General features: G+C 49.6%; 2 protein-coding genes across 2 annotated transcripts; one reads left to right on the top strand and one right to left on the bottom strand.

Moving 5' to 3' along the window:
- The first annotated feature begins 8,669 nt into the window (after positions 1–8,669).
- On the top strand, positions 8,670–20,229 carry LOC128971841 (semaphorin-3D-like). Its single transcript, XM_054387547.1, has 17 exons — positions 8,670–8,769; positions 13,725–13,885; positions 14,626–14,688; positions 14,926–15,045; positions 15,444–15,546; positions 16,001–16,129; positions 16,454–16,599; positions 16,826–16,940; positions 17,087–17,156; positions 17,474–17,618; positions 17,704–17,926; positions 18,051–18,139; positions 18,612–18,653; positions 18,923–19,080; positions 19,298–19,362; positions 19,598–19,728; positions 19,813–20,229. Exons 1-17 carry the CDS (start codon positions 8,670–8,672, stop codon positions 20,227–20,229), a joined length of 2,277 nt encoding a protein of 758 aa, XP_054243522.1.
- Positions 20,230–25,604: 5,375 nt separating this feature from the next.
- RAD54L2 (RAD54 like 2) lies at positions 25,605–68,322 on the bottom strand. The gene is made up of 23 exons (XM_054387275.1): positions 68,172–68,322; positions 67,467–67,490; positions 64,009–64,026; positions 43,554–43,704; positions 42,086–42,225; positions 40,169–40,300; positions 39,191–39,423; positions 38,502–38,684; positions 38,143–38,276; positions 36,726–36,922; positions 35,863–36,205; positions 34,044–34,221; positions 33,216–33,467; positions 32,557–32,675; positions 32,158–32,273; positions 31,075–31,174; positions 30,552–30,757; positions 29,132–29,307; positions 28,375–28,571; positions 28,063–28,259; positions 27,511–27,600; positions 26,839–26,931; positions 25,605–26,622 (listed from the first exon to the last, which is right to left on the bottom strand). The coding sequence occupies exons 1-23, from the start codon at positions 68,320–68,322 to the stop codon at positions 25,634–25,636; spliced, it is 4,419 nt and encodes a 1,472-aa protein (XP_054243250.1). The 3' UTR covers positions 25,605–25,633.
- Positions 68,323–70,568: the final 2,246 nt, after the last annotated feature.

The following is a 70,568-nucleotide window of genomic DNA, read 5'->3' as shown; positions in this document are numbered from 1 at the left end:
CTGATGCTGCTGGAAGCCACTCTGGGTGCCCGTTCACAAAAGCTACAGCAGCCAATGGCACTGACCTGCCCCAACCCCTGACAGATGTGCTTTCATCTTCAGCTCAGCCCAGAGCTGACCTTGTGTCTCCTGGGGAGGAAAGAATGAGCAGCCAGCTGGGGTGAGAGGCCTGGCGTCCATACGTGGTGCCTCTGCTGGTCACTGATCCTTGGAAAAACCCTGCACAGAGGCTGCAGCTGGGCCAGCTCCAGCACTCCTTGCTCCAGACACTTCCCTTTGCCACAGAAGAGCTGCTGGGTTGGGGACCGTGAGGTCACTCAGCCTCTGGGGAGCTCACAGCCGGGCAGCGCCGAGTCCGCTGGCTCTGGCATCCCGCGGCCAGAGCAAAGGGCAGCCTGCTGAGGAGGCTGCCGGAGCGTCGTGCTCTGCAGGGCTCCGAACTGTGCGAGCTCACCCCCAAGCCAAGCTGTAATTGCCAGGAGCCCAGCCAAGAGGCTCGGAGAAGCAGCAGATAACAGCGCAGGCACCTCCGTCCTCATTAAAATACTTTGCCCGACAAAGCCCCCGCGCCGGCCCAGCCTGTTCCAATTAGCTGGAGAGCAGACAGCAGGGCTCCCGGTGATGAAAAGAAAACACTGCCCAGCTTCCGAGTGTCGGGGGAGGTGGGTGGCTGCGGCCGGGACAGTGAGAGGCCCTGGGAGCGCTGCCGGCAGCTGTGTGGCTGGCTGGCGATGCTGAAGCGGAGGAGCTGGGTCACTGAGCAGCGAGCAGGTGCTTCACAGCCCCTGCCCCAGCTCCTGCCTCGAATGGCCCTGCGGTTCTTGCTGGGGAAATGCAGACAAGCCAGCAGCTTCCAGAGAGGGGCTGAGCATCCCTGAGGTAGTGAAGGGTCTGGAGCAAAGTCTTGTGAGAAGTGGCTGAGGGTAGGCTGAGACCTGCTCATTCTCTCAACTACCTGAAAGGAGGCTGGAGCCAGGTGCAGGCTGATCTCTTCTCCCAAGTAACAAGGAGTAGGTCAAGAGGAAATAGCCTCAAGTTGTGCCAGGGCAGGTTTAGGTTGGGTATCAGGAAAAATACCTTCCCTGAAAGGGTTGTCAAGCCCTGGAACAGACTGCCCAGAGAAGTGGTAGAGTCACCATCCTTGGAGGTAGTTGAAAGATGTGTGATGTGATACTGAGGGACATGGTTTAGTGGTGACTTGGCAATGCTGAGTTAACAGTTGGATTCAATGATCTTAAAGATCTTTTCCAACCTAAAGGATTCAGTAATTCTATGAAAACCCTTGGTGACACCCAGCCCCTCTCCACAGCAGAGGATTTTCAGCCAGCCTGGGGCAAGGAGCACCAGCAAACCTGTCCCTGGCTACGGTCTCTGCTGACTCCTGGCCCTGGAGCCCTGCCAGGTTTTAGTATGTGCATGACTCACCCAGATCCAGGCTGGAAAGTCTGAAGCCCAGAAAACAGCTCCTGCTCAGGCAGAGCTCCCTGAGCCTCCCTAGGGCTGTATGGAATGTCAGGCCATGTGGTGGACAGGTGACAAGGGTGGGTTTCAGCCGTCGGGTGACATCGTGGTATAAATGGCTCCGCGGAATGCGGCGCTGGCTCTGGGGACACCAGAGGCTTTGGGGAGTTGGCCTGGCAGGGGAGTGGGCAGTGCAGAGCTGCTTCACTACCTTATTTGGGTACTTTTTCTGTAACACAGGGTCAGAGGGTGGTAAGCCCCTTCCCAAACCTGGAAGAATTTTAGGCTTTTCAATTGCATGGGGAGGAAGCTTGGGGGTTCGCAATGACAAGTCAATCCAGAGTTTAATATATCACATTAAGCTGGAGTTTAATACTCTGAGCCGGTCCTGGCTGGGCTGAGATGAGCTGTACGGCTGCTTCCCAGCATGAGACACAACTGCTCCATGCCTGTCCCACCTCCCTGACCCTCCTCTGTGTCTGGGAGGAGCCCAGTTTGCCTCTTCCCCACTGGCAGCTGACATCTTGATGTGGTTGCCCCTTCTGGGAGCCATGAATTGGGCAGCATTCCCCAGCCTGAGCTGGGGCTTGATGGCAGGACCTGAGCACTGCCCTGCGGGCCACATGCAGTGGAAGACTGAGAGCAGAGGTAGGGCAGTGTGATGCTGGTACAGCAAGGAGGGAGCTGGGGGCTGCTCTGAGTCTCTGGCCTGCTGGGGCCATCCATGAGCTGTATTTGCCCAGGCTCAGTGATGGTGGCACTGGAAGCTGCTGGTACCCTGAAGGCATTTTAGGTGAGAGGAGACTCGAAAGGTGCAATTGTGCTGTGTCTCCATATAGCTTTCTCTGCATGTTCATTAGACTTACAACCTCTCTGGTGCTGGATGCCCTTGGGGTGACTCAGGGGCAGGAGCAGTGGGCATTGCTCAGCTGGCATTATCTGGCTCAAGCAGCACGTTCAAGAACACCAAAAAGCCCTGAGGGACCTGCTGCCTGAAAGCACAGGCCAGTCCAACCCATCACGATGCCCACCGTGGTTCCCATCACCATGCAGTGAGACAAGCCCCTCTGCTGGGCCACCTCCCCAGCCCAATCCCTGAGACCCAAGACAGAGCAGGTTTCACATCTCTCTCTTTCTCAGTAGCCAGGGAAAGGTAGAGGCTGAGCCAGCAGGCCCCTGAGAAAGGGATTAGCAGGATGTTAAGTGAAACCAGCACCTTATCCCTTCATAAACAGTAATTAATATCCTGGCCAGCCTTGGGCTTGGTAATTCTCCATTTCAAAGGATGAAGACCCAACCAGAGTGTGCCTTAGGCTTCAGGGAGACTAACACTGGTAGAAGAGATGCTGTATTCCTTCCAAACATAAAGGTTTACCCCCAACAAAGATCGGGAGCTGAGCCTGGCTCCCACCTACCAAGGTCCGCAGCAGCAAGGAACCTGCTGTCTGCAGAGAAGGGCAGAGGCAGGTGGGCTCACAGCCCGGGATGGACACTGCCTTGTCCATGGGACAGGGTGGGGATAAAAAACAGCTGCAGAGCTGAAGGTCTGTGTTTGTGTGTGTTGGCACAGCTGGCATGTGCTTAATGTGACATGCCAGACCTCAGGGACCAGGAATGTTTTTGCATCAGCACATGGGAGATGTGAAAAAGAAGATGAAGCACTCCCTGCCCCATCTCCAGTATTGCCTATCAGCGAAGAACCCCCCCTTGCCTGGCAGCAGTGATGTGCCAAAGGCTGTGCCACCAGCAGCTGGGATCATTCCTCCTCACTCAGGGTGCGTGGTACACTTCAGCAGCAGTGGGTGGCAGAGAAGAGAGATCTGGTGTTAATTGTGATCGTGGGCTTTAATCTCCAGAGGTGGGAGTGTAGGAAGCTGTCTGGAGATGTCCTGGCTGGCAGAGACCCTGCTGGCCAGCCTGGCTGGGTGATGGCAGAGAACATGGGCAAGGCTTGAGCAGCCTCAGCCCCACTCTGCTGTTGAACAATTCCTCCTTTCAAACACTCTGAAGTCTGCTCCCCTCTCTATCTTTAGGGCTCTGCATGTGACCTGTGTTACCGAAGTATTCACTGAAACCCTGCTCTTCCTGCCATTTTGCAGGGCACACGTGGTGCCCTGGTGCCACCCAAGCTCTGGCACTGGCTTTTGAGGTCCCAATTTGTGTCATGCTGCAAGAGCATCACGTCCCTCTCCCACAAACAGCTCAGCACCACAGGCTTTCCCTGCCTCTTGGTCCTGCGCTGGCCAGGCAGCTCTGGGGGAAGGCAGGGCAGGGACTGAGGGCTGGCTTTGTGCTCCTGTTGGAGAAGGACAGCTGCCTCTCCTTGCAGCTGCTGGGGCATCCATCATCCTGTGGGGATGGAGAGAAACAGCCAAAGCCCGGGGCTGAGCAGGGTGGGATTCTGTGCCTGTGAGGGCAGGAAAGCGGACAGGCAGCACCTTGGAAAAAGGGACAGGCACAGGCAGGGGAGCAGACAGAGGCACACAACCACCAGCTGTGCACGATCCCTGTACAGGTAGCCCTGTGACTGCATGGCACAGACCATGCCGCGTGTGCCCAAGTCACCTGCAGATGTGGGGGCAGGGGTGGGCACCAGGCTGAGCCATGGGAAGGTGCAGGAGAGGAAGACATCCCCTGATGGCAGGGCATGGGTGTCCTGTCTACTGGACCTCCTGGCGTGGCTTTGCCCATCAGTCTTTGAGAGGGTGCCCTCCCAGGCAGAGAAGGGACCACCCACACCCAGGGTTTCTGTGTGGGGAGGCAGAACAGTTTCAAGAGCATGAGGCTTGGGTCTGGGAGTCAGGGCTTGGCTGCTCGGGAGCAGCATCAGACCCATGGAGGAGTCTCAGGAGCTTTGGAGGAGCCCCATGGAGCTTAGGGTCTCATCTCCCTAAGTCTCTTCTCTCCCACCCGAGCTCTGGCATAGTGCTTTCATGCACCCCCAGGTAAGGTCACTGTGGCTGAATGTTGTCATGGGGTGCAGCCCCCACTTCTCCCCACCCCATTTCCTCTCTTTGAGGTCCCCCAGCTGCAGGGGCCAGTGTCTCACCCCTGCCCACAGCCTGGCCAGCCCCATGGTGTAACTGAAGAAGGCACTAGGCTGCAAACGGCGTGTGGGGATTAGCTGGGACACAATCGAGCCTGTGAAGGCACTGGAGCACATGTTGGGCTCTGCTGGGCAGGGTGGCAGTGCAGGGAGCTGCTCTTCGTGCTGCAGGGCTGCTGGAGAGCTCAAGTTCTGCAGCTCTTCCCTCTCGGGAGGTGATGCATAAGCCAGATACATCCACAGCCAGGGCCCTTCCCCCTCGGAAATGGAGGCTGTTCCACACTGTTCATGGCACCAAACAGGCATTGCTAGGAGGAAATCAGTGCTTTCATGGATAACCACTTCCCTCCCATACCCTGTGTCTCAGACAGGAGGGGTTTGTCTTCTCCATGTGCTGCTCTCCAGCAAGGGACTTTGTTTTCAAAGGAAAAATCCAGCACCATGCCATGAAATGTGACTGCAGATGACGGCCCAGAGCTCTAAGCCTGTTGGGCTGCTGCAGGTCACTAGTGGAGGGGCAGGGACAGGAGAGCTCAGGGTGACCACTGGAACCAGGCCATTGCTGGAGTGCTGGCACACAGTATCAGTGCTGTGGTGTGCCATGGTGTCACCACCTGTGCCACCCACACCAAGGCACTCCTGGTGACTGCCAGGCCCCCAAAGCAAGGCTTCCACCACCCACATCCCACCCTAGACCCCATGGTGCCTGGAGGATGAAATCTTCACCCCTAGACAGCCCTTTGATCAGCAGCCTGCCCTCATCAGGCACTTCCCTCTCCAAACTGAGATAGAAAAAGCTGCAGCTCAGGACAGTTGATTATTTAAAGCTGTCGGGAGTGTTTAATTTAACCCTGGATTCATCATCTGCAGCTTGTTTCCATCCACCAGGCACCCTGCTCCCCCTTGCAGTGTAAACTCTGCTGCCGCTGAGCTCTTCACCTCCAGGCAGATCTGGGCAGAAGTTTACAGGCAGGGGACATGACCCTGCCATGTGTTTCCCCAGTGCATCCCTGCTCTGACTGGCACAGCGAGGGCTGCCCCACACCAGGGGCTGTGGGCACAGCCAGACTGGGAGCTGCTACTGCAATCTCAGTGGTGTGTCAGGAGTCAGACAGGCTGAGTCCCTCACTGCTGCCTGGCCATGATGAGGAAGGACCATCGAAGTCATGGTGAAAGAATGAGATAGAGGTGAAGCCATTCTTACTGGGAGGTATCATCCAACAGTTCTTTTCCTTGTCCACTTTGAGCCCCTCACCTTTTGTGAACCTGCACCCAGGTCCTCCAGGGTTCTGGGCTCCTCCTGTGTGTGGCTGTAGCTCCTGTCACCATCAAACCTGCCTTTCGCACCCCCAGGGCAAGGAGACCAAGTGCTGGTATAATATAGAGAGAGATAGAAGCGTGCACACCTGCCCTGCTGCCCTGGGCCCCACCACAGGCATGTGGAGCATCCCCAAAGCTCGCCCCATGGACATGCATGAATGTGTCCCCAAGGCAGGAGCTGTGCCCTGCCTGCCATCCAGAGAATCCCAGCCCACTGTGGCATCCTCCAGAGCTCTGGGTCATGAGAAGTTCCTCCCAGGGGTGGCTTACCCCAAACCTAAGCCTAGCACAGGCCCTGGTCCATTTATAGAAAGCTGCAATTAGAGGCCAGCATTTTCCTGAGTCCCTCAGCAACCAAATGCATGTTGGCAAAGAAAATGAAACCCCCCTTTCTCTGATCCTTGGGACAGCAGTGCTTGCTCAGAGTATGGCCACAGGTCAGCAGGAGAGGTCTGGAGAACTCCACAGCACATAGCTGTGCACAGGGAAGAGCTGAAATTGCTGGAGCATCCCTAGGACAGGAAAGACACTCTGCATCTCTGCCTACTGTGAGGGGAACAAAGGCAGTGCTGACTATTAGCTGGTCCCCAGCTTGACTGGTGGATTCCAGCCTGGGACCTCTGTTCTCTGTAATCAGGGGGTCAGGCAATGGGCACTTCACAAATAGCTAAACCTATGGCTTTTGTAAGTTGTGTTTTCCCTAGACAGTGGCAGACCTGCTGAAAAGTCTGCCCAGGAAAGGAGCAGATGGGTTGAGAAAACAGTCCCAGACTGATTGTTGAGGTCCTTTCCAACCCTGACGATTCTATGATCCTAAGACAGAGAACGGCACAGCTGCTACCCTGAGGACACATCCAGGTCCCAGGGTAGTACCAGGTCTCCTGGGGTGGGTGAAGGCTCTGGAGCATGGCAGGCTGTGCAGGCCAGAGCAAGAGCAAGGCAGCAGCCAGGGCACAGAACAGGCTGAAGAGGAGCTATGCTGAGGGGCTGCTCCCCAGCCCAGCCACCAGCTGCTGGGAGGAGAGAAACTCCAAATCCACAAGCATGAAGCTTTCTCCCAAAGCAGAGCTGAGTGCTCTTTCTTGAGGAAAGCAGAGCCCTAGGCAGCTGGGAAGACTTGACTACCCCATCCTTCTGACAGCCCTTCACCAGATGCCAGAAACCACTGGCCAGGAGCCTCTGGCCAGGAATGAGCCAAAAAGCTCATTTCAGATCTCAGCCATGGGACTGGAAGAACTTAATCTGCAACAAGAGGGAGGGGGAGTTAGTCAGAGCTGCCATTTAGGGACCAGGACATTTATAAGCAGGGAAAAGCATCTCAGTTGCCTGAAGGAATTGCTGAGGACTCTCAGGGCAGCCCTGCTCCCCATGTGAGGGGTGGGAGCCAGCAAACAAGGCTGTCAAACCCTGTGGGGCTTGGAAGGAGTGTAAATGTGAGAGTGCTTCCAGCCTGCAGCATCCTGCAGCCAAGGGATGCTGGTGGCCTTGAAGAGCTCTGCAGCGATCAGGCAATTTGCAGAGTGAATGGCCAGAGGGATGCTTTGTGTGGACATACAGCCACAGCTAATGCTGAAGGGGTCACAGAAGTGGCATTTATGGACAGTGCTCCAAAACATTCATTCCCTCTTGAGTATGAGGGACAAGATCTAACCCTAAGATGAGATGAGTATTAGGGATTCCTCACCAGGATCTGGACAAGCACTGGGGTCTGAGCAGGTATTTAGCAGAGGTTGCCCAAGCCCTGAGAGCCTGATGAAGGGTACACTACTTCCTAAGCACTCCTCACCTCTTCCCTCACATCAGTCACTGCCAGGATGCTCAAATCCAAGTGTTCCCTGAGCTCCATGTGCTGCACCATATTTGCCCCCTGGGCAGGCTGTAATAGCTGCTCTTCTGAAGTCCCTGGACATGAAATACACTGGAGCTTCCAGGGGGCAGCTGAGGTAGATTTTCCAGCCACAGCTGCCTTTCCCAGTATCCAAACTGGCCTTGTGAGCACCAGCTGTTCTGCCAGCTCCCAGAGGTGAAGGGTGCAGTGTCTCAGCAGGGGTCAGCATGGTTCGTGGCAATGGAGATATTGGATGGGGCTTTGAGCAACCCAATCTAATGGAAAGTGGGCAAATCTCCTTCATGGCAAGATTATGGTTGGGACTAGAGGATCTTGAAGATCCTGTCTGACCCAAACCATGTTCTAGTTCCATGACTCTGTTCAGACGTCCTCCTCACCCTAGCAGAACCATCACAGACTGCTCATTGAGGTGAGGACAGCCCAGCCAGCAAGACCTCAGCCATGGGCTCCCACTTCCCTCCCAGCCCAGCCAGTTTGGGCTGCTTAAGCTCCACAAGTTCAAGAGAAGCTCTGTCTCCCTCCAAGACCACACTCCTCAGGGATGGTTGGATCCAGGATCCCTGTCAGCTTGCAGGTGCTGTGCCCAGATAACCACGGGTGAGGCGCTTGCAATGGGTGCTGCAGGGTCCCAGGCTGTGCCTTGCCAGCCCAGCATGCCAAGCTCTCTGTGATGTGACCTCCCCTGGCAGCAGCCTGCCCAGCAGCCCTGGCTCATTTTGCAGTGCTGGGGGTGTGCTAGGGGCTGGCCTTTTACTCTTGGAGACTTCTCTGCACCAGGCAGCTGGCCTAAAGCCTTCTAGAGGACAAGCTGTCACTTGCCATCCCTTGAGCACCCTTCCCAGCTGGGGGCCCGGAGGTCCCGACCCACACACAGCCCACCACAGTGCAACCTCCCCCATTTTCTGCTTGCAGCTGGCAGTGGAGGTGACAACTCATCGCTGGACCATGGTGCTGTGAGGCTGAGCTGTCCCTTCCCCACTGCTAAGTGCCAGGATGCCCCTTGCCGTGCTCCTCCTCTGCCTTCTCCTCCAGCAGCCAGGCAGCAACAAGGCATGGAAGCAGCACGCCCCTCGCCTTCGTCTGGCCTACAAAGGTAAGGGTGGGTTTCCTCTGGGATCTGCACCTTGCCTGGGAGGGCTGGGAGAGGCTCCTACAGACAGGGAGTACAAGGGTGGCCAGGGCTCCAGAGGGGCAATCAGTAGTCCTGGAGTTGTGGCTTCAACATCTCCACGTGTTTGGTTCTGCGGATATTTCACAGAGGCAGCTCCAGGCATGGCTACGGAGTGTGCTGCACCAGTGCTGCTGGCACCAGGGAAAAGGGCTGAGCAGGGAACACTGGGACCAGAAGGGTTGTCTCCTTCTGCTCAGGCTCACTCTGGGCATCCTGTGGTGTGTCCTGGGCTGGAGCTGACTTGGTCAGTCCCAGGTTAACATCCCTGTCTTCGTGCTGACAGTACAATGGGGACACTGAGCCCCAGGCAGTGCTGCTGGCCCCTTCCCCTATCTCCCACCAGCAGATCATTTCCCTTTCACCCTTCATCTATCTTGTCTGTTTAGTTTAGGATTTCTTCAGTTTGCTCTTGTGCCTGACGCAATGTGGGACCTGCTCTTGGTGAGCTGAAGATGCACCAAGAGCAGACTGACAGATAGCACAGGACACAGCCCAGCAGAGAAGGGCAAAAAGGGAGCTTCTAGGGAAAGGGTCTCTGTGGAGGAATGACCTGAGCAGTTAGAGCAGAGCCCTGTTTGTCTGGCAGCTGGTCACCCTGCCATGGACCTGCAGCAGGGACTTGGCTAATTTATCTACTTTCAGCTTCTGCTGTGTGAAGATGAGCAAGCTGCTTTGAAGGAGGGCAGCTCAGCACATCCTCAGTGCTGCTCTGGCCATGACAGTTGGCAGGGCTCAGCCAGCTCTCCTCTTCAGCAGTGATGTAGCAGCGCAGCTCCCCATGGGCATCACACTCTGGGGCCATCCTCTTGGCCTACTCCACCACCCTGAGCACTTTCTCTGTAGGTGGGGACAGACAGCAAGATGAAAGATGCCCCCAGCGTGTGGCTGGAGAGTGCTGGACCTCTCAGGAGTTCAAGAGATCACTGTGGGAAGATGACCCCACAGCTCAGAAAGACTCTGAAGGATCTGCCTTTCCTTGGAGCCTGAGTAGGCAGAGCAGGGCTGCTGGGGCAGCAGGAACAGAGGAACTGCTGTCCTCAAAGCCCTACAGTGTGCTGGGGCCAGACATGCCAAAAGCCCTCAAGCCTTGGGCAGAGGCAGAAGAGGAAGCTCCCAGCATCAGGAGGGCTCAAGGACAACGTGAACAATTGCAGGGGATGTGACTCATGGACAGCACGGGGCAGGTTCAAGGACACAATGCCTTGAGAAGTTTAGGTTTAAAAACCCCTAGAAAAAAAATAAATAAAAGGAGGCCTTTGAGAGTCCTTCTATGGGATCAGCCCCGCCCTCAGATCCCAGCATGGGATCCCAGGCAGGCAGAGCCTCGGTGGGGCAGGGGCAGAAGACGCAAGCAGGCTTGGGAGGAGGAAATTACAGCATCGAAGGCTGGGAGAGCAAAGGAAGGATGGGGCAGGGGGCACAGGGCCAGGAACAACAGCAGCGGCTCCCAGCCAGGTTTCTGATGGCATGGCGACGGCGGCGGCTCTGCCAGAGGCAGCCTGCGGGTGACCTGGGTCAGGCCAGGTCAGCCTCATGCTGCCCCTGTTGCGCCGCGCTGCCTTCTGATGCCACAGAGCGGTGCAGCCATGCAGTGAGACCAGGGCAGCCTCCCAGCTCCCTGCTCTGTGAGGACCCAGGGTAGCACAGTTAGGAGTTGGCAAATGGGTCTCCTGCCAGCCTTTGATCTGCATCCAGCCCAGCCAGGCAGGACGCAGAAGCCATCACCACGCAGCATGTGCTCGGGAGGGCAGGAGGCTGGTGGGTCTCTGGCTATCCGCACCAAAAGCTGCGCTGGCACTTTCCTTATCAGCCAACAGCAGTGGGGGGGCTGGAGCCTGACTGAGCACCAAGCTTCCCCTGGACTTCAGGGATCTCCTCCGTGGTGTGCTCTGCTGGGGGAAGGGGAGAGGACAGCCCTCTGCACAGCCGGGCTGTGACCCCAGGAAGCCCAGGGTCACCCTGCAACTGAGGATGCTGTAGCTAAGGGGCAGGCGGAGGTGATGGATGGGACAAGGTGGTTGCAGGGGTCCCGACAATGAAGACAAACACCGTGGCCTTGGGAGATAGTGAACACAAAGGAGAGGATGTTTCCCGGGGCTCACCCAACACTTTAGCCATCCTGCAGCTGCTGCAGGCACTGCATGGTTCCCTGCCTCCAGGGCTAGGGATTGGATGCAATGCTATGTGCATACAGCTGGACTGGGGGGAGAAGAGACTGATTTGTGAGCGGCAGCTTCCTGCCTACAGGGTCTGGGTCCGCAGTATTCAATGTCTCCTTAGTGAGGAAGTGAACCATGCCACCGAGTTAGGCTCAGAACCTCATGGCCATTAACCCTGCCAGAGATCTCATGGTGGAATTAAGGCAGGGAGTCCTTCCTGGGTCCTCCTACATACAGCCACAGCCCCAGGGAAGGATCCTTCATCATCCTGCCTGATCTTGTCCTCAAATGCAGGGCCAGGGCAGGTCAGAGGATGACCAACAAGTGACATTCCCTGGAATTAGCCTTGTCTCCACTCTGCTTAATTACACCCTTGTACTTACTAGATGAACTCTGGACCTTCTCTCCTGCCCCAGCTCAATTCCCCAGTGTCCTGCCTAATGTGTCCCACTGGATCAGGCAGGTCCCAGGAGCACTGGAAGGTACAGGAGGGTGGGTGATGTGCAGCAGCCCACTGGGGACTCAGCAGTGACAATGGCTTGCAGGCAGGAATTCAGCTGTTACTCCCATTCAGATGGTGGGAAATGGCTTGGAAATCTGCCCCCTCTTATCCAGAGCATCCAGATGAGAGCTCGTGTGTGTGTGTAAGGGGGATGAAGTGAGGCTGTGCACAAGCGCTGTGGGAGCAGGAGGAGGCCAGGATCTCCCTGACACAGCTGGGAGCTGCTCCTGACAGAGGAGGATTTGCATCCCACAGTAGCCAGAGCTCCCATGGAGGGGAGGGGAGGAAAGGGAGAAGGAAGTGCTAGCTGTGAGCGAGTGTGGCGTGGATCCAGGCAGGGACCCTGCCCACTGCCTGTGGCCCAGCAGGGCCTCCCCCTGCCGGGATGAGCGACGTCAGTGCCATTTCCAGCTTGCAAGCACTGGCCCTGCTTCCCCTCTGCCCTGGAAACAGGGTGGAAGGAAGAGAGACACAACCTCCTGGGTCTGTGGGTCCCCTTTGAAGGGAGCCATGCCCCTGCCCACGTACACCCCACCTGCGCCAGCAGCTGCACGTCCACCACTGGCCAGCACCAGCTGCCTCTGACTGCTTCCTTCCCTCAGTTCATGACACACTGCTTCAATCCACACGATTTGGGGCAATTTCTCAGCTTGGATCTTGCAGATCACCTCAGGTTTCCAGCTGCACTCTACCTCCCTCCAGTCCCGATCCAGCAGCAGCCCATTCCCATCTTCCCTTCCCATGGTCCTATTTCTTCACCTTTCCTTGCACAGCATCAAAGCTAAGAGCAGCCATGACAGCCCAGCCAGGCTTCACCCTGTCCCTAGCCAGATCCCACTACTGTGGAAGAGGAAAGCATTGTGGTTTGATTTCTGGAAGCTCTAGGGCTTGCCTCAGTGCTGGTTTCCCCTGCCTTGATCCCTGGGAGCAGGCACTGGCTGGGGTGGCAGCTGCTGTGATCCTGTGTCCCACAGGATGCTCACCCCAGCAGCCAGCCCCAAAACCTGGCACTGCATGTCAAGAACAGATGTAGGCCCCTGGGATGCTGTTTCAGGAGTGGTTAGGCAGAACACAAGAGCTTATTGTCCCTCTTGCACACTCACATGGCTGCAACTGTACTGGAGGGGCCATGCTAGCCGCCACCAGGCGTCTGTGCAGGAGGAGCTCCTGCCAGAAGAGCAGAGCCTTTCCTGCTGCCCGGCTCCACTCCCCGTGGAGCATGCTGGGTCCATGGCACACTTTCCCCCTTGGCAAGGTGCCCCAGCAGTGCCAAAGGGGTGCTCTTAAAAGCCCTTTTCTTGAGCCAGTCTAATGCTGTGTTTAGGCTGTTTCAGGATGTAGCAAGAGCCCTGAGCAACCTGATCTGCTTGAAGATGTCCCTGTGCATTGCAGAGGGGGTGAACTAGGTGACCTTTAAAGGTCCTTTCCAACTCAAACCAGTCTATGATTCTATGACTCTGTGAAATATGGGATGGTGGCTGCAGGGCCAGGTGGCACCCAGGACACAGCTAAGGACTTCCCTTCCCAGCTCCTTAGGCCAGGGACAGGCCATCCATCTGTCTGTCTCTATGCACCCATCCTGTGCATGGGGTGAAGCCCAAAAGCCAGCAGACACTTCATAAACCAAAAGGCTTGGAGGCTGGCAGAGGAGAGAGGAGTCCAGGCTGGGCTGTGGCAGCTGTGTCTCCATACAGTCTCTATTTGGAGGGATGCTTTGTCTCAGCAGATAGCCCAAATCTTTTTTATGAAAACACTCCTTCATCTGAAGCCCAGGGAAATCCTGTTGGGAGTTACAGCAAGCAAATCTCTTCAATTCTCAGCCCTTTCCCCATGGTTTTGGGATATAGAGTCTTTGGGGCTCCAAGAGCTCCTCTGAAAGGCTGGAAGCTGAGCAACCTGGGCTCCTTGGGCTGGACCACTCTCCTGCCCTGCACCCTGCAAACCAGCCCAGCTCAGGGCAAGGTCAGGGTAGTTTTCCTCTTTGTATGGATGTGTCACTGTTTCCTCCAGGTGGGCTCATGGGAGGAGGCTTCATGATGAGCTTTGGGGCATCAGGGGTGGTGGTTTGCTTCTAAGGCAGTAATAGGAAACTCGAGTTCCCATGGGGCAGGGGTGGGTGGTCAGAGGTGTCCCAGAGAGCGGGAGCATCGGGTCTCCAGTTGCTTGTTGTGTTGCTCATGGATGGTCTTCTCTTTCTCCCATCTTGTGCTCCTCAGATCTGCTGAAATCCAACAGCTCTCGCCTGTTGCTCGCCTCAGGGGACAGGATGGATTTCCAGGCTGTCTTGGTAGATGAAGACAGGGGCTGGCTGATGGTGGGAGCAAAAAACCATGTCTTCCTGCTCCATTTGGACCATCCCAGCAGAGAGCCTGAGAAGGTCAGCGCTGGGAGGAGGGTGTGAGCATGACCCTGGCCAGGCTGGTCTCTTCCTCCCTGGGAGCCGCTCCTTGTTCCAGTGCCGAGGCGTGGAGGTGGTTCTGCTTGAGCTGGGCTCTGACACCACTGGGGACACATTTACACCAGGATGTCTCAATCAGTGGGGTCAACCCATCCCTGGCCATGTCAAGCTCTGCTGGGACAGGCCGACGCCAGGGAGGGACAGGGTGGTTTACCCAGGAGAGGAGACCTGGGTGGACCCCGGGTATGGGTGGAAGGGTAGTGCCCAGAACCCTGCTATCACACCTAGCCCCTGCTGCTGCTGCAAGAGCTGCAACAACCCCAGCAGTGAGTCCACTAATGTCATCCCAAGACATCCTGCTGGCAGGGTGCACAGCTGGAGCCCAACAAAGGGAAGGCCATTAAGGCGCTGCAGCCTGGGTTCCCACGGCCAACATCCAGGAGAGCCTGCCCAGGGCGTGCCCTGGCCCACCCAGGCTCTGTCCCCACGCCAGGTTTGCTCTCAGCCTGCTTGGCAGGCTGCCTGCTGAACTCGGCCAGACCCTGGGGAATCAAGGGGGTGTCAGACCCATTGCAGAGCACCCCCATGTCCTCATCGTGTGCCTGAGCCTGGCAGTGCCTTCTGGCCAAGCCCTGTTCCCACCAGTGCCTGCAGGAGCCAGCCAACCCAGGGGGATGAATGAAAGCAGGGGCTGCATGGGAGGGGTCTGTGTGTTGCAGATTTTCTGGCCAGCCTCCAGGGAGCAGGTGGAGCACTGCCAGCTGGCAGGGAAGAATGTGGAGGTAAGCAGGGCTGGCAGCCCTCAGATGGCAGCCTTTGGGGATTTGCCTTGGGGATTCAAAACTCACACCACCCCAAAAGGGAGTCTTGGAGTCTGCCTGAGATCAGGGTGCTGAGCCGGCCAGAGTTAAGGGGAGGATCTGTCTGGGCTCCTGCATCCCAACCATACATACCATGGGGCTGGGTGTGAGTGCTCAGACCCGGGCTCAGCTCATTAACTGGCATCTCCCCTTGAGCAGACGGAGTGTGCCAACTTCATTCGCCTCCTCCAGCCCTTCAACAGGAGCCATGTGTTCGCCTGTGGGACTGGCTCCTACCAGCCTGTCTGTGCCTTCATCCAGCTGGGAGCCAGGAGCAAGGTGAGGGACACCGTGTCCAGCCACATCCCATAGGATCACAGAATGGCTTGAGCTGGAAGAGACCTTAAAGATCATCTAGTTCCCATTGCCATTGGCAGGGACACCTACTAGGTCAGGTTGCACAAAGCATCCTGGTCTTACACATTTCCAAAGATAAGGTGTCCACTTCCATTTCAGTGTCTCACCACCCTTATAGTAAAGTACTCAATATCCCCATTGCAGAAGGTGGCAGGAGACCCCCCAGTGCCAAGGGTGCCCCATAGGGATGGGACTGGCTCCTGCCATCCCCCTTAAGGGACCCACTCAGTGCAGAGCTGATCTCCCCAGCCTCGTTCTCCACATGCCCAGCTGGTTTCCAGCCTCCCACTAGGCTGACACCTCTCCTTTGGCTCCGTCAGGGTCCTGGGGCTCCCCCCATGCAGTTGGTGACCCACTCCTTGGAATCAGGGCGAGGACGGTGCCCATATAGCCCCCATGAACCCTTCACAGGACTCCTTGTTGGTAAGAGGGAGCTGGAAGCACAGGAGATGCTGGAAGGTGGGAGTGCTGGGAATGGTCTGTGCTGGGAGGCACCGGCAGTGGTGCCTGCTGTGTGTGGCTGTGGTCCTGTGCTGGTTCCTGAGCGGGTGGGAGTGAGGGAAGCCACCCCATCGAGCCTGGTCGTGCCCTAGCTCACCCCTTGTGGTTCCTACACAGAATGGTGAGCGCAGGCTGAGATGGAGTGGAATACACATGGGTTATGTGGTGTCACCAGCCTGCCCAGCTCCTACCAGCACTGTGGAAGGGCTAGGGGAACTGAGAGCTAGAAACCATACTGAGTCATGGGTATGGAGAAGGCTCCCAGGCAGGCTGTGCTACCTCTACTCTCCCTGAACCTTCAATGACACAAGGGCGTCCTGCCAGTGAATCTCCTCCACCGTACCCCAAATCATCCACACTCCCTCTGACCCTGCAGGTGGGGAGCTCTATTCCGGCACCTCCAGTGACTTCATGGGCAGCAGCGCCGCCTTCTTCCGGACCTGGGTCCATGGGGCTGAGCAGAGCTACATCCGGACAGAGCAGAACCAGGACCACTGGCTACATGGTAGGAGCTGGGGGACCCATAGGGCTTGGGGATCTCCTATCTGCTGGAGAGAGGCTGTGGCCAGCACTGGAGCCAGAGCTCAGTGGTCTGGCCCCTTCTCTCTGGAGACAAGCACTGACGAAGCCTCTGGTGGGACCCATGCTCCAGCACACACTCTGCAGCCTGAGCACCAGGAAAGGGGCTCTGCCTTCTGGGTCGCAGGGTCTCCATGGGGCACTCTGCATAATCTCAGCAGCTAACACTCCTCCCAAGGGCTTCCAGGGGCAGTACAGTGGAAGCAGATTAGGGCACAGGGCCACACTGCACTGCTCCTTTCCCCTGCAGAGCCTGCGTTCGTCGGTGCCTATGCCATCCCTGATACCTACAATCCCCATGACGACAAGGTCTACATCTTCTTTCGTGAGACAGCCATGGAAGCTGGGCAGTGGGAGAGGCAGCACATCCATGCCAGGGTGGCCCGGGTCTGCAAGGTCAGTCACCACAGGCCTGTGGTGTCCCACCAGGTGGGCTTTCATCCTCTTTGGGTCACAGGGCACTCCAAGCAGGGGTCAGCAAAAGGCATGGGGGTGTCACCACACACCCACCACAGAGCAGAGGGCTTAGGACCAGGGGTGTCCTGCTGTGGGGATGGAAAAGCATGCAGTGGTGGGGAGGCTTGGACAGACTGGCCTGAGCTTGGCTGTCGGTGCCTGGCAGAACGATGTTGGAGGGAAGCACAGCCTCATCAATCGCTGGAGCACGTTCCTCAAGGCCCGCCTGGTGTGCTCCATCCCTGGGCCCCAGGGCACTGAGACTCACTTCGACCAGCTTGGTGAGTGCACAACTGGCTGTGCAGCCAGGAGCAATACTGCTCCACCACAGATGCTGCTTCCAGTATGTCCCAGGGAGGTGGGCATTGCATCGAGGATGCCCACCTGCATCGCCTGGGCTCCTCACCTTCACCCCTCTCTTTTGCAGAGGATGTTTTCCTCCTGCGCACCCGGGACCCCCAGAATCCTCTTGTCTTTGGTCTTTTCACGGTTTCCAGGTGAGCAGGGCTCTGGCTTGTCCGTGCTTGGGGCAGTCCGGCCCCCACCCCTTGTAGTGCTGCTCCAAAGTGGGGACAAGGGCAGGACCAGCACCCGGCTGGCAGAAGAAGGGCCAGCGGCCATTTCAGTGCTTCTCCTGACGATGGTTTACCAGTCCGGGCTGGACTGGCTGTGCCAAAGTGACTCCTGTCACCCTCCGGTGCTGTGCATGACTGCAGGGCTGGCAGGGGCCGGTGTGTGCTCAAGGATGTGGTACGCAGAGCCCTGGTCCCTGCGGAGCAGCAGGGAATCTGATTACTCCACGCCCTCCCCACAGTGGTGTCTTCAGCGGCTCTGCCGTCTGCATCTACTCCATGGCTGCTGTGAGAGCTGCCTTCAGTGGCCCTTTTGCACACAAGGAAGGGTTCGACTACCGCTGGGTGGAATACAAGGGCCGCGTCCCCTATCCCCGCCCCGGCACGGTAAGGAGCTGGGGCGCACGGGTGGACGGAGCAGAGTGGGCTGGCCTGGCCCTAACGCGGCTCCCCGTCCCATGTTACCATGCAGTGCCCTAGTGAGACGTACGACCCGCTCCTGCAGTCCACCAAGGACTTTCCCGACGAGGTGATCAGCTTCATGCGCACCCACCAGCTGATGTGGGAGCCGGTGTACCCACAGGGCCGCCAGCCCGTCCTGGTGAGGGTCGATGTGCCCTACCGGCTGCGGCGGCTGCTGGTGCACCGGCTGGAGATGGAGAGCCGGCACTACGACGTGCTGTTCCTCGGCACAGGTGCGTGGAAACTCACCCCGGTGCTGGGAATGCTGCCACCACAGGGCAGCTTGCATGGCACAGTGGTTCTGGCAGCTCCAGTTTTGCCCAGCCGTGGCAGCTCCTCCTTCTGCTCCGTTCACAGACGAAGGTAAAGTCCTGAAGGTGGGGCTGGCCAGTGGGGTGAGCCGTGGCACCGAGGTGATCAGCCTGGAGGAGATCAGTGTCACCAAGGTACAGGAGGCCAGGGCTGGACTATGGTAGCTGGACCATGCTGCCTCCCCTTGCTCCAGCGGCATCCTGCCTGCTAGTTCCTGTGGCAAGTCTCTGGCCTCTATCAGGGAGGTCACTGTCCTCACTGTGAGTGGCTTGAGATGCTGTTAGCATGGAGGGAAGCTGGGGGATTGGAGCCAAGCCATGTCCCAGCTCTCAATCCACTCCCTTTTTGGGGGTGAGGGTGGCACACTGAGCCCTAACTAAAATGGGAGGGTTGAGCCCAGGTTTGAAATCACAGGCACCAGGCAGTGTGGTCCACAGTGACCAGGGCCAACCCAGGGTGCTTGCATGGAGCTGGTGGAGCTGAGAACAGAGACCTGGGCCAGGGCTGCAGCCCCCTGCCACCCTGGGGTGGCACCCATCCCATCTGGCAGGCTGGGGCAGCCAGAAGAGTGGGACACAGCTGCAGCATCCTCTCCCTCCCCTCCAGGTGCCTTCTCCCATCCTGGACATGAAGTTATCGCTGAAGCGGGTGAGTCCTCCCTCTTGCTTCTTCCTGAAGCAGCCAAGGGGCAGGGCACAGAGGACAGCTGCCCCCAGCCCCTCTGCCTGGGTCCCTCAGCCCCAAGGCTTGCATGTTTAGGGAATGAGCACCTGCCAGGGCAGGCTGGGAGATGGCAAGCTCTGCTGCCCAATCCCCATGTCTCCCAGTACCCCCACCCCAGCACAGGGCACATTTTCTAGCTAGCTCTGGTTTCCAGCCATGGGCACTGACTGCCACCTTCCTGCTTGCCCGAGCAGCAGGAGCTGTTTGTGAGCAGCACCCATGGGCTGCTCCAGCTCTCCCTGTACCGCTGTGAGCTCTACGGCCAAACCTGCACTGACTGCTGCCTAGCCAGAGACCCATACTGCACCTGGGACAGCAAGACCTGCGTCCCTCACCTGCTCACTGAGAAGAGGTGAGTGCCCAGCCTGCTGACCCCCTGCAAAGGGATGGCATTTGGAGCAGCGAAAGGCAAGCCCCCTGCCAGGGAGCTTTATCCACCAGCTCAGATGCCTGCTGCCACCCTACCTGCCTGACCCCCTGCTCTCTCCTTCTCCCTGAGTGCTGTGCTTTGGAGGGGTCTCACACCCTGAGGCAGATGCCACCACACAGCTCTGTCTGCTCTCCCACAGACGTGCTCGCTGCCAGGATGTGCTGAAGTCTGACGTGCTCAGTCAGTGCCAGGACACCACAGAGGGTGAGTGCCAGCCCCAGCCCCTCTGAGAAGCCAGCTCTGCCCAGGGCCTGGCAATGCCAAGGAATGTGGGCAGCATAGCACTGGGAAACCAGTGCCCACCAGCTGCATCAGCACCATCCACCACAGACACTGTGCTGCCCCCATGGTGGATGCTCCATGCTGCCCTCCTTCCTTGCCTACCACACAGTTTCCACCAAGGTACTCACCCCTTCCCATGTTCCATCCCCTCCTCCAGGAAGCACTGCCATGGAGAAGCTGGTTTTTGGGGTGGAGAAGAACTCAACCTTCCTGGAGTGCCTGGCACGCTCCCCACAAACAACTGTGCGGTGGCTGGCGCGGCGTGGTGAGGAGAGAGGCCTGAGTGAGGTATGGGCGGCAGGGCAGTGGGCATGAGGTTCAAGAGTGGCTTGGTCCCCAGGAACCTACCCATGGTGCTCTTTTTCACCCCAGGTCAGGAACAACGGCCACTTCTCGGTGCTGGAGCAAGGGCTGCTGATCCGCCAGCTGGCAAGGGAGGACGCGGGCACCTACGAGTGCCAGGCAGTGGAACGTTCGTTCTCCCGGCCCCTCACCCGATACAGTCTCCGTGTCATCAGGCACGAGGCCATGGAGGTGCCATCTTACAGACAGAGCAAGGGAACCGAGCCTGGAGCAACCCACCAGAGCCCCCGGCCCCGGATTGACCTACACCCGGGCTACAAGGGCTTCCCACGGGTCCTGGGGGCACCAGGCACCAGCCTGGATGTCTACTGCAATGCCCTGCGGCTCCAGGAAAGGCAGCGGCAGAAAGCCTGGCACCAGAAGTGGCAGCACTCGTCCCCAGACAGCAAGAACAGCCGGGTGCGGAGGCACCCCCAGCCCCTGTGAGGGGGCAGAGGGAGCAGGGGCCTCGCTCTCTCTGGGGCCCTTCTCTCATGCAGGCATCAGCTCTGAGACGCCTCTCAGCTTCCCATCTCGCTGTTACTACCTCAAACCCTGCCAGTCTCTGCTGCCTCTCCGTGCCCTATAGGGCACACTGGGGCCAGGGCACACAGCCCACACTGGCTCTCTGAGACTCAAAGCTCTTTACGCCCTGCAGAATATTTATTCTCCTTATTTTCCCCTGGCCCTCAATGACGATTGTTATCAGCAGCAACAATAAGCTCAGAGGAGAGAGAAGGGGAACAGCCAGCTCTCACAAATGGCTCTGACACCCAGCAGCATCCAGCCCAGCCATGGACATCCTTACAGCCAGCCTCCCTCCCCGCTGGAGGCTGCAGCCCTGGCAGTGTGGTGCCCCAGCTGGGTACCCACAGAGCCCAAACACCGTTGGAGGCAGCAGGGTACAGCTGCTTGCTGAGCCTGGGTTCCAGCCATGGGGCACTTGTGGTTTGCAGAGATGCCTATGGCCAGCTCAGCTCTGATCCACTTCAAACCACAGCACTTTTCAACTTTTTGGCATTTATTAAAAAAAAAAAAAGAAAACAACCAACCAAAACAAATAAAAGAAGAGGGAGCAGCAGCAGGCAGTTATACCAACTTACAATTTATTTTTTTTTTTTTAAAAAATGACATGAAACACAAGTAAAAATAAATACATCGTATAAACAACAAATTGTTCAAAGTCTCTGTTCTGGGAGATCAGGCGAGCATGTCCCGTTCAACAGAGAGAAGAGGGAAGCACAAGATCATGCGTGGGGCCAATCGACCAACCCACCCTGCTAGCAACACTCCTCTTTTCCAACCACAAAAAGACAGGCCACAAACTAAGGTGGTAGTTAAAAAAGCAAAGAAACACACGCACACACAAAACAAAACAAAACCAAACCCCAAACCAACCAAACAACCCCAAACCAACAGAAAAACCCAAATGAGACTCAGTGATGGATTCCTTCAGGCTCCCGTGGGTCTGCCCAGGACTCCAGCTCCAAGCCAGGTGCCACCGAAATGGGAGGCACATAGCAGCTGCAGGCAGTGGGTGGTGGTCCAGGAGGTGGCAGAGGTTGCTCTCCCTCACTGGCACCATTGTCCCTTCAAAGGGAGTGCTTGCTCTGAGTTCAAGGAGCCATCATCTGTCATCTAGCTGGACTACATTCCCCTTTTAACCTCTGCCCCCCGCCCCAGCCCTCCCTCCCAGCCCAGTCCTTCCAAGTCTGAATTAACAAAATTCATCCCAGAACGGCAAGAAAACATCAGCTGTGAACACTTTTGCTGTACTTGTTCCCTCCTGGCTCGGAAGCCACCCACAAACCAACAGCAATTCTCCTGGATTCAGCAGTTTGCTGACATCATTAAGCCAAAACACACACTACTGCTAGTGAAGCCTGCATGGAAACACCATCCTCTGCTGGATGGAATATTTGCTTTCTGTGAGTACCTGCACCCACCCCATCAACCTTCCAGGCATGCTGGGAGGCCAACGTGCCCATGATCCTGCCCAAAAGAGACCAGACTCAACTGTGATGCCCCCCAACCCACAGCCCCCTATGATGCTCCAAGAGCTGCACCAGCAAGAAGGCAACAAGGCCACCAAGACTGGGGCACACGGCAGCCACAACCCCGCCCTGTTCCCACCACACTATGTCCCGCAGTGGTACCCAGCCTTCCCCCCACTGTCCCCACGTGTGGGGACCTCTCATCGAAGGTCTGGGGACTGGGTGCCAAGGTGTAGGGCAGCTGGCCACCCCCTGAAGCCTCTGCAGTTCTGCCCCAGCCTTAGAGCATTGCTCAGAGATCTTCCTTAGTGTCCAAAAACCTTAGTGGAGGGCCCTGCACTGCTGTCCCCATTGTCACCCACGGCCCCACCACCAACTGGCAGCTGCTTCCCTCTGGTTATTTGGAGACAGAAATTCAGCAGCAAAAGGAAAATGGTAACCCGTGCAGGGAAAGCCCCAGTTTGAGGCTTGGAGGAATGGAGGTGGGACTCTGCAGCAGAACCATGTACTGAAGAGAAGTCTGGGGAGGGCAAATGAAGGGGAGAGGGAGGCCCACCGGAAGTTGTGTTTTCCGGCTCAGAGAGGTCCTCCAACTTGGAAAGCCCCCCTGGATAATCCACATGCCATCACAGCTTCTGTGGGGTGGAGGAAACCCTTCCCACAGTTCCTGGGACAGGAGGTGCCCTTCAGGCAGCTTGAAGCAGTCCCAGTTGCTGCCAGTCGCTGTGGCAGCCCAGTGGGTCAGACAGCTATGCCTGCAAACCCTCTCAGCCCCCTCTGACAGGGTCCAGGGAACCTATCCCCTTGCTAAGCAGGTGCTCAGGGCTGGTATGTGGGGCAGAGGTGTCACCACACCCCACCGTACTGAGGGAGGGAGACTGGGGCTCTGCTCAGGTGCTTGCTGAGCAGGGACACCATGCTGCAGCTGCCCAGGGTTGTGGATGTTGGGAGCCTCACAGCTGGTCACATCCCTGGGCAGACACATCATGGGAGGGTAGTGAGGAGTCATGGCCACGGCCATGCTGGAGCCAGGAAAGCCCCTGGTGCCAGGAGGTTAACAGCCAGCCCATGGCACAGAGCAGATGCCCTGTAGCAGGTAAGTGCCAAACAGGGCTTGGGCTGTGCTGGGGAACCCCAGGAGGACATCAGATAGCAGCATGGGGATGTGCCAGGGCCTGCTCAGGAAGCCCTGGGTGCTCTCCTAGAGAGGCAAGGAGCCAAGAAAATGGCATGCAGTCAGGTACTGCCTCCAGAGACAGCTGGTGCCGACTGCCCCCAGCCAAAACTTCATGCCTTGGCCCAACACAGAGCCACAGGAGTGTCCCTTGGATGAACCCCACTACCCTGACCGCCACCATCAGCGGGGACAGGGGCTGTGGCAGTGCTCTGGTGAAGGTCTGCTTGTGCTTCGGCCTCCCCACCGCACCCACAGGTCTCAACACCTGCTACTCTTGACAAGGAAAGCCCTTGCCCAGGTCCATTCCCCAAATCCAGCAGAAAACTGATAGCCTCACAGGGATGCAACAGACATCTGGGTAAGCTGGTCATACAATCAGTGTCACAGGGTTGTGCATGAGGTGGACACACAGAGCACAGGAGGGCATGACTCACAGATGCAGCACTGTCAAGTCTTTGGAGAAACTTGCATGAACACCATCAGTTAATTTGCTTTGTTACTTTTGTGGGGGGGTTTGATTTTTATTTCCATGGTGCATCCAAAGACAAGTTGTCCAGCAGTTTGCTCAGAACCCCTCGGTTTTCAACTCCTAGGATATGTTAAAGAAGAAAGCACTATTTTAATGTTTGTTTTCTTAAAAAAAATAAAAATTTGCATAGCTAAACTGTTCATCTAAGGCTTCTATGCATGGTGTGGTTATGCTTGACAGACAATGTCCATTAAACAGAGAAAGACACTAGGGAAGCCCCACGAAAGCTTTTATTGGGTTTGTAACACATGCGTGCACACACATCCCTCTCTCTCTTCTGAAGGCAGGTCCCTATCTTCCTCCTTTAATGGAGGATGCTGGGACATCCTGCTCTTTCCTACACCTAGTTGGTCCCAGTAAACATCAGTGACTACAGCTTCCATGCCCCTACAAGCTACCACTGCTCCGAAGTCCCAGCCACGCACCAGGGACACCCCAAACTGGCAAGCACATATCCTGCCTGGTGACCCAGATGTGACATGGAGGTGCCTGGATTTCAAGTCTCCAGCCTAACACATTCACACTCACAGTCACACACACCAAGTCCAGCCATGGTTGGGTGGCCTGACCTCTCCTTAGAGCCCTGGCACTGGGGCGAGCAGCCAGGGTGTCACTGTCAGGGCCAGGGCCAGCCTCTGTGCATGTGGCAGAGCAGGGCTGTGACAAGGGCTGCTCCCTGCGTGGGAAAAGGTGCTTCCCAACTCTGCATGCCTCACAGCCCTTCCTCCTCATGTGAAATGAGCACAGGAGGCATCCACATGCACTCCTCCACCTGCCTCAGCATTACAAGAGGACTCCATCCTCCCTCTGGCTGCTGTGGAACACCAGCTCTTCCCTGCTGTGGCATGAGTGCCTGATGGGGCACATCCAGCCAACATGATACAAGTCAGCTAGAGGCAACCTCTGCAACTGGCCTTGCTTCTAGGCTATGTTTTGGTCAATTGGCTGCTTCTCCCCACACAACCAAACAAGCATGCACTGCATGACAGAGGCTACCATTTTATTTTTTTAATATGGAAATTAATTTAAGAGTAGAAAGAGTGTCCCAAACAATAAATATTATGCTTCCATGAAATAAATTAACGTAGAGATTCTGTGCAGGGGGGAATCGCTCCAGTCACAGATTCAACAGCAACCAGCACTGGGCCCAGCGTCAACTTCCAATCTTCTTCACTGCCTGGTACTGTTCAGAAGCAGCAGCGAGCCCACCTACCCCTGGATCTGGTGGGCTATGGCAAGGAGATGTGGCCTTCACACAGCCTGGCAGAGCTGTGGAGCCAGAGAAGTCACCAGGACTCCTCTGCAACAACCATCAAGACGTCTGGGATTGCTTCACTCATCTGGTACGCAGAGCTGGCATCAGAGCCACAGGACTGACCTATAGGATAGGACCCTCCAGAGGAGCTCAAGGGAGGACATGACCCTCCAGAAGGGCCTGAAGAAGCCCTCTACCAGAGCCCTGCCCTCCTTGCTGCAGCAGGAACCTGCCTGGAACACTCACACTAGTTTCATGTGAATTTGAAGAGGATGATTAATTGTTTGTGGGGTGTTTTTGTTCATTTTTTTTTTTTCACATCAAACCCCCCGCCCTGTCCCAACATACACGACAATAGAAGGCCCCCCCCCCACTCCCCTCCCCAGTAAAAATGCTCCTCCCCAACCTCTCCTGGAGTTGCCCCACCCTGGCCCACACCTCCCGGAGTGAGAAGTTCACAGATAAGGCAGTTCATGTGAGAGGGAACTCGGCCCTGCCAGCAGTCAAGCCTCCAGGCCTGAGGACAGCGACTCGCAACAAGAAGCCTCCCCCTTCCAGACACGACAGATAGAACAGAGACAGACAGACAGAGGGTGGAAGGGAGGCACTCTTATGGTTTGCATGGCTGCTTCCCTCCTTCCCTGACTCTTGCTCCCCTGGCCCTCACAAGTCCGCTCTATCCCCCTCCCATCCCCCAGCCCCTAATACAGTTGAGAACCTCAACAGCTAAAAAACAACAAAACAAACCGAGAAGAACAAAACCACCCCCACACCACACCCTTTGTATCCTTCTCCACCTGCTGCCGAGACCCAGAGGGGAAATCCTGACTCCCAAAAAAAAGGTCCTACAACTGTTGCCTCCTCGCAGAGTTGAGACCAAGCAAGAGCTGGGCCTTTTATTTCCCTGTGACCTCTATAACATCGTCGTCTTTGTCCTCATCATTAGAGCTGCATCCCACCTCTGGGACCTCCTGGGGTTCAAACTGAGGCACCTGGGACCGAAGGAGGCCCCCAGATGGGTAGCCCGAGTGAGGGGACACGTAGCCAGGATAGGCAGATGCCATGCTCCTGGGAAGGCTGCTAGGCAAGACGGGGGCTGGGAAAGGAGCAAACATCCTGGGCTCGGGCAGGAGTGACTGCGTGAAGGGAAGCGAGTAATTGGGCAGCACCCCTGTCAGAGAAGGGTTTATCATGAATGAGGGGACGCTGGCGGTGGCTGAGGTAGCAGCAGAAGAGCTGGCGGTGCCGGCTGTCAGCAGAGGGTCAGTAGTCACAGGGAACACCAGATGAGGGTCTGGGAGTAAATTGGGCAGCTGGTAGTAAGAGGAGCCAGTGCCCATGTACAAGGAGTTTCCCGGCTGGGAGGCTAATGGATGGGTTAGGTTGTGGTTTAAAGAGACAGGAGGCATGGTGAACCCACCAGAGACCGGGTACCCGTGTTCGTAGGGCTGCAGGGATGATGGCAGCTGACGCTTCTTCTGCTGCCTGCAGGCCTGCTCCTCTGGAGCCGACGGTGAGGTTGACTTGCGTTTGTTGCCCCGTAAGTCCAACACCGAGTGGGCATCGGCGTGCTGGCTGGTGGCCGGCAGGGCTGAAGACAGGGTGGGAGCCATGCAGTGAATCCCCATGCGCTGCTCGGCTCCCCGGGCCGCCGGGCCGGGTGCGTTGTCCGTGCGGGCAGGGTGGCCTTGCGCCGCGTTGGTGCTGGGAGAGCTGTGCCGGGACTCCCGGGCAGCCGCCGCCTCCGCGTACTGCTGCAGCTCGCTGATAATCTCGGGGCTGTCGGGGGATATGGGCTGAGTGAGCTCCTCTGTGCTGGGGAGCTGCGGTGATGAGGCACTGTGTCTGCCATTGCTCGTGGACTCCAGTGAAGAGCTCTGGGAGCCTGGAAACAAAGGAGATGGAGTGGGTGAGAAAGACAACTTTTGGAGAAAAGCCTGGGGACCAAGAGGCAACCATGGGAAGGTGGGGATGTCATGGGGGGCTGTGGGCTCAGCCCCAAACACAGGCATGGTGGAAGGTGTCCAGGGAACACTGCTCCACACACTCAGGTAGGAAAGCATAAAACTACCACAGCTGTGCAGTGCTCACCAGCTCCTACCTGAGGCAGCTGTCCGACGGTCTTCACCGCCCTTTGGCTTCCCAGTGGTCCGGATAGCAAAAATCCGCCCATCACTGGTCCGGATGTATGTCCCTGGAAGAGAGGCAGAGCAACTTCACTCACGTTTCCAGTCTCAGCTCAGGGTCCTGGGTCTGTGAGGCTGCCCAGGGTGGGAACAGGACAGGAGTGCTGCATCAGGTCAGCCCACAGATCATCCAAGAGATCAGCAGGGGGCTTCTACCCCCTTCCTCACTCCTCACTTTCACCTTTCCAGCTTTTCTGGGTTGGAGCTCACCCTCTCCCAGTGTGCTGCTAGTAGGAAATGTGAAACATCATGCTTTGAACTATGTTTGTTCTGGGAGCACCAGGAAGTGTTCTGGCTGCCCAAGTACATGCTGTGGGTATTGTGAGAGTGAGACACCCAGCCACAAAATTCAAAACTCCTTTCAGAGGCAAGAGCAGCTACTGCTGCCATAGTCCTGAAGCATCAGCTACAACAGCACACCCAAAGTATGGGCTGCCACAGAGCCACTGCAAAGTCCAGATCTCCTCCTTCTCTTGTTTCTTCTGCTCTCAAGGGCCTGATTCATGCTTTTGCATTTTTTTCTTTGATAATTAGCATTGGCTAGGATGCTGTCTCCATGAGTCCTACACCAAGACAGAGAGACTTACCTTTTGTCCCTCGGATGACGTGGATGCTCTCACCAGCACTGATTCTTGCCTGGACATCAGTGGAAGTGTTTGTACCCGGAATCACAATATCTGGGCGTGGAGGAGGAAACAGAGCAGTGTGGGTAAAATTACATGCCAGCCACAGTTGGAGGCATGAAGATGCACCATCCAACCCCTCTGCTTGCATGCAGATGTCTCTCTTAGTTGCTGTGCTAGAAGCCGGCCCTGGGTTTATTTCTGAGTCTCACAGGAAGCAGCAGAGGCTCCAAGAAAGCAGAAGACAAGCTGCTCTGGCACAGCACCTCCCCTGTCCCAACTAGGACAACTGGCAACGTTATTGTCAGCCCTCTCACACAGTCCACTCCTAACAACCTGCCAGGTGCAAGTCCCTTGCACACCTCCAGGTACAGGGGAACCACTCAAATGCAGAGGCAGTATCTGTGACTCTGATGCCTGTCTGCCCACAGCCCACGTGGGCATCAGCAACCCACCCTGCTCCTCATTTCACTATGGCAATCACAGTGCAAATTATTGTGAACATCAGCAGCTCACCTGTGGTGGTGACAATCTTTTGCACAAAGACACCAGCTCGTTGTAGATAGTTGATAGGGAAGTTCACAGCAGGATTGGAACTTGAGGTTGATCCTGCACTGCCCATGGGCACATGTCGGGGCATCATAGGAATGGGGGTGGATTGAACTGGGCGGACACTTGCCACTGGCTTGTCCTCACCCTTGAGGGCTGGTCGCCTAGTGAGAGGGGAGGGAGGAAAGTGCAGTGCTCCCAGTGATAGGGCTAGAGTGTCCTCTGCCCCTTCATCTCACATAGACATGAAGGGAAAAGGGGGAACAGGCAGGTACTCACCAGTTCCTCTGGCTAAAGGCAGGGATGCTGGTCAGGCTCTGGTCACTGGCTGGGTAGTACTGTGCGTAGGACGGCCGGGTGTAGGGGACGGACGCTCGCTTTTCTTCCTCGTAGCTCTTCTTGGCTGCTTTCTTCTCTGCCTTGGTCAGCTTGTGCTCCTTCCGGTCGATCAGCAGTGACTCATGCTGAAAAGGCTCCTGCAACCCCACGGTGCCGAGGCTTTGACACCAACACACCACAAGAGGGAACCAACATGCCCCAAATGGCAGCCACCCGGTCCCTGCATCAGCGCTTGACTCCATCCCAGACAGGAGTGGGGAAGAGGGGATTTGAGAGGCAGAGCTGAATGTGTGGATGTGACCAAGGCTCATCTTGAAGAGTGACACCCGACTCCAAGCCCACTCTGCAGCACTACCCTACCAGTGAAACTCTTCACAACACAGGCAAGTGCTGGCTGTTCCAGCTTTCTTTTAAAGTCACCCCAGGAAGAGAGCTGGGAATGTCACCAACCACCTTCCCACCCAGAACCAAGTTAAGAAAGTGGTGCCCTACAACCTGCTCCCAAAGCTGTCTGGCACAGAGGTGGCTCTAAACGCACAGAGGACATTGCAGGGAAGAGCAGGGCTCTTAGGGTCCTCTCCAGAGGATTTTTTTACCTATTGTCACCAGCACACAGATGTGTCCCTCTTGCCCTATCACACAGCCAGACTCCTCCAGACCTCCTGCCTATTCCAGCAAGGAAGCAGGTTGGTCTTACCTTGGTGATGAGGTGAGGATACTTGAGACAGGCTAATTGTAGAACAGACTCCTTCATCTTGCTTGGACTGAGAGAGTGCTGAGCAGGGTCAGATTCCTCTTCCACAAAATGCAGCAGGTTCTCCACCTCCCGTCGGGTGAAGTTCAGCATTGGGTTCAGATCATCCACCACCCGATCTGGAAAACAGAGGAAATAGAGTGAGTAGAGAAGGCAGGAGGTGATTCTGGCTGCCTGCTGCCCTGCCTGCACTCCTGTCCTAATAGAGATCCCTCCGTGCAATCTGCATGATCCTCAGAAGCCTTTTTAAACGTCAGGGTAGAGAGAAAAATCATCAGCCACATTCAGAGATGAGCCTGTTTGACTAAGTCAGGCTGACAAATGCCTTGTGCTCCAGACTGCACAACAATGAAGCACAGGTCACTGAGCTCTTGGCATTTAGGAGTATGAAGCTAATTATGGATGGTGCCCTCTCTCTCACTGCAAGGCTGAGAACATATAAACCCTGGGACAGGACTGCAGTCACATCAGTACCTGCTCTCCCACATAACCAAGTGCTGAAATTCACAGAACTCTACTGAGCTGAAAGCTCAGAAAAGCAGCCACAGTCCTTCCCTCACAAGAGCCTAAAAGTTTTCCCTCCTGCACACAAGGCAAATCGGAACACATGGAGAAAATGTCCACATCTCTATCTCCTGGGAGCCAGGTCAGCTGTCAGGGGACTCCACCTCAAGCACAAGACAGTATACTGAGCCCATCGTGCTGGGCTGCTGCTTCTGGAGTTGGCTTTCAAGAGAAGGGAGGACACAGGCAGCAGAACTCTCTTTGGGTCACCACAACCCTCAGCTGCATGCTCTGCAACAGCAGCTTAACAGCTAGCGTGAGCCAGCACAGAAGATACTTTTGGCACAAGGGCAGAACTGAAATGAATTCATTATTCTTGGCTAGCAAGGAAGCACTATCAGACAAAGGTATCCATGTGTATTTTAATTTTGCTATTTTCCCTCTCTTGCTGATGGAGAAATAGGGGCACAAAGCTATTTAATAAGTAATGCCCGGTTCAAAACAAGTAATGCACAGGCACAGAGGTAAAGAGGATGACCACTCCCAAGCCTCCTGTCTGTTGTAGCAGCCAAGAGAGTAGGAGGGAAGATAAGCAGCACCGCACTGCTCTGATATCACCACCCTCCTGCAGGATGCTCACTCTACAAACCCTCCTGCTCTGCCACAAATTTCTCATGGGATCTCATGTCACTGCCATTCATAAACCCTAAACACAGCTCTAGGGTAGTGTCTCTGCCATCTCTCAGGCTGTCTGGCTTTTCACCTTAGAAAAGAAGTTACGAAAACCACAGAAACAGGACCTGAAGGAACTAAAAGGAGCTACAGCTGAGAGGGGAGTGCTGTGTGCATCCACACTTACCTGACATGCTCTGCTTGGAGATCTGACGGTCATAGATCTTCTTCTCGAGGGTGTAATCAGAAACCAGTCTGTAGATGTGGCATGGCTTCTTCTGCCCGTAGCGGTACACTCGGCACACGGCCTGGGCGTCGTGGCATGGGTTCCAAGAAGCGTCAAACACCACCACTCTGTTTGCTCCAATGAGGTTGACACCTAGACACCCAGCACTGCAAATTAAAGGCAAATTTCAAATTGCTGCTTTGGACGATTGTCAAAGCCTCTAGACAGGGAGAATCATCCCACCCTGCAGTGTCTATGGAAAGTTCCCTCCAGTCATACAGGCAACTTCAAACCCACAGTTTCCAAGACTGTTATGCTGCTGCAGAGGAATAAGGCTAAAGTCCTGCACCCCTAGGGAATTCAGAAGCAGATGGCACTACATCTTAAGTGCACATTACCAAGGAAGTTAAGAACTGCAAACCCACATGCACACAGAGAATCAGTGTGAGTTCTCCACTGTGCCTTTCTGCTCCAGGCAACTTACCGTGTGGACAAAAGGAAGAGCCAAACAGAGGTGTTGCTGGGGTCATTGAACTGGTTAATCAGTCTTTCCCTTTCTGAGGCAGAGGTGCTGCCATCCAGCCCTGAGAAGGAAGTTAAGGACACATTTAAAAGCTCTGTATGTTTGTGGGAATCCTATCAGGACAAAACCACTTCCCAAACACTGAGCTTTGGCACTGTTCCAAACCAATTCTAATTTTCCTTAAGTCGTGCACTCCAGGACCTCAGATGGACCACTCCGTATTTCTAATTGCTCAGTCAGAGAGGTGCAATGCAGCCCAATAAGCTGGGATTTGCTCAGCTGAAAGATGAGGTAAAACATTACTCCAGCTTGGCAAGGTCAGGACTGGGAGTGCTACAACACACTGCAAGACAGTAAGGAAGAGGATGAGGCACAAAGGTTTCAAGAATGCTGGAAGCTCAAGGAAGCAAGAGAAAGCAAAATTGTGAAAGCCTTTGTCAAAACCCATAGACTGGATCTGAGCACAGAGTACTGGTCTAAAAGAGTGCACAGGGGTGTCATGTCTCTGTTCCTAGCTAGCAGCTTGCTTCTGGCAGCCCTGCAAATTTCAGGAACACCATACCCACTGTTTCTCTCAGTCCTGGCCTGTAAAGTAGCTACACAAAGCAACAACCTGTGCCAGAACAAGATTTAAAACTGGGGTAGAGTGAAGGAGGAATTCACAGCCCCAAGCTAGTGAATGCATTCCACAGTGATTCTGGTTTGGGAAGCAACATTCAGAAAATAGCCAGAGAGGAAGGAAAAGGTATCTTTTACAACTTAAGAAAGCATTAGTGTGTGAGATGTTAAAGAACACCCATCATTTTCCAAGCCTGATGTCAAAAAGAGGATTTAGAAATTATCAGTTCAAAGCTATCAAACTGTCCTCCCAAGCAACTAAAGTAAGAACAATCTGAAAGAGACTTCATCAGAAGAATGCTTCAGAAGAACAGTTTCACACCCAGGGACAACCACAAGGAGGTGGTGAGTGACTTCCAGCAATAAGTCTGTCAGAGAGCATCAAACAATGTCACACTAGAAGACAGGAGGATTGGCTGCACTCACTGTAATAGTTGATGTTTCGGACCCAGTTGTGACCTCCTCCATCTGAACACGGAGGACTTGGCATCGGTCTCTCTGCCAAAAACTCTTCAATGACAGATAACGTGGACAAGCTCTGGCTGCAAAACCAAGATCTCTGTTCAGGAGAAAGCTCCCACAGCAGCAAAAATGGAGTACCAACAACTCTTCCCAAACCATGACAGCACTGGCAGTTGTCAAACCATGTTTGTGACAGCATGCCACTCACTAATAAACTTGATAGTGCAAAAGTACAAAATCCATGGAGGAAAACCAGGACCTAATACAACAAAAAGGGAAAGGGAAACTGCCACCCCACTCACCCTGTGTAGCAATTTCCTAGCACTTAGTGACTGTAGGATCAACTGTTGATACTTTGCTTACCTGAAGACCAAGATCTTGTCTCCAAGCTTCACACTTTCCTCTATTAGGTGGAACAGTAACACCATCTTGGGTGAATTCTCCAAGACTCCTGTCTGGTAATTACACAAGATGTCTTTGGCCTACCGAGAAACAGGAGAATGTTACAGGTGGAACTGCTGTTTAGTTCAACAATCCTCTCTTGAGGTGAGAGAATGAAGTCCTTGCAGAGAGGTCATACACATCCAGCCACGTTGAGGTGCCACCTCCCATTCCAGAAGCTCCAAATGACAAAATTCTTGGAGTTTGGATGAAGGAGCAACCCCTTAATCTCTCATGATTCTGTACATCGAGATTCCTTCTCCAGCCCAATATATTTACCCCCACCTTATCCAGCTTAAACTTCACCCCAATGCTTTTTTTTTTTTCAGAATAACAAAGCCCACAGCCTTTTTTGTCAAATGCAAACAAGAGTGCTGCACAAACTCCTCCACGCTCACTAGAGTTCCCAGGCCCCTACCCAGCACCATGTGGACATGCTCATCAAGAAGCTCTGTGATAGAGAAAAAAAATAAGAGAAATCCCCAACTCTTAACACAAAGAGGTTCAGCCTTTCAGAGTAACTATCTAGTTATGTTTACCATAACTCTCCCAATGAAGAGTTTTTCAGCACTGGTACTCACCCACTCATACGTAACAACCTGATTTGCTCTCTCTTGAAAGGGGTTGAAGCCAACACTCTGGAGGAACTTGCTGTTAGTAGCTTCTCCAACTGGTGATGCCAACGCATTGCTCTCTGTTTTGACTTTAATTCCCTGAGGCTGGCAGCGGGAATTAGTACTTGCTGTGCCAAGGTCATCCACATCCAAATCCTGCTCATTTGCCAGATTCTCCTTTTGCAGAGCTTCATACAACACATCTGGATGGTTCCAGATCTGAAAGGGGAAGAAAAGAAAGTGGTTAGGCCTGCACTGGCCTACTGCTAGTGAATGTGGACTGAAAGCCCCATAGCCATTCAAAGCAAAGAACTAATACTTCACATGGAACTGTAAGGCACTGCAGAGAAAACCAGTCTGACTGCATTAAGGTGATGAGAACAGAAAACACAACTCTGACATGACACAAAGAATAAACCATCTTAACCAAGATTCTCCTGACTTTAAACTGCCCAATCCTTTCCTTGAGTACAAAACAGAGAACACTGTGCACCCCACACAGTACAAAGGCAGAGGAAGCTGCCTCTTTGCCTTGCAGCAGGTAAATGGTTACAGTACCAGCCCAGTAGCGATTCAGATGATGGCTGAATGTTTCCTACACAAATCTGAAAAAGACATTTAACATCCCTGCACCCCAGTTCTGAAAGTGAGGGTAACAATCCTGATAGGCCACTGTAGGGCACTTTGGAGAGAGATGTGCCTGGCCAGCCACACTTTTACCTCCTGTTTTGGCTCATATTCCTGCCTTTCCCTTACACAGTAGAATATTTCTTTGCATCTCCTGCCAAGACCTACCTTACAACAGACACAGAAGGCTTTGAGTGGGTTGAGTCCCAGCCAGCCGCTGTTGCCTGCATCTCGGAAGCGGTTCATGAACTCGGTGTAAAGGGCCCGCTGGATCTTGGAGAGCCGCACCAGGATGACGTGCTCTTCCTTAGATGGGAGCTGAACCTTCAGCACGTTGTAGCCTCGCCTGTGGAGGAGAGAAAAAGTGAGTAATAAACGAGGGAAGGGAATGTCCCAATCTGATCTCTCTGTGGCTGCCTGTAGGGTAAGAATTTGACGTCTTGCCCACTGGCTGCAGGGAGAAAGACCTCTAGTTGTGTGCTTCTCTAATGCATGACACTTCCGAGATATTCCCCCTGCAGCCAAACACCAACTGAAAGCACAATTACAGAGATCTCAGATGTTACAGTCTTGTAGCACAAGTCACAGTGGTAAGAGGGTGGTGAAAGAGCTGTTTTTCATGGAAGTCAAAAAGCACAACTAAGACCTAAGGTCTCTTTCTAGTTCTGTCAATGACTAAGATGCTCCATCCAAACCACTGGTTCAGCATCTGAGAACCCACATCTGAGAAACAAAGCTGATTAATTTCCACAGTGGTGGACACAATGTCACTTCTTCTTACTGAGGGTTCATGATACACTTTCAGATTCTTGAGTAAAGGATGTCAAAAAGTGCACATCCAAATTAACTATTAAGACATCAAAATGAACCTGAGGTCACTCTGTTGCAGTTAGAGGTGTTCTCAATTATCAGAATCTGTGACACCAAAGCAAACTAACCCTACTTCAAACTCCAAGGCAAAACAGAGCCATAAGACCATTTGCAGTTGAGAGATTGAGCAAGACAGAGATTATGAAAGAAATATAGAGCTGCTAACCTAAGAACCTTCCCTGCGGTTTTCTCTGGATCCTTACAATCTTCCCACAAACACAGATAAGGTACCTGTTTAAAACTCAAACCTAAGAAGGTGGATCAATAGGCTGAGACCAAGTGTATGAGATTCAATAAGGTCAGGTGCTGGTCCTGCATTTGGGGCATACCAACCCAAAGCAATAATCCAGGCTTTGGGAAGAGTGGCTGGAAAGCTGCCCAGCAGAAAAGGACCCAGGGGTGTTGGTCGACAGTTGGCTGAATATGAGCCAGCAGTGTGTCTAGGTGGCAGAGAAGGCCAACAGCACCCTGGCCTGTATCAGAGACAGTGTGGCTACTAGGACTAAAGAGGTGATTGTCCCCCTGTATTCAGCACTGTGTCCAGTTTTGTGGCTCTTACTACAAGGAGGACACTAAAGTGCCCAAAGAAGGGCAATGAAGCTGGTGGAGGGTCTAGAGAACAAGTCCTGTAAGGAGTTGCTGAGAGAACTGGGGTTGTTTAGTGTGGAGAAAAGGATGCTGAGGAGAGACCTTCTCACACTCTACAACTACCTGAAAGGAGATCGGAACAAGGTGGTGTTCGATCTCTTCTCCCAAGTAACAAGCAATAGGACAAGTGGAAACAGCCTCAAGCTGTGGTAGGGGAGGTTTAGATCGGACATTAAGAAAAATTTCTTCACCAAAAGGGTTGCCAAGCCCTGAAACATGCTGCCTAGAGAAGTGACCATCCCTGGAGGTATTTAGAAGAGATGCATAGACAGGAGTTTAGTGGTGACCTGACAGTGCTGCGTTAACTGTTGGACTCGACCTTACGGATCTTTTCCAACCTAGATGCTTCTGTGATGCTATAAGGCAGCATGAGTAGCTGTACTGCACAAACTCAGCAAATAAGCAGCTCATTTGAGATGAAGGATCTGTTTGCATGGGATAGAGGGTTAAGAATTGCTCCCGGACTCACCGCTGCACAAAGCCTTCCAGCAGGCTATGCAGGACATGGCTGCGGTACCTCATGAGGCGGACGTCCTGCGGGGTGCTGTCAATACACTGCCCGTTGAGGATAGGACGCTCAAACATGTTACTGAACTCCTGCCGCGAGCCGAGGAAGTCAGGCCGGACAAAGTCTACCATGCACCAGTACTCAATGAGGTTGTTCTGGAGTGGGTAGCCAGTCAGCACCACCCGCCGGCGGGAGCGGATGTTCTTCAGGGCCTGCGAGGTGCTGGCATGGCAGTTCTTTATCCGGTGCCCCTCATCACAAATAACCACATCTGGGCCAGGGCGAGACAGAGCTTTCTCAATCCCTGAGGACAAGCAACGTTAAGAGTGAGTTAGAGATGAGTAAGACAAAGTCCTGGTTTTATATGGTAACCAAATTCATAAAAAGAGAGGTAGTTCTGAAAGACAGAAAAAAAGCAGTGTTCATGGGTGGCAGAGAAGAAGGCTGATTCAGGAAATAAAATGTGGCTAGACACTAGCTCTGAATTGGCATGACATGATAATGACCACACAAGGCTGTCCCTCAATTTCTGCTCAATGACCTGCACTGTACCAGCTGAGTGTCTTCCATCACATCAGACTGGCAAATCTCACACAGAGACATCCCCAAATTCAATGTACTGATTTCCATGCTTAACTTGCAGCTAGTGCAGGAAATTAAAGACTCAACCAAAGTTCAATAACCTTCTGTCTCCAAAGATATTCCTGCCCAGCAAAGTCTGATTATGTCAGAAATGCTAAAAGCAAGTTATAGGTTGCTTCCTTGCCACAGTTGACAGCCAGGCAGTCAACAGGATCACTCTCTCTTGAAGACTGGCTTCCCACCTTTTAGAAGCTCCTGCTGACGGTCTTCCTCATCCAAGTCAATAATGACAGGGCCAGCTTGTTTCTTTGTTTTCTTTTTCCTACCAGTGGCAAAAGACTTTTTTAGTGAGAGGAGACGGTACATCTCATATCCCATCAGCAGCACACCACCTTCTGTCACCCAGTCATTCACCACCTTTGCACGTGCAGCTGTTGTCCTGCAAAACAAACAAATAAAGCAAATAAAGCTTTCTCTCCAAGTTTCAGTTTGAACCACTGGATCAGAGTCTACTGAGAAAAAAGCCTTGTTCAATTAATTAAAGCACTTTCTCACATCAAACCAGACAGAGAAACACAACAAAGTTTCTTTAGGAGACAGTTTGGTACAGAGGAAAGGAAAAAAGCCTTTTATGTGCCACAGGTAGCAGTGTTGAGAATGAGAAATCCTTACAGGAAATAAGCTGTAGAAGTTTATCATGTACAAAAGCATATCAAACTTGAGAGCATCCCTTTTAAAGAGCTGTTGAGAAGACTGCTTCTGCAAAATCTTTTTCAGAACAAGCAGTTAATGTATATGGTTGTAATTGTCTAGTTCTTTACCCCTTTTTATTGTCTCTTCCAATGACAGTGTCCCTCAATTATTCCTCCTCTGCTAGCCCACGCAAAATTGATGCAGATCAAGACATTCTACTTGCTCAATCCTCCCATCAAATAGTAAACATGTGGATGGAATAGCATCAGCAAATTCAAAGTATATTCCACACAGGAGGTGAAGACCTCAACACATAAGTGCATGAACACAGCTGATGAACTGGTCACTAGGATCACTACACTGTTCCGAAGCATGCAAGAAAAACGACCCACAAAGAAGCAGAGATCCATGAGCCAATACATTCCAAGGCTGTAACTACAATCACTGATTCCTCCTTTTGGGACAAGGAAGTTTTGTGCAAGTTGCCAGAAACCCTTAGGGGAACACATAATTCAAAGAAAGTCAGGGTGTCGAGCAAAGGGATCCCTAAGTGTGTGAAAACAATCTCACACATTAAAAAGAGAAGAAATGTGAGGGGGCACATGCCTCAGGAATCCCAAGACTCTGACAGGACTAGCAGTGTACCACCAGAAAAACCACAGCACTTCTGTTCCTCTCTGCAGAAGTAGATCTGTCTCTGGAACTGGGTTCCTGATCTCAGCATACAGGGAAGAACAGAACATGGTGCATCAACACTGTGAGAAGGAATAAGCTATAAACAAGATATAACCATTGGGTGAAAAAAGACACAGGTACCAGCATCCTCCCCTCCAGACAGCATCCACAACAAATGCAGAGTGGAGAAGATCTGGGAGTGGAGGAGGCAAAATTAGCAGACAGCCTGCTCTGATAAGAGCTCTGTAACATGCAGTCCAAATGTTCAAAAGGAATTTTACTGGCACCTACTTGTGTTCGTCATTCAGGATGTGGACTTTGAAAGTGCGGGGCTGGATCTCTTTGGAGTTATAATCAGCAGGAAGGTTTTCAGGTGCTGGGAGCCACATGTTGAATTCTGCTAGCCAGTTCTGAAGCGTATTCACCTGAAAAAATTAGCCATGGCAGGATTAAAAATCCAGTTGAGTCACTCTGGACTTTAAAAGCAAAAATGAGAATAGGGCATGACAGCTGTGCTCTGACAGAAGGAGCAAAACACAGCATCCAAACTCAGGGACACAAGGAATGAAAAAGGGAGAAGAGCAGATAGGGTATGATAGAGCAAGCAGTGGAAGGAAGCCCCTCAGCCAACCCTTCACATGGCTACTTACAGGTACAATGGCAAGAACAGTCTTTGCCTCTGTGTGCCGAAAAAGTACATCCAAGAAAGAGATGACCTGGATGGTCTTGCCCAGGCCCATGCTATGTGCTAAAATACACCCAAACCCACTGCTGGTTTTAAATCTCTCCAAGGATTCTACCAAGTTGTCATACAGGAATCGGATCCCACCAATCTAGACAGAAAAGTAGAAGAGGTATTAGAATAATGGGAGAAAAACCCCAAAATATGTATTTACAGAGCAGCAAGCATACTAGGGTTGCATAAACCATGAATATCTGAAGATGTTTCAAGTTCTCTACAGTACTCCTATCTAGGGAAGGCTCAGAAAGTCAGTATTTTTAGATACTCATAAAACCTCCTAAGAACATAACAGTAAATCAAAATTCATTTGTAGCCAGAGGATCTGAATTGGGGTTGATTAGTTTGTCTGTAAACATAATTTCAGTTTGTTTATAATGTTGTTTTTAAAATGATTCTATACATAAAAAGTTCTGATGATAACAATAGACCAAGTTATACATAGCCCTGGCCTTCCTGTAATTTGTCCTTATCATTTGGCTGTCCATGACAGGCACCAACACAACCAGACTATTCACAGAGCTCACCAAAGAAGTTCTGCTGAGATTACAAAGGAAGCTCGCCTGAATTTCTTGCATTTTCAAGGCTAATGAAGCCTACCTGATGAGGTTTTACTGCATGTGCAAGCTGGGGAGCCAGGAAAATGTCCTCCTCATTTGGTGGATGATTGATGTTGACAATGACTTGCCCCAGAGCATCTGACTGATTTAAGGCATCGTTCACATGAGAGCCACTGCTCTCTTCATTACCATCCTCCTCCCCTTCATTGCCAGAGTCACTGCTATCTACAATTTGGAGGGCATCATCCTCTCCTGAACTCAGCTCAATCACTTCTGCAAAGTAACCAAAAGAGGAGAGAGTAAGGGCAAAGGTTAACTTGACATCAGGGTTCATCATGCATGGGGGAAAAAAAAATCTTATCAGGAAAATAAGGCTACCACCTTTTGCAATTCCACACTGACCTAATGACCTGTCCTGAACAAGTAGGCACAACACAGGTACATAACAGATCCCTCATATCAGCACATAAAAGAATGCTTCAGAGAACATTAACTTGGGCTGATCCCAAACAGAACACAAGACAGTTTCCAAAAGACATTCTCATCCACATGTCCTCTTCATTCCCAAACCCTGACATGCATTTTATCTGTTGGTACAAAGTCTAAGGACCACCAAGGAAAGCAGGCAGAAGTACTCTACTGGAGTGTTACAAAGGAGTCATATTAGATCCATTTGGGACAGTAGACACAAAACCTACTTTCAGCTGCAGATCTGAATACTTAGATGCTCCTTTTATACCTAAGCAGATGATGTCACATTTCACGTAAACATTCTTCAGCACTGCACTAAGCAAAATAAAGTGTACTTAAGAAGCAGAAATAAACACAAGTTTGCAAAGTGCCGTCTCACAAATGTCAGTTCAGGACTCGAAGGCCAGGACATATATTTGGAAATCAATAGGCTTAGAAAAAGCTGAAGAGATTCACTACTGGAGCATCTGACTAGACGAAAACAGGAGATTTGTGGGTGAATAAACACATATTGGAGAAGACCAGGCTGAGGCAATTGGTCACTTACCATCTTTTATGCTACTTTTGCCTTTAGCATCATCTTCACTGCCACTGCTGGTACTATCCAAGCAGATGACTTCCTCAGCCAGGACCTGAGGGGGGAGCTGGGTAGCCTCTGCTGTTCTGAAAACCACCTCCTCTACAAACATAAATTACAAACAGTAAGTAATTCATAATTATGGAGAAGGAGACAAAACTGTTCAGAAACCAAATAGTATTTCCTTCCACTTTTGCTCCCATAACTTAGCCTTGGAATTTTCCAAAACAGACTCTCACTGTCTATAATACTGCCATGACTCAGCTTCCTGGGTCACAATCTTCCCCTTTCCCAATATTCTGAAACAATAGCCCATTGCTGATGGCACCCTCTCTACTGTCTGCCCTGGCTGGGGCACACTGGCCATGCAACATGCTCAAGCCCTCTCTATTTAGGGAAGGGTTTTGAAGTAAAAGCTGGTTTTCATCAAGCAGAGAATGTACCAGCTGCTGAAGGGATGATAGCTGCCCTTTGTTAGTAGGGTGCTGTAATAATTACATCCTACATGTCATAAACAACTGCTGCTGTTCAAGAGCATTTGCTTGTATGTTCAAGCATTGCCATGTCGGGAGAGAGGTAAGCTGACAGGGCCAGATGAGCACCACTGCCATGACTCAGCAAGCAACAGCCTTCTTCTGGGACTACGACCTACTCTGCAACAGTCAGTGTTTGAAGTAGCTCTTATTCCTCCCCACCCTGTAATGCTTGCACTTAAGGGAGAACACACATTTTCTCTCAAGCCAAAGTCAACTCAGGAGCCCTGACACAACTTCCAGCTGCACTTCTCTGCCCTTTTACACCAGTCTGAGAGGTTGTGCTATGTACTAGATCACTGAAATGATCTAGAAGACAATGAAAGAGGATACATTCACCAAAAGACAAGGGTGACGCTTAACCATTTACACTGCCTCCTATTTCACTGCTTGCTGTAACATTCAAGAAAAGACATCATGAGCCTATGTGCACCCAACCTAACATCACAGAATGACAGAGTCACAGAATCATTTTGGTGGGAGTCAAGACCTTTAAGATCAAGTCCAACCATTAACCTAACACTACCAAGTCTGCTGCTAAACCATGTCTACAAATTTTTTAAATCCCTCCAAGGATGATGTTTTAACCACTTCCCTGGGCAGCAGTTTCCAGGGCTTTACAACCCTTCCAGTGATGAAATTTTTCATAATATTCAGCCTAAACCTCCCCTGACACAAACTGAGGTAATTTTTCCTTATCCTATTGCTTGCTACTTAGGAGAAGAGACTGATACCCACCTTGTAACAACCTCTTTTTAGGGAGTTTTAGAGTAAGAAGGTCTCCCCTCAGCTTCCTTTTCTTCAGGTTAAACAACTTCAGTTCTCTCAGCTGCTACTCGTAGGACTCGTGTTCCAGACACTGCACCAGCTTCACTGCCCTTCTCTGGACCCACACCAGCATCTCAATGTCTCTCTTGTAATGAGGGCCCCAAAACTGAACTCAGCATTCAAGGTGCAGTCTCACCAGTGTGGAGTACGGTGGGACAATCACCTCTCTAGTCCTGCTGGCCACACTCTTGCTAATATGGGGGTGTTGATCTACAGCTGCCTGAATGGCAGGGTGCTCAGGTGGCCAGGTAGGCCAACAACATCCTGGCCTCTATCAGCCCCATCCAAACTGATCCAGAATGTTTCCACAGATGAAGCATCTAACACCTCTCTGGGCAACCTGGGCCAGCATTTCATTACTCTCAGCATCAAAAATGTTCTCCTTATACCTAGACTGAATCTCCCCTCTATTTTAAAATCATTACCCTTTGTCCTATCATGGACAAACATGGCACTACCTTCTTCTTCGTTCAGCTTCTACCCTTAAAAATCCTGCTTCAGGTGGTATGTATCTCCCACTGCTTACCAGGAAGAAGTTCCAGGGGCACAGTAGGTATTGTGGCTGGGTAATCCTTCCGCTGCTGTTCTAGCCGCTTCCTCCTCTCCAACTCTTCCTGCTGGGCTGCTTTTGTCACGGCTTCCAGTTGGTCCTCACGCAACAGCTTTCTGAACACAGCAGCAAAGGTGGTTTGGTTATAGTTCCTTACAAAAAAGGTTGCTCAAAAGGTGACTGAGAAGCTCCAGGCAGTCTGACAGCTGCACAGAGTTCCTAGGAACACCATTGCCAAGAGCTACAGACAACAGTGCTTCCCAACTACAGGTAACACTCAAGGGAAAGACAAAGGTTTGGCAGAAGCAGAATAATGAAAGGAGGAAAAAAGTGAGGGGGTAAGTGCTTAACTGGGTTATCACAGACTAGTTCCTCTATCTAAAAGGATGTTATTTATTTCTATGCAGTTTGTAAACAGAAAACGTACAAAGTCAGGTAAAGAAGGTACATGGGAAGAAAAGGCATAATTTCCCCAACAGGAAGTCATTACTCTGATTCTCTTCTGACAGTGTTTTCAGGAACATCTAGGACCTTTAATAATTGTTTCCAAGGATGCTCTCAAGGCACCTTACAGTTCCAGGTAACTCTTAATGCTTCCAAAAGCTGTTCTCATTCCTTCAGTTTCACACATGCAGCCCTGGAAGTGAAGGCTGTTCAGCCAGAGGAGAGGTGCAGCACATGCAGTGGTAAAATCCTGCTCCTTCAAACTAGCCTTTAAACCCACTCAGCCCCATACTGCAGGGACATCTCCTCCACCCTAATGAAGCCTCAGTTTTCAAAGCACTGCTCCTTCCTTTGGTTTTAAGAATTGCACAAGTTTAAATACAAACCAAAGGCCACCTACAAGGCAAAAGAGCTATCTCCTTCCACAGGAGTTCGTGCTCTGTTACAACACCTCTGAGCATTCTAGAACCCCTTGAATAAAATTCCATTGTGAATTGCCAACTCGTAATCTGTCCCAGAACATACGTGGTGACTTACAGAATCAAACATTACTTCTTTACAAAATCCAGATGAAACTGACTTCCAAGTCACCACTCACAGCACCAGCATTCCTGCTAACAAGTACCCAGGACAGTAGAAGAAAGGACCATATTTTAGGCTGTTTGCAATAGGATCCTCAGCAGCAGATATCTGAAGTTGGGTATTTACTTAATGGTGGCACTGTTTTTTCAATTACATGTCTTAAAAGCTAGCAGAAAAGACACAACTTCTGCAGTATATTCCATAGCCAAATATTCACTCTTCTGAAATACCAAACAAGTCTGCACCCACATGCAGCACTCCAGTCTGAGATCATAATACTCCCACTGGTGAAATCCCAAAGTTTTGGAAAAGAAAAGCCATCTGGTTTGCCAGCAATGGCAAAATGTAGCTCAGAAGTCCAGAGATTCCATTTTTACCCAAAGGGCTATGTAGCTGTTTCTGTCCTGCTGCTGCTTACCTTATGTTCCTCCGCATGTGAGACGGTTTCTGGGCTCTCTTCTTTTTGGTGTCCTCAGAGGCCAGGCTCTTGTGCTGGTTCTGCAAGAGTCGCTCTGCCCGCTCACTCTGAGATGAGGTAGTTGAAGTAGAGCGCTGCCATTCTCCATCCTCTGCATGTTCAACATGGTCACTGCTGAACACAGCTTCCTGGGGTTGGTCTGAAAAGATGAGGAGGTAATAACATGAGAACAACCGTGCCAGGCTGGCAGCTGCCTTTTACATGAGCATTCATCAGGATTTGAGCTGAGAGGGAACCAACAATCCCTCCTGCCACTCATCTGCAAGCATGTTTCTCTGAAGGTCAGAATTGGGGTTCTTGCCAACAGCTGTTCAAAGGGAGTTAAAAAGTTTTACGATGAGGAGTCTGTTCCCAATGAGAGCCAAGACTAACATCACCCGCCACAGCCCAGAAGTGTCCTGACAAGAATACAAGGCAAAATGATTTCAGTCCACGAGGAGCACTTGCTGCCCCTGAGGGCCTGTTTTCCCAAAGGGGCGTGATGAGCTCTAACAGGAGGAACTCAAATCACTTTTTCTTTCACAGCACTGAAATGGGGCAGAAATTACCATTTATAAGATGCCTGTGTAACTATCTTCCAAGTTAACAGAACACTTCACGCAAGAGGTTATCTGGTTCAAACCCCGGGTCATGGCTTAGCTGGCAGCTCAGTGGTTTTATCACCAGGCTCCTCTCATGATTTAAATAGTAATTCCTGGCAAGCTTTTCTAAAAAGAAAAAGCAGGTGGCAACACTCTTTGCACACACTTTTCTCTTTCTCTGCATTCTCCTATTTTCAGCTTCCATTAGTGGCTGATTTCAGCCCTAAAGCACTATGTGAAATGACACCTTGTTCTAAGTGATGTTTTGCTTTTCAACAGGCTGCCAGTGACCAAGCTAATGCTTGCAGAGCACAGAAAGGAAATGTTTCCTTTCAAAAGCTTCCCTTGAAGTAAACTGTTTCTGACAAGCCTTGTAATAGCTTCTTTGAAGCATCTTGTCCCCTTGTGTCAGGCAAAGAGATACCCTCATAATCAGCTTTCTCGCTTATACTGTGTATCTGAGCTCATGACTGAGCTGAAATGACACTTAGACAGAACTTTGAAGGAAAGAAGACCTCAGTGCAGAAGAATGTGGCAGATGAAGTAATAGAGAACCAACAAGCATCACATTGTGACTCTCTGGGATCTGGAGACAAAGCCCATTCCGTTTCTAAAAAAGCTGGAAGCTTAAACGAAGGATGATTCAGTACAGAACATGGCATGAACAGGCACCTCTACAGCTTCCATGTTGATCTGCCTATTAAAATTAACTTTACCACCAGTACCACTTCTTAGAATCAGGAAAACAAGAACTAGTTTTATATCTTGGTCAAAAGCATCAACTTTGTAAGCTTCCTCTCCAGACACCTCACCAGACCTGGGATGCTCCAGCATTTGCTCAAAGCCTATGTCAGAATCCACTTAGGACTTCACAGTTCATCCCATGAGGGACTAGTATCAGCAGAACAGCTCAAACATTTTTGTGAACATCAGTCCCTGCCAGTCCTACATACACTGGAAAAACAAGTGTCTACAGCTTGTGGGATGAAGCAGATCTCACAATGAATGTGAGAGAGAACTACGTGGCATGCGAAGATAAAGGCGAAGACCAGGACCACAGCCAAGGTCTTGGCGCCCCGTCCTCCCACCATGCCTTCTTAAACCTGCAAGCTCAGACACTGCACATCACATTCACTTGCAGACAGAGAACTGCGATGGGAATAAACCCCAGTTGCCCAGGCTTCCCAGACAACAGCTCTGCTGTTACAGCCAAAGAGATACACTTTAGACACAGTACCTGCAATTCTTCAGCACTGATTCCTTTCCCCCACCCCTCTCAACTCCTGGTTATATAACTAGATCAAAAGATTGGATGAAATAGGGCAAAGGGAAGCAGGGAGACTGCACACGTGATCACATGCTTCAGGATGAGTCATTAAAGCAGTGACTATCCCACAGACAAACACTGCCATGGTTACACTGCTGCCATCTCACCCTGGGCCCAGGGGACCTCGACAAGACATCAGACAGCACAAAGTCATGCTTGTTTTGGAAGAGGGAAGCACTCCTCTACCCACATCCCAGCAATTAACCACATCACCTCCTTCAGCAGTGACTTTGTCACCCACACCATGCTGGGAAGGGATGTCTTCAGGATGAGGGCGATGCTAGCAAAATCCAAAGGCTCAGCAGCCCAAAGCCCATTACATGTCTCCTCTGTATGTTTTGTTTGCTGTGCAATCCCTATGTAGACTCAGTCCACCTCTCCATTTTACCTTTTCTCTCCTTTTAATCATACATAATACAAGCTTTGGTGAAACCCACAGTCAGCTCAATTGGTGAGGTTTATAAAAATCCTATTTCTCATCTGATCAGGAGCCTGAAGCACAAAATCTGATGATAAATTTGGTCTTGCACTGAGTACAGGCCCTCATCTGCCACAGCCTTGTCTGCTCAGGCTGGTGTTTGTCCTGCCAGTACAAGTTCTGAGGTGAGGAACACATTCTGTGCCTCAGCCCACGTTCCTGACACATATGCATCTAGACACCAGATCTCCTCCACACTAGTGACAGCACCAAACATCACTCTGACTCAGCTGCAGTGGGATTCAGAGGACAACTGGCTTCCTGAGGCTGGTGCCATCCCTGCCACTACAACGAATAAAGCTGCTTTTTTCACAAAGCTTAACTAACACAATGATAAAATCACAAGTCAAACCATGCAACACCTGTGACATGAGCTGGCAGTTACCAGCACGGAATTGTCACTGTTTTTTACTAAACTGCTTGTGTACTCAGCCTAAATCTTCACACATGGAAAGCAAGGCTCCTCACCACAGCCATGTGGCTGTGCTCCAGCCTGGTGAGCTCCAAGCCACATAATTGGTACCCACACTGGGACAGAAACAATAAACACACACACACAAAAACCTATTTTGTATAGTAACAGGTTTGGTCTTTGGGCTGGAGGGAGTGTGGGAACAGCCTCACTGAACAGGTCCCATCAAGTAATCAATGGAATAATTCCTGCCCTAATTTTGCCAAGCCTGCATCTACAACAGAAACACAATTATGGTTTTGTAACAGAGGCTCAACATGCTGCTCCAGCATGGCTAAGCAAGTAGCCTTTTACACAGCACAAAGATTTATCAGCCATGGCTGCATGTTGACAACTGCCTGATCATGCTGAAGCTCTTACCGCACTCTAGGAAGACTTGGGCAGTTATCTATGTGGCCTCAGTGAGAAGAGCATTGCCACCAGCCCATGGGCAACAACCCAGCACAGCCTTGCATGGGGAGAATACCCACATATGCCCAAGCACAGCTGGGCAAAACAGCAGGTCCAAATCTGCTTAGCAGAAGACAGTCCTTGGTCAGTTGTGAACACCAACAAGGATGTAAACCCATCCCATGCTTACACACTCTGTGCATTGAATTCCAGCTGGAACACCAGCTGCTGGGTTCACACCAGCTGTGATGCATGTTTTGCACTGTGCTCACCAGATCTACAAAAACGATTTCCTGAGAGTAGTGGCATCAATGCAGACGGGAGGTTGGCAAGGAGCTGGGCAAGGAGCTGCTCCTTCAGGTGGGTTGCAGCTCTCTATCTGAGAGGTTGTTCCCAAGCACTTCCCACTGGTCCTCACTTAAGCACTGCTGGACACACCCAGGCACTCTGTCTTGCAATGGACGGTGAACAGCAAGAGGGACATGACTGTCCTTTCTCAGGCACTTTTGAGGTTTGAAATGTACCTGTGCTATCAAAACCCCACAGATCTGATTACAGCACAGCTCTGGTTTGTGCTGCAGACCAGGGCTTCCCAGTTTTCTTTGCTCAATAAGCAGCAGCAACCACCACCCCCAGCTGTACATACAAGCAGAGGGAGGCATCTGGCTTCTCGACCCACACTTATGTGTTACCATTTGGAAGGCTCTGCAAGGAGAAGTCGTGACTGTTCTGTGTAACTGCTTCAGATGCTCCCTGCATTGTGTGACTGCCAGAGCTGCCCCTAAACACTGCACAAAGTGTGACTCATAATGCATAACACAGCAGAAGATATGTCCCACAGTCAGGAACTTCCTATTGCACCTAAGATTATAAAACACATATCATCACCTCTTTCTGGTCAAATACTCTCAAAATTCCCTTAAAACAGCATGGGATGCAGCATGGAGAATATCCTCTAGCATCTCCAGCAGTGAGTTGCTCTCAACACACATAGCCTTCTCTGCCAGGGTAACTCAAATGACTCCAGGGAAGCCACACCACTGAAAACCAGACACTTGGCTATTTCTAAAATCATTTCACTACCAAACAGCACTATTTTGATGAGTCTTTGGGCATTATTTAAGGGCCAGGGATGTGCGTGCATGGTGAGGAAGGTAGTTGCACGCAGAGCAGCAAGGAGTTAATACTTGCTTTGGGGGCTGTCTTTTGTCCTGCACAAAGAGCAAGGAGCAGTTAAATATTACTGCAGGAGTTTTGGGAACTTCCAGGCACTTTGTGGGAAATAGCTTGTCAGAGACTAGCTAGTACTAGCTAGTACTACTGCAGCCAGTACTGAGCTGTCAAAGCAAGAATGGGAGGAGCACTGAGGGATGGCACAAGAAAGACTAATTGCACAGCTCCAGCTGCAACACAGTCACTGACACACTGAACTACAACTGTGCCAAAGGCTAGAGAAGTGACTGCAGAGCAAGCCCGACTGCAAAGGCACTGACAGGCTGGAAGATGTTCTCTGAGTTTATGCAATGCTCTCCCAGTGCACTGGAAATGGGTGTAGGTGATGCCAGAGTTCAGCTGTACTTGGCACCTGAAGAACAACAGTTCTGCAGTACAGCAATCATCTCAGAGGCTGGCAAGAGCCAGAGTGCTCCGGTTCATCCTGCATTCAGCTGTGGAATCTAAATTAAATATTTTCAGAATATTCTTCCTCTGTATGCAACTGGTGCAGCTGTTGCATGGATGTCGTGCAGGAAAGGAGAGGCTTCTGCATAGAGCAGCCTCTCATCGAGGCAGCTTTACAAAAACACTTCAGTACCCCAAGGCTGGAGGCAGGAACTTTCTTGTGAAACCCCTTAAGGATGGTGTAGGCAAAAGCAAGGGGGAAGATCAGACTTCCTTCCTCCTCCTACCTGCTGCAACATGCACGGGAGACACAAAGTCCCCTCCTGTGGCTTGGCACAATTCAACCCCCAGGTCCTTCCTTCCGAAGCACCAGGAAAGCCACCTCTGCAGCAGGGACGGAGAGAGGATGTAGCCCATCTGGGGGCTCGGAGCCTTGGCTACCTCTGGCAGCTGCTGCCAGGACAGCGAATGAGCAACGAGGCTTTGTTCTCCGCAGAAAACAATCGGGCTCAGTCTTGGACGTCAGGACGCCCCTCCCAGCCACAACTACTTAACAAAGCCCTAATTATGTAAGCATTATATAAGCCGGCACACCTACCGGCCCCCCTGCGCCACGGCAACCGCCTGGCCGCGCTCCTCGCCAGCACGGCGGGACCCGGCGAGCCGGGCGGCTCCCGGCCCTCTCCAGCTGGAGGCAGCCGCCCACTCGCCAACGACACCAGGGCCGGCGTCGAGCCTTTTGTCTTAAGCCCAGGAGTACCCCATGCATACAGGAAACCATAGGCATGTCTGGGTGCTGCTGTGGATGTCCTCTCCCGGCCAGGGCCATAGCTGGGGGGCTCCCAGGCCAGGTGTGCTGCACTTCAGCCAAGAGGGCAGCCACACCAGGTGCCTTGGGCAGCAGGACCTACAGCCCCAGCCCCTGACTGCAGGCTGTCTGCACTCACTCCAGTGAAATGCAGCCCGCTGATCCGAGAGCCGATTTCCACCACTGCTCTCACACCAGCTCTGCTGCTGGTTGCACTGGTTGACATCCTGCTGAGCCAGAGCCGTGGCACTGTGAGACATGCAAACATATCTTTTGAGCTGAACCTGCCCAGCCTCAGAACTTGCCTAATCCCAGGAAAGTCTTCCCTTGCCTGTCAAACAGCACGTACCTTGGCTCTAACACCTTCATTCCCGTTGCCAATTTATCTAGGAGTTAACCACCCCTCAGGTCTATTGCTCATACTGTCATTGTAACCACAGAGACTGTCAGATTGGTGTAACAAATAGTGCTGCTTGAAGTCTGAGGAACACATTTGTCATTTCTCTAGGTATCTGTACAGTGATCAGTTGCTGTGTGTTCAAGACACCTATGTGGAGTCTGTAGATTGCTGGTGAGAGATGGCAAGCTGCCTCCAGTCCCAACCCAGGAAGGGAGGAGAGAGGGCAGGGACATGAAGTGAACTCCACCAGCACAAGCTCTGTGGGACACTGCAGGGGTAGTGAGGCAGACCAGAAACACATAAAAGCAAATTTATTTCCCAGACTCCTCCTTGGGCAAGAAGTAAGCCTCAGTTGATGGAAAACTTTAAAAAGATTAAGGCAGGACTGCCCTTCTCTTTTTCTGTCAGAGGTTTTTTCAGTGCATCAGTTACTGATGAGGCTATGCTGCAGAATAAAACTACATTTGTGGCCTGAAGGAATCCTTCAGGAACCCTTCAGGAACAAAAAGCAGCAGAATTGAAGGGCAGGAGCAAGGGAAATACCATCCAAAAACCAAAGGGAAAGAAAGCAGCCAAGAAGGGCTGAGAGGCAAACCAGAACATCAAACAGCCAACTTCGGTGACAGACAGCAATATATCTTCTAACTCTGGGATTATGCAAGCAGAACCAGGCCCCAAATACCCAAGAGCTCTTGTTCTGGCCAGGCCTCAATGCTGTGGCCGCTGAGACCCGGGTTACATAAACACAAAAGAGCACTTATATAACCATTGTATGGCACCGGCTCGCAGCCACCCGCACCCCAGCACCCTCTGCCACCAGACCATGGCAGGTAGATGTTCTGGCAAGCCCCATGCCAGTGCAGCTGTGCCCATGCACTCAGAGACCTTGCACCCATCATCTGCAGGACCTCACACCCATCACCTCCAAGACCTCACACTCAACCCTGCACAAGCCTCTGAAACACAGCCCAGGCAGGGTGTCCATCAGGTTGTCGTTCTTGTAGGCACCACATAGGAAAGGCTGATGGTTACTCCAAAGCACTGGGTAATCTCATGCCTGTTTCCACCTCTGATATGCTCAAAGGAGGGTTGTGATTTGAAATCAAACGTTTTCATAGTGCTTTGAGATGGCAAGAACAAGGAGAGATGCAGAACGCTGCCACCTGGCATCCCTCCTCTAGATACATAATCGAAATTACTGTACCAAATAAAAGTCCTCAAACATAAAATGTAAATGGCCTCCTCCTCACAAGCCTTCTCACACCTCAGGATTAGTCAAGATGGGGAAACAAAGCCATGGAAGGTCCCTGTTCAGGCAGTGAATAAGGCAGGGATGGGTTACATTTGTCCTTTAGCCGGGGGTGTGCAAGAGCAAGTGAGTTACATAAAACTACTGCACTGGAGTCAGGAAGTGTCTCAGGCTGAGTGCTGGGAAGTTTTCAACAAGCTGCAGGCAGGAGGGAACTGAAACCTCCCCTTTCTGGTTATCCCAGTTAACTAGTAACTCAGAATATAGTTTTGCTAGCCAGATTACAACAATTACCATAGGGATCTAAACCACAAGTAACCAGATTTAACCATCAGACCTTATTTATTTTCACAACAGTTCAGAACTTTAAAAACAAATAATCTGCTATATTCTGTTAAAGGGGGGAAAATACTGATTTAGGTAACAAAGACTAATCTCTCCTCCCAACTTCAGAAAACAGATGCATATGGGGGCTTTGACACTGTGTTCCCAGCACAGTGAATCCAGCTGGCTGCTATCATGACTCTTCCAGGGATAAATTTCAGGGACTAAGAAAAGAGGACGAGTAGGGGAGCAAGCATTCTGCATTATGCAATGATTACATAAGCATTAGTTTACACACTAGGTAGCTGGGAGTTGTGGTATTAGCTTTATATCAGGACACCCTCAGAGCAATAAGAAATAATAAAGAAGGGATTATTGCTGCCACACGCTTCCAAGACCACCAAAATGGCAAACAAAATGGGCATAATCCAAGCTTTATTTAATCTCTGTCTCAAGCCTTTGACATAGCTTCATTCAGGACCTGTTACCAGAGAGGAGGGGAGAAGAGAGCTGATAGTCGTAATTCAAAAGAGTGGGATGGGAAATAATCCAGAGTAAAGCTCCATCAGTATCTGAGTGCTCCTCTGCTTTTGCTCACAATGTTTTTTGAAATCTCATGGGATTTCAAAATTCTACTACCTGGCATCTGGACTCTAGTTCAGTGTCAAAGGAGTTCACAAGCATGACACAATCCTCACAATAACCTCCTGTCCATTTTGCAGAGCAGGAAACCAAGGCAAAGAGATCAGGTAGGCATCAGTGCTGAGTAACTCCCAAGTTGTTGGTTCCTTGTCCTATGATCTGACCACCAGGCTCTCTTTCTTCTCCTCAAATATAATTTCCTACTTGGAAAAAGAAAAACATAGTTGTGGGGTTTTTTAAAACTGTAACAAAGCACAGAATTTAGGCTACATTCCCTTTTCTGCTTCAGTCTCTAAAGTAATTTCAGAGGAATTCTTAAGGACTCTGTTTAATGAGGGAGGCATCACTTGGGAGAAAAACGCAAATTGTTGAGTTTGAGCTGGTGTGCCACTGCATTCCACTGGCACTTCTCCCATCAAATGCAGCCAGAAAAGTGACCGAGAGCACAGGAGAAAGCTAATAAGACCAGGATGAAACACCATCACTCAAAGAACAATATGTTCCTAGTTTTCCTTTTCAAAATATTGATTCTGCTTTGTGTGCTGCTGAAGGAGTTTGAGAAAGGGCTGCAAAGTTGCTTATGGTAATCAGACTCACACAAACTGAAGCCATGACATCACATAAGGACACCCACACCCAAAATCTCTAACACCCCAAGAGCTAAGCATGTTACAGCCTGGAAAGCACTGGTTCCTTCACAAGGCTGCTAAAATTACAACTACCTCTACAGTCAAAATAGAAGTTTACAAGTATATGGGGAGGAGACACGGGTCTTTATAAATCAGAGACTTTCCTTGCAGAGCAACAGGGGGGTAGGTACTGTACTGCAAAAAAACCCTTGATTTACTAGCTGGTGGGTGCTAGCAGAAAATAATTAAAACCCTCTCTAATTTTCCAGAGACATTTATAAAATAAAAACAGATGGCACAGCACTGCATGTACAAGTGCTTGCTAGTTTGAAGACACAGTGTTCAGGCACCTGGAGTGAGAAAAAGCCACATAAGCCAGAGAAGAATAGAAACACTGACCAGTGGCTGAAGCATAAGGCTGAAGAAAAACACTGCACTCTGTGCAGGTTTATTATCATCTCTGGAGACGAGGCAGCTATGGAGAAGTGGGATAGAGACCCTCCTGGGTCCACCAGCCAGAGTATAAACATGTTAGACCAGTTACAAATGTTTCCTCAAGCAAAGAAAAATTTCCCATTGGTAGAACAGACAGATAAACTTTGCCCCAGACTTTACAACTTAATGAGCAATGCTGTACAAGGAGGAACTCATCTGCACTCTTGTTCTCTTCTGTTTGCACAAGTCACCCCAAAATACCTTTCCTGTCCAACTTTTTTGAAGACCTCTGATCTTGTATTCTCTCTCCATCTATGACCTACAGTCTCATTTCCAAAAGCACCTTCCTCTCCCCTTTCCTCTCTTTTTATACCTATTATCTAGATTGAGTTACATAAGCCACTTGTATCACCCAGATTCCTCATTTATCCAAACTCATTTTGTGTCATAATTCCTTTCTCTTCACAGTTTGCTCTCTCCCAGAACTAGCTTCTTTGTCCTGCCACCACAACCAGAAAACTATAAAAGCAAGAAAAGATGGACTTTTTAATTTTTTTTTTCCTAGAATCCACTTCTCCTACTAATGGATAACAAATATTGCCCAGCTTATTTCTGTTAAAAAAACCCTCATGAAGAGCACACTGCACTGGACGTCTATCATAAACCAGGAACCCAGAGATGGAACTCCTGGGCACCATTTTTGGGCAGCCAAAGTTGAGAGTTTTGGAGGTATCTGCGATGTGAACAAAGTGGAAGAAGCTTAGCATCCCCAACTACCTGACCTCACAGTAACAACTTAAATCACAAATTTATAAAGTTCTTCAAATCTGAATGAAGTTTTTTCTCCAACACACAAACATCCTCCCACCAGCAAGCAAAACTAAGCAGCAGCCATCCCAAAACTATAAACTTGTGTTAGGGTTCCACCAGTATCTTCCATTTGATGGGGGGGGGGACTGGAAAGAACCAAGTAGCTCCTAGCCTATTAGGTGTTAATTAGGGGATCTGGAGCAAGCGCCAAGAGCTCTGCCTGGTCAGCAAGTCACCAAATATTTCACTGATAAAAACAGCTCTCAAAACTCTTATCGAGCAGGATGTTGGGGGAAAAGTATACACAAAAAGTTGAAGAGGGTAGGGAAGAGGACGCTGGATATAAAATCATACTGATATTAACAGCTGCCACCTCTCTTGCTAAAAATTAGTTTTGCAGCATTACTACAGCAGCAGAAACAATAATAGCCAGACCCGGAATGTCACATCACCAAAGTCTTCAGAATTAAAAGCACAAAGAAATAAAGAGCTTTCTTCTCATATCTCTTCCATCAAACCAAGGAGAACTGTGAGACTCTCAGATGTTAACCATTTCCATATCAGCTAGGTACAGGTAGCAAAGTAAAACTTGAGCCCTTGAGTCTTAGTTCAAGGTGCACTTTGCTAGCCACTGCACCTCCTGTAGAGGGGAGAGAGAACAAGTGGTCTGTAACAGGAAAGCAAGAGGGAACAGAAAACCACGGGGAGAAAAAGAAAAATTAAACAAAAACACAAACCAAAACAAACACCCCCCCCCCAAACACAAAAAAACCCCACAAACCCAACAACAACAAAAACCCCACAAAAATCAACCTGTGTCCTACCTGTAAACTGCTGAGACTCATCCAAGAGTAACATGTTGCTCAGCACACTGAGGCAAGACCTCTGCCTGAGATTCTGCCCCAGCACTTGTTCAGTGTGGCTGCACACTCTCAGCCCTTCTGCTATTCTTGTCTCAGGGTCTTCAGGACAAAAGTTTCCAGTCACTCCTGACAACTCCTTATCTCAGCCCAGCGAGCAGTAAACCCACTCTCACTGGCTGTTCAGCTCACAGGCGGGAAATGCCTCCCGATAAAGCAGTCCAGGGTACAGGCAGGGAAACCTGCACTTAGGGTTTCTGAAAATAACTTTGGTCAGTAGCTCCTAGCGCTCGAGTCCACCCCGCCGTGTGACGGGAATCAGTACGCACATACCCTCCCTGCGCCCGGCCGAGACGGGCCAGGGTCACAGTTATATAACTAGTTAAATATGCCTCGTGTGCAGCCTAAATAAAAACGGTCACTATCTCCTCCCCTGCTCGCAGAGTCAAACAACACAGCCCTGCCCGCGTTGGCTGCTGCTCCGCTGGGGACCGATGGCTGGAGCTGCGCTGCCCGGCTGGTGTGGTTCCGGTACCTGTTCCCGATCAGCGGGAGCAGCCACGGTCACGCCCGGCAAGAGTTTGAGAAGAGGGAAGCGGCGCGGGGAGGCTGAGTGGGTGTGTACGGGGAGGTCTCTCTCTCTCTGCTCTCAGCGGTAGAGCTGCCCGCGCTTCACATCGGATCGGATCCCATTCACTCAGTCCGTGATCCAGTTCAACTAGTGGCAGAGACCAAGACCGAGAATAAAATAAAAATCCTTACATAACCATTCCGGCTCCGGCGGGGCCCCGCGCAAGGGGAATCCCAACAGACAACAGGACGCTCGGAACAGGGGACACACGGGACCGCAACCCCGCTTCCAAGTTTCACAGCACAAAAGGAAAAGAAGAGGAAACTCAGATGCAAAAAGGCGTGCTGCCTTTCTGGCTTTCAAACCGTCTTGGTATTTGTGATTTTATGAACCATTTGCACGATGCTTTCTAACTTCCAAGAAACCTGGACAACTGAGACAGAATCCTGAGCAACCCGATGCTGGTAACTTTGCGCAATAGCAGGCGAAAGAGCATCCTGTTATCTGGTTAAATCAGCAGCTCCCACAGCTCAGGTAGTCTGCAGAAGGCTCTCAGTGCAGCGAAGCGACTACGAATGAGATTTCCCTGTTTTTAGGAAACAACCTGTCAGAATTTGTGGAGTGTAAGCTTATTCCAAACAAGCCTTCCTCCCCTGCACCAGAAGGACAGGTACAGGAGAAAATAACTAAATGCAGGAGAGAGTAAGTACTTTAAAGCTGTGGTTGAACACCTGAAAGCTAACCATCATGCCTAGCCTTCTGCAGTGCTACAACACAGACCTTTTCCACACAGCCGATGCCAAGAACAAAAAGCAAACCTGGGCTGATAGACATGCTGAAACAGCTGGCAAGTGAGAGATGGGAAAACCAGGATGGGCATAAGAAGCCCAAACCAGACTGAGTCTAAACAGCCCTGGCACCGATCTGCAGGTCACCAAGATAATGAGCCATGCTTATAACAGTTAATGGTGTGCAAACACAGCCAGGGCAGAGCCTGGTCACCCTCTGTGTGACTCCAGCCATTTTTATCAGACCTTTCATGTGAGAGAGTAGTAGGGCGCAGTGAATGTTTGCTGATATCATTGCTTCAGGGGATATCACAAATATGAAACAAACCCAAGGTGCCATTTTCACAATTAGAGTCATATAAATTTTACTAAAGAAAATATGAACTGTATTAAAATGAAGAGGCTTCGTAAGAAGACAGCCTTTGCCCTCTGCCACAGATTCACACAGCCTGGCTGCTACACAAGAACAGAGTGTTTATCAAGGGGGAAAAGAGGGACAAACATATTAAGAAAAGTACATAGCCAAGGATCTAGCACCAGGCCTTATAAGGACTTTGTAGGGTTGGAATAAATAACCAAACATGACCTCAGCATCTGACCTAACAGATTTATGAAACTTGGAAGCAAGATTTAAAGACAAGCATTTGTGTAAATACAACTGGGTATTTTCCAAGCCACATTTTTTATGACAATCAAGCATGAGGAAGATCAGTACACTGCAGGAAATGGGTTCCCTATAAGTGTCCTGCACACAGCACTAAAGGGAAAATTTCTTCTTCACCTTAGTGTGCAAAAGAGAAAGGATTTTTCTGTCTTTTCTACTCAACAGCCTACTGGTGAGGCCATCACTGTCAGCCATGACAAATATGTATTCATGCAGCCAAGAATTAGATTTGCCAAAACCAGTCAGTTTATAAAATGATCTCCTCATGGAAGGGAATATTGTTATAGATAAGGCCATTAACTGGATAGTTTTTCTGTGAGGCTAGCCTTGCCAGTAAGGAAGAATGTTCTCCATCCACTAGGGGGTCTGAAATCTCAACTAGCTGCCATATCTCACCTATCTCATGCTCAATCCACAAGCTCTTTGTTATTGTACAACTGTGCTATACATCAGAAGAGGCTTCTCAAGAACCTGTTGTCACCTGAGAGGTTCCCTTCCACACAACATTAGGAGATTCCACTGTTAAAAAGAAGAAAAATAACTATAAAGTTTGTATTTTTATAGAATACCAAGATAAAGGGCCTTCAGAATATGGTTTTTATTCAACTGACAAGTCTTTGCAGCAGCACTATCAGCATCCTCAAGCACTGCAAATTCATAAAGTTAAAACTTGTGTGCCTACACACACAAGAAACTCAATCATGAAGTTTTTCAGCATACGAGCTCCCCTGTATAGATGAGGACATTGGAAGGGCGGGGTGTGTGTGTGAGTCAAACTAAACTCAGTTCAGTTTAAAAGTTTCAACAAAATATCCTGCAACATACTACAAGTGACTCTCCTTCCCCATCTCTTCAAACTGGAGTAGCTCCTTGCCCGTCCCCCTGCCTGTTTCCACCTTAAAGCTGGTTAATCTCAACCCACTGCTCCCCCTGCTAACCTCTGCAGGCCAAGCAGTTCCAGGGTTGCTCAGCAACTGACCTGATTCAAACCCACCAAATGCAGCATAGATGAGAAGCACTGGATCCATGTACCACCACGCTCTCAGTCCCTGCAAGCTAAGCTGGTTGTGCTCTCTTCAAGGACTACCATGTGTGCTGTTCACCCTCATTATTGCTCTGCAGAACAGAAGAGACCTTCCTTATTCACCCTCAACTGCTCCACCCTGGCTGTGCAGTGCCATCCCCATCCCACAGCTTTCTCACAGGTGTGTTCTCTATCCACCAGCTGCTTCTGCACACCCCATTGATCTCCAACAAGTGGAGAAACTGCCTACAAATCTGAATTGTTTGTAAGTTATTAAACACGAATCAGGCTTGTCAGCCAAATTTCACTCTGGAATATCAACTGCTAGTAGTACATACAAACATTGCTAAGGCCATTTTCCCTGTCCTGCTGGTTTAGCAACACGGAAAACACACAACATGGGGGTTGTATTGTTATGGTATAAGATGGTGTTTATCAATCTAGAACAGTTCAGACAGATCCAAACTGAAACTCTGTAACACTGTTTCATATCAAAGCAGTACTGGTGGACTTTGAGAATGATTTGCTTTTCAAACAAACACTGCACTACAAATAAAAACTTTTTGAGTAAGTAAACCAACCAGAGGAAAATCAGGAGTGTTTCTGCTGACTTCAGTGAGTTTTGAGTTGAAATTTGACCAATGTAGTTTTTTCCTGATTTTATTTGCATAAATCTTGGCTTATTTTCTTTCCAACACTCATCTACACCAAAACTGGAAGGGGGAACTTGTACATAGAAATCCAGGTAGTAATGATACACAGTGCCTTTTGCAAATGTTTTTCACTGTGGCAAAACATACACTGCTTTAGACTTCAGCCCCAGGCTTTCAAAGGTTGTTTAAATAGATGGAAGAAACAAAACCTATTATTAGACAAGATGTAATGACTTTAAGACAAAGGATTTATATCATAGATATTTATCATCACCTCAAAGCTAAACCCATTGAGTTACAAACCCAGTTACATTCAATTTCTCATCTCTTCCTACAGCTTGCTATGTTTCTGCTGCTGCTGACATAATGTATTTGCGTACCACAGCAGTGAGTTTGTGCTTTAATTTCATTCCAGTTTTCAGCTGAGTGCAAATGTGACATAAATCACAAGCTAAGAGTACACAAAAGTGCCATTTGAAAATTGCTTCTATATAGTTCAAGTATTTAAATATTGTACATAGATGAAGATTGTCTACAGATGCTGTAACTGCAAAATTTGTTTTGACAGAGATTTAACCTAGACATTTCTGTTCACCCAGCCCAGAAAGATTTTATCTTGTAGCTTTCTCCTGTCTTGCTTCTATTTGCTTATTTGCAAGTGGAAATAATGGCTTCTGACTCCTACTTAGAATTTTTTTGAGACTGAGTCAGTGAACTGCATGTTGAAGAAAGTGTGAACAAGCCATTTTCAACATCTGTAGTACAAACCATTGTTATTAAAATTAAAAATTGGTATTGCATGAAAAAGCTTTGACCCAAGTGATGAGCCCAAACACTTCTGAAAGTTCAAGTGTCACAGTTTTCTATGAAGCCTAAGCAGGAAATTAAAAGAAGAAATAAAGCAATTAACTGCGATGTGATAGTTTAGAATCTGAAGAATACTTCTAATTTGATTAAAACATTTCCACCTCCTTCCAAACTTGTCACTGCTTCTTGCCTAAAAACATTATACCTGTGTAACATGCACATTTTATTTAACCAGTCATTAAAAGCAGCACAATAGCAGCTAAATTAAGGAATAATGAAAATAAGGACCCTTTGCATAGTTTAAACTCAAATGCAAACCAGAGAAGGATTTCATCTGAATCTGAATATAAAAGGGGTCCTGCCTAAAATGTAAAGCAGAGGATTTTCATTTTGGCTTCATCACACTCATCAGGCGACCTTGGCAAAGTCACTTTGCCACTCCTTACCTGTTCATGAGGGAAAATACCACATTACAAATTTGCTAATTAGTTTCCTTGTGATTTCATCATGGTTTTAGAAGTTGCAGATGATGGAGTGTGATATCTGTTAGCAATGACTAGGTGTGGTACAAAGCTGACTATTGAAAATCTACACAGAGATAAAGGTACAAAACACAACTGAAGTGTGACTGTCCTTCCTTAGAGATCCTGTGGCCGCTATGTGAAAAGAGACAAGCAAATTTTTGGCCAATAAAGCACAACCCTCATATCCTGCAGATGAGAAAAGCAGGAAGAAACAAGGTACTTCCCCTACCTCCATGGAAGACTTGGACCAATTCTTCATTCAGCTAATAACTGCTCACTCACTGACCCTGCTCCCCATGCATCCACACTTGGGGCAGCTTTAAGAAAAGTGAGTGTGGAGCCACAGGTAAAAATCCCTTGAAAAAGTTCATAGCCATAAATACAGAAAATGCAGAGTCACAGACCTGGGCTGTTCTTGAACCACATGGGAGGATTGCTATTTTGTAACCCATCACACCCAATCGATCAAAGGGAAGGAGGAAGAAAAGAGTAGGGGGGGGGAAGTGTAGCTAGTTCTGATACATCATTTCACACATCCCTGAGCTCAATCGGCAGGTCTGAAGGAAGCAGAGCTCTGGCGTCATCACCTCCTTTTAAAGAAGTAAAGCAAGTCATTACTCCAGGTTACATAACACTGAGACTACGCCAGACTTTGTGCCAATCTCTCAAAAAGGAAGCTGCTGTCAGAGATCCTGGGAGAGGGGCAGAGGACTCACAAACGTTTTCATTTGGAGCTTCCCCCTGAATAGAATACACTGAGGAGACTGGGAAAGAGTTCACACTTTGGGACAAAGCAGAGAGGGGGAGAAATCTGCTCAGTGACTGACCTGCCACATCGTCAGTCTGTAATTCCCTGTGAAGGAAGATTGGGGGGACAGCACTGTCAGGATCTCATCCTTCTTCCCCACAGCATCCTCAAGCCACACATCACCCTGCTGAGAATAACCTAGTTCACAGGGTTAGTTAAAATGCTGGAATCTGTCAATAAAACACCCCCCCCACCCCTACACCCCTGAACCCCAGGAACCACTCCTCCTACTCTCTTCTCCATCCCTGTTACCTTCTCCTGTTCTTCCCAGAATTATGGGCAAACCGCCTGTGGACAAGGGGCTTCCACCTACCTGCCCCAACACAAACAAAATGCCCAGCAAGGCAATCTGCAGCTCCGGGTTTAGCAGAAAGGGAGCTAACAAAGCATTGCAGTACTGGCTGTTCCCAGCCAAGTACTCAAGGTCTGCACAGGCATTAACAAGCTCCCATACAATGTGCAGCCACTTGCTAGCTGGGCAGGTCTGAACCCCCTCAGACTGCACACAGAAACACCATTTGTTCTGCAAGACAGGCTGTATGACAGGGAAAGTGCCAGAGTTAAAATAATGGGTAAAACACTCAGCCTTCTGTAACAAAGACAAGTTCCCAGAGTCAACAGCGAGACTTCTGCCTAAACGAGAGGCAAACCTTTTTCCCTGCAACTTCTATGTAACCTTTCTGTATCACTCAATAACGAGGATTGCTAAAACTCCAAATGCTAGTGCCCAGTCTCTTCTCACCTGCAATACTAACTGCATCTTTTGTGTTTTATTCAGCTGGATTGTGGAGCAGACAGCTCCTAGCTTTCTGGGTCTCAGGAAACCAGTACAAGTCTCAAATGTAATGTTTGTGGAAGCAGAGAGCATGTGCTTCTTAACAGACACAAAGCAGCTTTTGAGATGTTCTTACCCTTTTCAGGAAGTGAGAAAACAATGAAAACTCCTCAACTTCTTAGTTTCAGCAGCTCATCTGAGAAATGCATTCAAAATGTGCAGTTAGATGCACATTTACTGACTTACCCACAACCAGCTGATTTAATCTTGATCCCCACAGCCCACATCCATATGATAAAGGATATTTAACCACTCTGATCCATAACACTTCTAAGGTAATGTAGTTCCCCATAATAATTGGATAAAGTTTAAATGCATGCCAATATGCAGGGTATTAGTTCATAAACAAATTCTCCCACATGTACCAACTACTTTCATACCTCTATCCCACCACACATATCATCTTCTTTGCCTGCAATTACTGGGTGGGAACACAGTCTACAAAAAGTCTCTGCAGGCATTAAAAGCTACCTGATTGTTTAAGAACAGTGAGCTGCACAGTGGTACATGGAAGCTCAGGTTTGGTTCCCCAGGCTTATAAAGACCAGAGCCACTGCAGAGCCTTGCAAAGAGGCTTGCTGCCCTCAGGATATGCCCTTCTAGCTTCCTTACAGACAGTACTGACAGACTTTAGGTGAAGCTGCATCCAGCCACAAGTAACCCAAATAGAGGAATCAAAATAGGAAAGTCCATCAAGAAGGACAAAAATGGAAAGATGTCAGTCACAACTCTTCCCTTCCATCAACAAACAGTAACCTGCAGATTAAATTATAGGTTTATCATTTACTGACACTCACCACTGGCATTTGTACACACACAACAGAGCAGAGATTAAAGGAATCTTCATGATAGTCTTCAGTGCTTTTCTAAATTTAGGTAAGTCCTGACTTATGTTTCTTTCCACACCTTTTTCTCCAACCCAACCACTTTCAAATAAAAAGAGCCACCTCTTCACTCCAAGATCACTTTGAGAGGCCTGCACCTTTCCCTAGCCCCTGTCACCAGCCTCCAGCTAAATAACTAGGACAGCAGATCAAAACAGATGTATCATCACTTGTCTAAGAAGCAAGAAGCAATCAAATCCACTGTGCCCATGCACTGCAGCAGATAGAAGTATTTCACTAAAGGGTTCCTGAGAGGGCACCTACAGTCTCTGTGGCTGCCTCAGCCTTGGGATGCTCATCTACCCTCCATGACTCCTGAAAACCCAGCTGTGAAGAGTTGCTTTCTAAAAGGAGTTGAGAGACTAAGAAATAAGCACATATTTGCTCCTCCTCTTCTTAAGGAATGCATTTCACTTGCTAGTAGATAGGGAGGACAATTCAAACCCAATGTTTCTTAAGAGAAAATGGTGTGCAGTCTGGTCAAAAGTAGAAGGCAAGATGATTTCAGGTTGCTGGGACCAATCTCCATTTAATGATAGAAGCAGGACCATCCAATTCAAGTTAAAAGTGCAGGTAAATTACTTTTTAACAGCAACTCCCCTTCTTTTTCTTATTCTTTTTTTTTTTTTCTCTCTATCCAGCAACATGGGTCTTTCTAAATCTGGATATAAAATGATATAGAATAGGGTATCAATTACCAGGGTATTCTTCAGGAGACTATCTCCACATTCTTCCTCTGCCTCTCAGTTTCATAAAGATGAGTATAACATATATAACTTTAGATGAAAAGCAAAAGCTCATGTGTATGAGCAGGAGGAACCTGTTAAATGAGCAGATTTATTCCGAAGACTCTTCTCTTTTCCCCTGCAAGGACAGGAATTTGCTCTATTCCCAACCCCACACATCCAGCTGTGGACTCCCCCATAGACACACCACAGTTCTGTTTTGTTTCAGTGCCTTGCTGGGGAGAAGAAAAGATGGAACAACTTTGGAGTGGGAAGCACATGGTTAACACAACCTCCCCAAATGAGCAGCAGCTCCCTGCACCTTGAGGATGCATTTAAATAACACCCAAAAAAGTATCAACCTGCACTTCCACACTGCTTTGAAAACAGACTTAAAAAAAAAATCATTTCAGCTTTAATAACTCCAGGTGCTAATGAACTTTCTAGCAAGTGTGGTGTTCACTACTAATTCTCCTCATGAAGGGAATTATCCAGGCAGCTAGAAATCAATTTCACTTTCATTGTAATTGCACCCCTTGCTGCATGCACCATGATGATGACCCACAAAGAGCCACAGAGGAACATCACGTTAAACAAAATCCATTCATGCTATAGTTCCATGCCAACATTTTTTTTCCTCAACAACCAAGTGAAAACTGTACACAGAGCTGACCTAGCAGTACCCCTGCAAATAAACAGTCTTTCCTCCTGCAAGAGTTCAAGGAAAGCAAAGATCTTTTCAAACCTGTGCTGAGACTGGCTGTCATCTGAAGTCAAGTACTTGTCTTAGGATCTTGGGAAACTCAAACCTGCGAGTTTCAAGCGACACACTCTAATTCAAACAAAATGCAGCCATTCTGGATCATGCTCCAGAAACAGGAGGTAACTTTGACTTGTTATGATACCATCAAGTGTCACAGACTGGAACGAGAGCCGTTTTAAGAGGCTAGGGTGAGGAAGAGGGTCTCTCTTTTCCCTCACTAACCTCCTCTGCCAATCTTTCAGAGGTTCTGAGACTTGGACCTAGTGCCTTCACCCTGCTAAGAGGCTGCAGCATGAAAGAGCACAGGCACTTGCAATTCTGTACCACCAACACAAGCATGCTCTGTATTCACTTCTCTTTAAGGGTCCATATGTCCAGAGAAACCCCACACAACGCAGGTTTGTTTTTTTTTTTTCCTCCAGCACTTTGTCAGGAAGAAGGAACAGTATGAGTCTGAGGTAGGAGGAGAGAGCACAGATTGCCTCCATCTTCCGTTCTCCATTAGCCAAACAGAAGTGCCGTGGAGCTAGCACACCCCCCAGCCCTGTGGAAATAAAGAGGGGATGGGACTGCAGAAAACAGGCAAAGTGGAGAGCACAGGGTAGAAGACAAGGCCAGTTGCATGGAGGCTGTCATATTACAATAGCAGCACCAAATACACTCCTATTTGGTGTTCCCTAGTATATATGCACCTTAAGAATTGCAGTACTGCTGTGGTACTGGAAAACTGTCCACTCTGGTACCCCAGCAGTACTGACTTCAATTTCTGTCTGCTGTACCACATACCCCATAAGGCAAACACAACCAGTAGCCTTTGAGAAGTGTCTGAATGCCTGTGCTCATTAAGGCATCCTTCAGAGAAGTGAAACAACCAGCTCTTTGCCCTTTTACCCCCATGCTATGCTTTAAAAAGTGTTTAACCTATATACTCAGAGGTAAGAAAACAAGCCACTTGCCATCACTAGTGATAGCAGAATTACAGAAATATATATGAGTAAGAGATAATGAATTCCAGAGACTTCAATCAGAATAATTCAAAGACATCCAGAAGGTGGAAAAGCAGAGCACAGTCATTCAAACATGTAACAGTTTTCCTTGGGAAAGCTCTGAGGTATGAATTGTCTCTGCATTTGAAGTTATCAGTAAAATCCACATTGGAGGTTTGTGTCCTCTTTGCTCAAATTAGCTTTTATTCCTGTGGAGTTCTACACAGCCCTGAGCAACTCTTAGGATCAGATTAAAAGTGCAGGACTTGAAACAGCCCTTTATCTCTACAGTCATCAGTACATCACATTTCTAGTGAAAGGGATTTAGGGAGTTAACAAAAAAAAAATTCTTATCAGTCACATGCTGATTATCACAAATCAAACATGACAAAACAAGTGCTGCTACCCATAAGTGATGAGAAAACAGATACAGGAGGCAGGGATGACAAGGCTGGAAAAGCAGTGGAAGCCTCTGACTAGAGCTGAAGGGTGCTTCTAGGATGGGTGTGCAGTCTGGCTGCCACTGGGAAGGGGTTAGAAGTGTCAGGGTAGGTAAGTCCCAGAAGAAATGCTGTAGAAAAAATGGCTAGAGCTGTGAGAGCTCCAACACATGATGCTAAGGCTCATTAACTGGCCACCACTGAATAAATGCACAAAAGATGTAAGCTATATGGTTATTAACTCTCACTTGTTCAGAAATATTCAGAAAAACTAGCTTTATTGCACTCTTTTTGTTCTCTGAGGGCAGAGGGATAAGGTTTAAGAACTGCTTTCATCAAGACTGACACTTTGTAACGTAGAAGTCCAAACTAATGCACACTATAGACCATCTATGAGACAGCCTATACTAAATGTAAACAAAACTTGGAGCAGGAATGAGTAAAACTGCACCAAAACTGAAGATAGCACAATCAGTTACCAGAATGTAAAAAGATCTGCAAGAAAATTCTGAAACTTGAAAGCACCACAAATATGGATTCCCCACACAACATACAGCAAAAAGACAAAACCAGGTTAAATATGGGAAACACAAGTGACTGCTAAGTCTCAGACTACGCTATCCACCATCAGCAGGTGTGGGTAACATTACACTAACCCTGGAAGGTTCTGAGGTAACTTGAGTCACCACCAAACCATAAAAAACCTACATTCCTATAACAAAGCCACTATTTTGCAAGCAGGCAGTAAAAATGTTCTGTTCTGTAATTTTTACAATTGCTATTATTGAAAACAAGAAATCAGTTCCAGTTTGGAGAAAACATATATGCAGCCTGTCACCCTTCCAAGGAATGAACTGTGAAAGACTAACAATATTCTAGATCTGTAGTGTTAGAAATATGCAAGAGCTCATCCACAAGTGAAAGATCCCCCCCCAAGGATTCCGAACAAAACATCTACAGAACAACCCAGTACCAGGAGAGGAGGAGAACAGTGCAGCTGGGAAAAGGGAGAAGAGTCTCAGCAGAAATTATTAAAATTAAGCTCTTTAAAAGCTTCATAATATAAACATTGGACTACTTCCTTTCTCCTTGTGAAAAAAGTAACTGTCTGTTCCTAAGCTGATTTTTATAAAGGAGGGTCATTTACAAAGGACTATAAACATCAGATGGGTGAAATAAAATGATAAAACTCTGGTTTTAGCTATGTTTCATAGGCCAAATAGCAGGAGACTGCTTTTATATTAGGTCTAAGGTAATGGAGATGTCAAATGACACTTCTGAAGCAGTAAGTAGCTGGAAAGAGGTATCAGGAAAAACAGAGTGGACACCTCCACAGAAAACAGTAATTACACAGCTAAGCACACAGAAAGCATCCTGATATTCTGGCAGACAGAATTAAAGCTGAAACAATCTGAAATCCCAGAGGCAACTTAGCTTTGCTCAGATTGTGTAAGAGAGGGTTTTTCCTCTACCTAGTGAACAACTATAAAGACATTTTGTGTTATATGTAAGTTGCTTTTTACTCTTTCTCATTATCTCATACATTTGTTAAAACTTATTGTTAATTATTTGCTAAAGAAATATAAAGCATAAACACGTTTCTAGTGTTTTAAGATGAAAATAAACAGCTGCCATTAACGGTTCGTTATGTTCTGATACACCTACACTCTGTTTGGTTTGGAACTAATAATCCTGACAAACAACTACGAGTATTCAGCCACAAGAATACAGATGTAGATGATAAACACATAGGCTTGTGATCAAACAGCCATGAGGAATGACCCACTTGGACACAACATACAGCCACTCCTCTCCATCAGTGGAAGTTTGTCTACAACATCACACTGCAGATTGCTCCACTGGGTGCAGGTTCCCATGCACAAAGTGACGAAGTCACCACCAGTCTCCTTCAGACAATGCAATCTGTGACCCTATAACTCTATCTCCTGGGAATTCCCTTGTTTCTTACCTGAATTAATACTTCCATTTCTGCTACCCTCTCATTAGGAAAAGCCATCATGTGAATACAACCATTTGTGTCAACATCTTATAAGCATTTAAAATCAAAACAGCATCCTCAAGGAGCACGTGGCTGAATGAATACCAAACCCAACCCAAACAACATTTGAGGACAACAATGTACTTTGAAACCATAAATACTTTAGTAACTAGAAGAGAGAAGTAGAGGAAGACTATTATTAGTAGGTTTAAGTAGTACATTCAAAAATCTGCAAACCCTTTGAAATTATTAAAAATCACAATTTTAAAGGAAGCAAACAGAGCATCTCCTTAGGCTCAGGCTGTAGTTTTATGACACAAGGAGTTTGGTGGTGAATACAGCACATGAAATTCCCACCTGAGCCACACATTCCTACATGCCCTAGAACATCAGCCCTTCTGCTGAACCAACAAATACACTTCTAGGATCATGCCATGAACCAGAACAGTTATCTAAACTTGGTTAAATGCAACCTGCACAGCACTGATCCACTAACTGAAGAGGAGAGTGGGGCAGTTGCAACTAGGTGAGGATAGAAGGTGACAACTTACTTAGTCAGCCCTGCCACCTTTCATACTGCAAACCAAACCAAAATAAACCCAACCTGTATGCTGCCAGAAAAGAACATTTTACAATTGTTAAGTGAGCAATAATTGCCCACAGTACCCATTACATTGTTTACCTACAGGCAAGCCAGTGATGTAAACATATTTAATTTGACCAGATTCTTTGAATAATACAAATATTTGTAAACTGATTTATATACTTCTATATGCAGTTGCTGCCCCAGAATCTGTAGCTATTTTAAAAATTATATCCTTACAATTCATACATGTGGCTTGTTTTCATGATGGAAAATTTTTGTTGGCCAGGAGTCCAAATGTAACCTGCATTAAATGCCTGTTTAAACTGAACACCCACATAAGCACTTCTCCCTACCAGGCACTGGACAAATCCTAACCCCTATGCCATCCACCTTTTAAAAGGTGTAATTCACCAGAATTAGTGATGCCAGTTTCACCTGACAAACGCATGCACAGATTCACAATCCCATTCACTTACCACTCTCATCAAGTAGGTCCTCCTCGTCATCCCCATCATTATCTTCCTCCATCGCCTCCTCCTCATCTTCCTCCTCCTCCTCTTCCATATCCTCCTGCTCCAAGTCCGGGTCCAGGTCCGGATCACTCCCTGAGATTGACTCGTCTGACATGATTCCCAGTGGTGCTCCTTGTGCATTACCTGCTCATGTTCTCCCGTGAGGCAGCCCTGCCAGAAAAGCAAAGAGGTACATAATGAGCCCAGTAAATCCCAACCTGAGCGCCTCAGGGGTCAAAGCCATAGCAGGATTACTGCACATAAGCCCACAAATCAGCCATCAGTCTTCTAAATAACAGTTATACCAGCCTGTGCAGAAAAAGGATGCCACAAGCAATGGATCATAGTGATACAAGCCCAGCATTGTAGAATCAGTATCAGAACCAATATATTACCTAACCTATTTCTTGGTATCCTTGACACGTATACAGCAGAAAGATTCCTTGTTTCAATGTCTCATTACACAAAGATGGAAAAATAAATAAATTATGTGAACAGTTTCAGAACGCTGCCATCCAAATACGAAGCCCAGAAAAAGATCCAGTCTCAGAATCCCACATGGATACCTGTACCCTGCTGTATGCAGACCCTGAGTCATAGACAGAAACCTCTCTCCTAACTTAGCTGTACCTGCTGTGAAGGTCACCCAGCTGCTCATCACAGCCCGCCTGAAGTCTCTGTTCCAACCAGCAGAGCAGAGAGGTTGCTACCTTAACAAGGACATGGGCAGAAGACAACAAAGGTTGTATGCCCCTCTGTAAAGCTGGGTAAGAACAAAAGCAAACACAAAGGAAGGCTGGACCAGAGAGTATTTGCATTTCCTTTCTCTGAAGGACAAGAACTGGAGCTGGCTGCGTGTAACTCCTCTGTCACGCTGCTCCAGTGCCTCACACCAGAAATCATGGTACAGAACAATAGTAATGCCCAACAAAAGAGAGGGCCAGGGCAATCATGCAGGCACAAGTTTATCTGTTCAGGTAATGTATTGTCACTTCTGGACAGTGATGGGTACTCCTGGGTACTCCTCTTCTATACACAAAGAATTAGCATAAAGGAGCTGTGTAAGATGGATTAAAAGAAACACAACCAAGAAAGGAAAATTGTTAAAAAAGTCATCTTGATCTCAACAAATACAAAGCAAAACGTGCTTTCTGTGTTCAGAAATCAACTGCTACCCACATATTCCCCAGAAAGCTTTAAAGACAGACAAGGGAAACATTTCCTCATCACTCATTTTCCACTGCCCTCTACTTAAAACCACATTTCCAGTGTAAACTATAAAATGTTTGAGCAATAATTAGCCACTCTGAAAAAAAAATTAAAAAAAAGAAAAAAGAAAAAACCCTTCTATAGCAGATAAGGCAGCATTCCTATCTACAAACACATCAAGACAGAAAGAAATCATTTTCAGTGGTGCTTCAGCAGTAATTAGATGAGGACCTGAAGGTTAAAGACACAACTCAACACTCCTGTTGCAGGACTGAAAATCTAACTGTCAAGTATGCTGAATTATTCCAGCTGAAGTCATCAGTTCCTGCTTTGCCTCTCTCAGCTCCTCAATAACATTGAAGAGTGTCTGGAAGAAAACAAACACAAGACCAGGCTTTGCAGAAACTGGTAGTGGAATAGGAAGACTTTCATCACTAGGTTCTAGGCAGAGACAACTGAAGTCCCTTCACTATTACACATGTCACACAGAATAAGTTGGCTTAGCCAAGCACATGGCAAAAAAGACCCAAATCTAAATTAGTTCAGGTGGAACTGTGCCAGTTTACACAAGCCAGAGAGATTCATTCAGCTTCTGTGGCAGGCAGGTACCCAGCCCTGCTACTGCCAGCCTGCTGCAATACTGTGACACTCAGGCACTACAAGGTCCACGTCTGCCTGCTTTCTGAGTCCGGTGATTTCAGCCAAGGACTGAAGACACAAAGCAATCTTTTATCAGAAGTATTTCCTGACGAATGTTCTGCTGAAGTCTGTGAGTATTTCAAAACAGAGGTTTATTTTTAGTTTTAAATAGCAACAATGTTCCCCTCCAGCTGATATTCACAAGCATTGTTTTAATCTTTACAGGCTGTTCTCAAACCTCTAACTGTAAAGCTGCTTGTGCTGCCTTACACTTCAGGTGGAGACAACACTGCTTCAGTAGCGTTACCTTTGTGGGTCTCTGCTGTTCCCTGGGATTTCAAGGGCATTGATTTATTCCCATGTTGTGAATGTGATCTGCTGGGAACCATATCATCAGAGGTATAGTTAGAAAAGTTCCACGTTTTACTATCCCAGCAAACAAAGCACCAATCAAGAAAAAAAAAAAAAACAAACAAACAACCAGCCAAACCAAACCAACAAAAAACACACACA

This window comes from Indicator indicator, chromosome 15, assembly GCF_027791375.1.
Source record: "Indicator indicator isolate 239-I01 chromosome 15, UM_Iind_1.1, whole genome shotgun sequence".
Lineage (NCBI taxonomy): Eukaryota > Metazoa > Chordata > Aves > Piciformes > Indicatoridae > Indicator > Indicator indicator.
The sequence above is the reverse complement of the archived record's forward strand: the minus strand, read 5'-3'. Positions and strand labels throughout refer to the sequence as shown.

What these genes read in the sequence shown, in the direction of transcription:
- LOC128971841 (XM_054387547.1), top strand. Translation starts at nt 8,670, where the DNA reads ATGCCCCTTGCCGTGCTCCTCCTCTGCCTTCTCCTCCAGCAGCCAGGC. An exon ending in CCTATCCCCGCCCCGGCACG is followed by an intron (nt 17,619 to 17,703) that starts GTAAGGAGCTGG and finishes GTTACCATGCAG; the next exon opens with TGCCCTAGTGAGACGTACGA. An exon ending in AGGAGATCAGTGTCACCAAG is followed by an intron (nt 18,140 to 18,611) that starts GTACAGGAGGCC and finishes CCTCCCCTCCAG; the next exon opens with GTGCCTTCTCCCATCCTGGA.
- RAD54L2 (XM_054387275.1), bottom strand. Translation starts at nt 68,322, where the DNA reads ATGTCAGACGAGTCAATCTCAGGGAGTGATCCGGACCTGGACCCGGAC. An exon ending in CAAAAGTAGCATAAAAGATG is followed by an intron (nt 39,424 to 40,168) that starts GTAAGTGACCAA and finishes GTTACTTTGCAG; the next exon opens with AAGTGATTGAGCTGAGTTCA. An exon ending in CCGTCGGACAGCTGCCTCAG is followed by an intron (nt 26,623 to 26,838) that starts GTAGGAGCTGGT and finishes CTTTGTTTCCAG; the next exon opens with GCTCCCAGAGCTCTTCACTG.